The sequence below is a fragment of the Cervus canadensis genome, chromosome 23 (genome assembly GCF_019320065.1).
Source record: "Cervus canadensis isolate Bull #8, Minnesota chromosome 23, ASM1932006v1, whole genome shotgun sequence".
NCBI lineage: Eukaryota > Metazoa > Chordata > Mammalia > Artiodactyla > Cervidae > Cervus > Cervus canadensis.
Window position 1 is genome coordinate 17229103 of NC_057408.1, and position 72089 is coordinate 17301191.

Consider the following 72089-nt stretch of genomic DNA (forward strand, 5'->3'; position numbering starts at 1 on the left):
CCTAAAATGTTGATGTTCACTCTTGCCATCTCCTGCTTGACCACTTCCAATTTACCTTGATTCACGGACCTAACATTCCAGTTTTCTATGCAATATTATTCTTTTCAGTATCAGAATTTACTTCCATCACCAGTCACATCCACGATTGGGCATTATTTTCACTTTGGCTCAGCCTCTTCATTCTTTTTGGAGCTATTTTTTCACCCTTCTCCAGTAGCATATTGGGCACTTACCGACCTGGGGAGTTCATCTTTCAGGGTCATATCTTTTTGCCTTTTTTTTTTTTTTTTAATGTTTATGGGATTCTTAAGGCAAGAATACTGAAGTGGTTTGCCATTCCCTTCTACAGTAAACCACCTTTTGTCAGAACTCTCCACCATGACCCATCCATCATACATGGCCCTACATGGCATGCTCATAGTCTAACTGAGTTAGATAGGGTTGTGATCCAAGTGATCAGTTTGGTTAATTTTCTGTAATTTTGATTTTCGTTCTGTCTGCCCTCTGATGGATGAGAATAAGAGACTTGTGGAAGCTTCCTGATTGGAGAGCTTGGCTGTGAGGGAATCTGGGTCTTGCTCTGACATGCTTAGTAAATCTGTAATCTAATTTTCTAATGATGGGTACAGCTGTGTTCCTTCCCTGTAGTTGGCTTGAGACCAAGCTATGGTAGTGGTAATTGCAACCTCCTTCCAAATGGTTTATGCTAGGACTGTTGTATTCAGTGTCCCTGACCCCACAATGGCCATGTTGACCCATGCCTCCCCTGGGGACTCTTGGACACTCACAGGCAATCTGCCTCAGTCTCCTGTGAGGGTCACTGCTCCTTTCTCCTGGTTCCTAGTGTGCACAAGGTTTTGTTTGTGCCCTCTAAGAGTCTCTTTCACCAGTTCCATGGAAGTTCTGTAATCAAGTCCCACTGGCCTTCTAGGTCAAATTCCCTGAGGGTTCTCAGTCCCTTTGCTGGATCCCCACATTAGGAAATCTGTTGTGGACCTTAGAACTTTCATAACAGTGTGAGAACTTCTTTGGTATAATTGATCTTCAGTTTTTGGGTTGTCTACTCAGTGGCTCTATGATGGGGCTCACACATTGTGCTTCCACAGTCTGCTGAAGCCACAGCCCCTGTCCCCACAGCAGGCCACTTGCATCTGCAGGAGACACTCAAACACTCAAAGGCAGGTCTGGCCCAGACCTATATCCATGTTTTAAAAATGTGACCAATGTGCTGTTTGCACTAACTTGAATGCAAGAATCTCATTTTGAGGTGTTATCTTCCTCTGTCCCACTCTTTCTTAACGACTGTTAAGGGTTAATGTTATCTCCAAGGTGAAAGCAGCCTTGGGAGGAGCAGCCTACACCTGGTGTATAAAGGCAAAGTCTGCAGGAAGAAGAGTTTCAGGGTGAAGAGTGTCAAGAGAGGTTTGTAGTTTGAGTTATCAGTCTCAAGGAGAGAAAAAGAAAAGTGAATCCTCATCATTTGATCCTGGTATTCAGAGCCAGAGGCAGGGACCTTGGGAAACTGAAGAAGAGAAAAAGAAAGAAAAATGTCCAAATAAAATAGGTATGTATGGGGGCAAGAGGAGGGAGAAACTCTGAGAAAATGGGGTTGGGTGTATGATCACATTGATTTGCTGTTGTTGTTTAGTCTCTAAGTCGTGTCCAACTCTTTTGCAATCCCATGGACTCTAGCCCACCAGGCTCCTCTGTTCATGTGATTTCCCAGGTGAGAATACTGGAGTGGGTTGCCATTTCCTTCTCCAGGGGAATCTTTGCAACCCAAGGATCAAATCTACCTCTACTTCATTAGCAGGTGGACTCTTTATTACTGAGCCACCAGGGAAGCCCAATCACATGGATACTGGCCTCAAACACAAAACTTTGCTATTCCTAGTGAAAAATGGAATCAGCTCAGTTCAGTCACTCAGTCGTGCCTGACTCTTTGCAACCCCATGGACTGCAGCACGCCAGGCCTCCCTGTCCATCACCAACTCCTGGAGTTTATTCAAACTCATGCCCATTGAGTGGGTTATGCCATCCAACCATCTCATCCTCTGTCATGCCCTTCTCCTCCTGCCTTCAATCTTTTCCAGCATCAGGGTCTTTTCCCATGAGTCAGTTCTTTGCATCAGGTGGCCAAAGTATTGGAGTTTCAGTTTCAGCATCAGTCCTTCCAATGAATAATCAGGACTGATTTCCTTTAGGATGGATTGGTTTGATCGTGCTGTCCAAGGGACTCTCAAGGGTCTTCTCCAACACCACAGTTCAGAAGCATAAATTCTTTGGCTTTCAACTTTTTTCATAGTCTAATTCTCACATCCATACCTGACTACTAGAAAAACCATAGCTTTGACTAGATGGACCTTCATTGGCAAAGTAATGTCTCTGCTTTTTAATATGCTGTCTTAGTTGGTCATAACTTTTCTTCCAAGGAGCAAGCGTCTTTTAATTTCGTGGCTGCAATCACCATATGTAGTGATTTTGGAGCCCCCCAAAATAAAGTCTGCCACTGTTTCCATTGCTTCCCCATCTATTTGCCATGAAGTCATGGGACCAGATGCCATGATGTTAGTTTTCTGATTGTTGAGTTTTAAGCCAAGTTTTTCACTCTCCTCTTTCACTTTCATCAATAGGCTCTTTAATTCTTCACTTTCTGCCATAAGGGTGGTGTCATCTGCATATCTGAGGTTATTGATATTTCTCCCAGCAATCTTGATTTCAGCTTGTGCTTCTTCAGGCCTAGCGTTTCTCATGATGTACTCTGCATATTAGTTAAATAAGCTGGGTGACAATATACAGCTTTGACATACTCCTTTGCCGATTTGAAACCAGTCTGTTGTTCCATGCACAGTTCTAACTGTTGCTTCCTGACCTGCATACAGATTTCTTAAGAGGCAGGTCAGGTGGTCTGGTAGTCCCATCTCTTTCAAAATTTTCCACAGTTTATTGTGATCCACAGAGTCAAAGGCTTTGGCATAGTCAATATGCAGAAATAGATGTTTTTCTAGAACTCTCTTGCTTTTTCGATGATCCAGAGGATGTTGGCAATTTGATCTCTGGTTCCTCTGCCTTTTCTAACACCAGCTTGAACATCTGGAAGTTCACGGTTCATGCATTGCTGAAGCCTGACTTGGAGAATTTTGAGCATTACTTTACTAGCATGTGAGATGAGTACAATTGTGTGGTAGTCTGAGCATTCTTTGCCATTGCCTTTCTTAGGGATTGGAATGAAAACTGACCTTTTCCAGTCCTGTGGCCATTGCTGAGTTTTCCAAATGTGCTGGCATATTGAGTGCAGCACTTTCACAGCATCATCTTTCAGGATTTGAAATAGCTCAACTGGAATCCCATCACCTCCACTAGCTTTGTTTGTAAGTGATGCTTCCTAAGGTCCACTTGACTTTGCATTCCAGGATGTCTGGCTCTAGGGGAGTGATCACACCATCGTGATTATCTGGGTCATGAAGATCTTTTTTGTATAGTTCTGTGTATTCTTGCCGCCTCTTCTTAATATCTTCTGCATCTGTTAGGTCCATACTATATCTGTCCTTTGTTGTGCCCATCGTTGCATGAAATGTTCTCTTGGTATCTCTAATTTTCTTCAAGAGATCTCTAGTCTTTACCATTGTATTGTTTTCCTCTATTTCTTTGCATTGATCACTAAGGAAGGCTTTCTTTTCTTTGAACTGATCACTGAGGAAGGAGATGTGGAATAGTTTCTGACATATCAATAAACAAAGGATATCACAGTTGTCAGCAATTGCAGCCACCATGGAATGTGAGCTAGTGAGCCCTGAGGGTATTCAGGATGGAAATAGTGCCTGTCATCTAGTAGCCATCAAACTGCAGCCATTCCCTATGGTGAGTCCTGAGGAAGCTCAGGATGTGAAAACAGACTACTAGCCCCAGATAGTTGAGGGGCATATCAAAGAATAATTTCAGTAAGCCTAGTCTCTCACATCTTTCTTTACATAGAAAAGCACTAAATTTCTCAACTTGGGATATCTGGTTTTCTTTCAGTTACAAAACATTTTTGACATTCAGACTACCTACACTTTGTTGCAAAACTTCTATGTAACCTGTCCCCCAACTCCCTGCCTCCCCTGAGCAGTTCTCTCAGGGTCACTTGAGCTGCTGTCTCCCCGACTTGAAGTCCTAAAAATTCTCACCAAATAAAGCATAACTCTCAACTTCTAGGTTGTGAATGGTTTCTAAGGAGATTACGAATAAATATGTATGCACATGTATTTGTGTGCTATGTTCTGACTAGCTAGGTGATGAGGTGCTCCCTTAAGAAGAGTGAAGACCCAAGGTTATTCCGACCTCCCACCTGGATCTGAGCCAGACCCTGGAGCAAGATCAGGGAGGAGATCCTGGAATAATGCTGCAGGTAGATTTTTCCCAGTGGAAACGGTGGCTGGAGAGGAAACCCCAGACTCCTCCAGCCAGTGCTCACATTCTCAGACCTACCTCACTGGGAGCCAGACTGCTCAACCCAGCTTGCCTGAGCTGCAGTGCCGCCCTCCACCGCACGGAGGCAGCATGACCTACAGCGTGGTGGCAGCGGCGATCCCCACGCCCCTCTTGGCTGCGGCGGGCGGAGGCCGTGCGGCGGAGGCCGGCCCGCGGAGCCCGGCCCACGGAGCCCTCGCTGATTGGCCGCGGTGCGGCCGCTGCCATGTTGGCCGAAGTGGCGCTCTCTGCCAGGGCAATTGGCTCTCTCTGCGGCTGCCAGGTCGGTATGCACAGGGTCTTCCCTCTTCCCCTCGCCCGCGGTTGGCGCTGAGAGGCGGCGTCCGGCGGGATGGAGAAAAGTAGGATGAACCTGCCCAAGGGGCCGGACACGCTGTGCTTTGACAAGGACGAGTTCATGAAGGTGCGCCCGGGGGGCTGCGCTCCCCGAGCCGAGGCGGGTGGCCTGTCTTCCTTTCCCTCCGAGGCCTCCTCCAGCTGCTGGGCGCGCACGCCCGGGATCAACCCCCGGCGGGACCTCGCTGCCTTCGCAGTGAGTCTTTTGGCCTCAGGTGGGGCTAGGGAAGCCTGCTGTGAGAAGGCAATTCTGTGAAATGGTGCATAGTGAGGAAAAGGCCTCAAGTTGTGGGCAAGTGGTTTTGAGCTAGGTGTAAAAGCTCCGGTTATTACCCGAGCCCGTTCCCATGCAGTGCAGTCGGAATTGCCAGATCCTGGGTAGACAGAAGTTTGTCGATCGCCGCCTTAAACCTAGAAGCTCAGTATGAATGTATTGACCAAATCTCTGGACCCACGTCTCTACCTAGGGATTAGGTGGGTGGAAAAGGCGCTCAATCGAAAGTTTTTCCTTAACGTTCGTCTGAAGTTTCTGAATGGGATATTTAAAAGATTAGAATCTTATTACTGATTTTGTTGCAGTACAACAAAGCAAACCATTTTGCTTCTCTAAAGTTAGTCTACTTTTTGTAAGGTGAACTTGAGGTTGGTCTGAAGGTAAATGTAGGCCGTCAGCATACGTGAAGAGTTGAAATATGATGGATATTAAAGGTTTATCCGGCACAGCCTTGAAAGTGTCCAAGATTTGAATCAGAGCTGGGAGCAACTTTGCATATTCCTTTGGGGGTGATGCTCTGGAACTGTACATACACCATAAAGATATACAGTTATGCTTTATTTATAAGGTTTGGGGTTTTTAATACCACTTAGTGGCTGCTTTCAGTGTTAAAAAGTTAAATGTTTTGACTTAGTAGACACTTAAATTTTTGAGCAACTGTATTTAAGTCTTACTTTTTTTGTTTGTTTCTTTGTTTTTTTGATGACTTCAAGTCTTAGTATGTTTTTTGCTCTTTAGCTTCATTAGTTTATCCTTTTGATGCTTGCATTCAGTTCACCAGTCTCTGGTTTTAAACAATATTTACATCTGTTCTTTTTTATAGCTGAGTAGTGTGTACTACATGGACTTGAGCTTGGGCAAACTTGGGGAGATGGTGAGGGCCAGGGAAGCCGGGTGTGCTGCAGTCCATGGGGTCGCAAAGAGTCAGATGTGACTTGGGGACTGAACAACACCACATCTTCTTTATCCATTCCTGTGAACTTTTAGATTGTTTCCATGTCTTGGCCATTGCAAATAGTGCTGCCGTGAATACTAGGGTGTGTGTATCTTTTCAAATGATGATTTTCTTCAGATACATGCCCAGGAGTGGGATTACTGAATGATATGGTAGTTCTATATTTCGTTTTTTGTTGTTGTTGTTGTTTTCCATTTATTTTTATTAGTTGGAGGCTAATTACTTTACAGTATTGTAGTGGTTTTTGCCATACATTGACATGAATCAGCCATGGATTTACATGTATTCCCCATCCTGATCCCCCCTCCTACATCCCTCCTTATATTTAGTTTTTAAAGGAACTTCCATATTGTTCATAAAAAAGAGCAAAATAATGCCATTTGCAGCTACATGAATGGACCTGGAGATTATCACACTAAGTGAAGTAAGTCAGACAGAGAAAGACAAATATATCATTTACATGTGGACTCTAATAAAAATGATACGTGCAAGCGTGTATGCTCAGTCTGAAGCAACTCTTTGAAACTCATGGACTGTAGCCTGCCAGGCTCCTCTGGCCATGGGCTTCTCCAGGAAAGAATCCTGGAGTAGTTTGCCGTTTCCTTATCCAAGGGATATTCTTAACCCATGGGTGAAACTCACATCTACCATGTTTCTTTGCATTGGCGGGTAGGTTGTTTACTACAGAGCCACTTGGGAAGCCTGGAAAGTCATAACAGATGAACTTATTTACAAAACAGACTCACAGATCTCAAAATTAAATGTATGGTTCAGTTGCTTAGCCATGTCTGACTCTTTGCAACCCCATGGACTGCAGCACGCCAGGCCTCCCTGTCCCATCGCCAACTCCCAGAATTTACTCAAACTCATGTCCATTGAGTTGGTGATGCCATCCAACCATCTCATCCTTTGTCTTCCCCTTCTCCACCCGCCTCCAATCTTTCCCAGCATCAGGGCGTTTTCCAATGAGTTAGTTCTTTGCATCAGGTGATCAGAGTATTGGAGTTTCAGTTTCAGCATCAGTCCTTCCAGTGAATATTCAGGACCAGTCTCCTTTAGGATGGACTGGTTGGATCTCCTTGCAGTTCAAGGGACTCTCTAGAGTCTTCTCCAACACCACAGTTCAAAGGCATCAATTCTTCGGTGCTCAGCTTTACTTATGGTCCAACTCTCACATCTGTACATGACTACTGGAGAAACCATAGCCTTGACTAGCCGGACCTGTATGGTTACTGAAGGGGAAGCATGGGGAGAGGTGATAAGTTAGGAGACTGGGATTAACATAGACACACTACCATATGTAAAACAGATCAGCAGAGGTTCACTGTGCAGCACAGGGAGCTCTGCTCAGCACTTCAGTGACCCACGTGGGAGAGGAGCCCAGGGCAGAGTGGGTCCACGTGTGCACACAGACGAGCTGCTCTGCAGCACGCCCGGGACTGGCACAGCAGTGTATGTCAGCTGTAGCAAAAAAGTTAAGTGATGCAGTTTAAGAAAAAAGCATTTACATCTGGATCATCTCCAGTGTGGCCGTGTCATTTTTATCATGCAGGCCATCTAGACCCAGGAATAATGCACTCTTGTCCTTGTACAGTGATGTTTCTGCTAAACCTCTGTGATGAAGGGCGTCATTTGAAAGGGAGTACCACATGAGCTTGCCGATCCAGAAACGCTTTGTTCCATCCACTGGCTGAGACCTGTCCTGGAGCAAGGGTAGAAAGAAAGCGTGATGAGGCGAGGTGTGCTGAAGGCAGCCAAGGCACAAGCAGAGATGAGGGGCTTTGTTCTGTTCGAGAATCTCAGAATACAGAGAGCTTAGCTTGACCAACTTTGCCTTCTTCAAGGCTTCCTTCAGGCTCAACACCAGCATTCTTTCTGACTTGCTAGCCCCACCATATTTCTTGCTCTGAACTGATAGAAAGCCTTTGGGAAGAGAGGCTTCAGAAAGTAGAAACCTCAGAATAAGTTCTAAAGTAGAACTTGATGAAGGGGAGAGCAAACTGGGGAGGTGGCTGAAATGGCAGCAGTTTCATATTCTTTCATGCCTCCTAAGCCTCTGAATGTGCTCTGTAATTTGTAGTGCTAATAAATGTGATGACTTCACATGTAAAAGCAAAATACATAGGACAGCCACCCTGTGTTAAATGTTGCTTTTCTGAGACTTGGAGATAAAGGTTACTTGCAATTTATGTTTCCTTCAGAGAGACATTTTAAAAGTTTTGGTCACATGGCAGAAATGATAGGTAGAGAGTTTACCTTTGGGGTTATATTTCTTAAGTCTGTCTGATTCGATGCATATTGTAATTTGTGCCTGTGAGAAAGTTAGAGAATGTCTGATTTGCATTAGGAGAGTGAGGGTTACTCAAAAAATCCAGTCATTGGCAAATTTGTTTCCAGTCAAAGGAAACTGTGTCACACACATGATGAGGCCCTATTAGGACAATGGTGGCAATCATTCATTTAATAAACAGGCACTCATTGATCACCTTGGAGGAGGAAATGGCAACCCACTCCAGTATTCTTGCTTGCAGAATCCCATGGACTGAGAAGCCTGATGGGCTACAGTCCATGGGGTTGCAGAGAGTTGGACATGACTTGAGTGTCTATCACTTCACTTCACTGATCACCTGCTTTGTGTCCACCAGCAGTCTAGACTGGATAGTACAAGGTAGATAAGATTTAGGCTTTTGAGTATGGTTACAGAAAGACCACAGTGTGTGCTGAGAAACTGGACTTAGTCCAGAGAGGCTGGGAGGATGACCAGAATTGAGACTAGAAAAGTAGAAAGACAGCTGGGTGTGACTGCAAGTTGTTCTCGTGTACTGCACTGAGGGGTTTGCGCTTGATGAGTTACAGTCAGGTGGAAAGCAGGAAATGATGTAGTCATGTCTGTTGCATTGAACCCGTGTTAGAGTATGCTGTGCCACTGGTTACTTCAAGTTAATATGGGGTTCTGTTTCAAGGGGAAATTATGTTGCATTTGAACTGATGAGCTAATATTTTGATTTGGGCCATTCTTGGACGTGTATTTCAGTCCTAACTCAATGTCGTAGTGGTATTTCATACTTTTAGGAAGTTATTTAATAAATGCTTAAGAAACAACCAACTACCTTTCTGAACATAGAGAAAAAATGCTTCAGTGGTCCTTGTAAGATCTAATGAGAAATACAGAGCAGAGGACAGATTTGTGAAGGATGTAGATGATCAGAAGACAAGAGTGGCAGATGGCAGGAGAGGTATCATCACTTGGGGACCTCTGTCACTTGGTAGTAGAGGTGGTGATGACATCATATCATTAGTTTTGTCAGCTTAAAAAATACAAAAGTCCTTAGCGAGGGTTGATGGTCAACTAATACATGAAATAGGACATGAGATACTAGTAGTATGGGAGAGAAGAAGCTGCTAACAAAGATAACTTAGACCAATTCACCTAGGTGTGCTGTTGAAATCTGTCCTTCTATCTCAGCATATGACTTCTATTTTATAGAAAAAATAGTGCCATCAGATGGGAACGTCTTCATCTTGACTGATGACAGCTCCATTCTTGTATATGTACCCATCCCCTTTCTCCATCTCGCCTGTTTGGAAAAGGGGTTTTCCTTCCTGAGGTTGGTCCTTCCTACCCCACTCCTCCCTGTGCTTGGAGCCCAGACCCCCTGGTACTCTTCCCACCTTCTGATTCCTCTCTCCTCTGACCTCATCCCCAGTGGCTTTCAAACACGCTCCTGCTTTGGTCTCTTCCTCTTGACCCTCCTGCCTCTAGTCATTTTCATATCATTCTCTTCCACATTCTAGCCAAACTCTTGAGTTGTTTTTACTTTCTTATATGCTGATTGGCTATTTGTATATCTTCTTTGGAGAAATGTCTATTCAGATCCTTTGCTAATTTTTTACTTGGTTTGTTTGTCTTTTAACTGTTGAGTTGTAAGAGTTTTTATACTCTGGATGTTAGACCCTTGTCAGATACATGATTTGCAAATATTTTCTCCCATTCACTGGCTTGTCTTCTCACTTTGTAAATAATGTGTTTTAACACACAAGTTTTAATTTTGATTGAGTTCAGTCTATCTGTTATCTTGATGCTTTTTGTGTCAATGACTGCCTAATTCAAGGGCACACAGATTTTCACCTGTTTTCTTCTTAGAGTTTGTTTGTTTTAGCTCTTCTATTTGTCTTTTAATCTATCTTGAGTTAAATTTCTGTGTATAGTGTGAGGTTGGTATCTAAATTCATTCTCTTCCATGTGGATATTTTCTAGATAATAATATCAATTGCTGGATGTTTAGTAAATCTACAGTGTAAAGTGAAACTCTCTGGAAAATGAAATGTGGCAGTTATTACATGCCACTGTGAGTCTGAAGTCGTTTGCTGTCAGAGCAAAAGCTCTGATATTCACAGGTGTTCTCAGTCATCTTCTCTTGTGTGGGGCAACATTTGTTTATCCAAGAACAAATATATAAATGGCAAACTGAGCACTAATATTGCCTAATAGCATTTGTTAGAGCTCAAGTTATATGATTTAGAATGCCATCATGAAGTTCAGCTCTGAACTTCATCCGCTTGAAGTTCATACTTTCAAAGTAACAAGGCGAGTGCTCTGCGTAGTCATATGCCTGGTCAGTACCAAGGCCAAGATGTCAGGCTGAGTCCTGCCCCCACATTCTTTCTGTGATTGTTGTGTAACTGTGAGTCTGAGGTGTTATCTTAGGTAGTCTCAAGAAGTAAAAGAAACATGGTTTTTCACTAGGTGGCTGTGAAATTATAGTTTGGTAAGAAATCTCTTATCTGACACTATTATAGCAGGTGTTTGGATGATTAATTAAGAAAGTCAGTTTTTATAATACTCTTATGGAATGGTGCATGTTGTCCTTAACATATGTGTACATTTGTTCCACATTGATGTGGCTCTAAACTCTTTTCTCTGAAAATCTGTCTGTGAATTCGATTTTGTTGTTGTTGTTGTACTTGCAGTTGAATGAGAACCCCAAGGCATTTGCAGAGAATCTGGTATAGAATCCTTCAAGATTTGTATGATCCTCCTTCCCACAGCACTACCTGGTTCATGGTCATCTCATACATTTAATATAATTCAGCAAAATCTGTCTTATCGGTTTCTCAGTATCAGGTCTTTGCAAAGCATCTGCCTTAGTTTTCATGAAAACAGTTATCACTGTGTACTTATATTTTGTTGGTTTATACAATGTTTAATAAAATTATGTAATTTTGGTGACAAGTATAAGTGGCCTTAACAAGTTTGGGAATCATTGTACCTGATACTTGATAACTAAATAGCTCAGTTAGTACTGAAGTCATAAGTAGACAGTAATTTGCTGTCTGTATGCCTGTGTGCCTACCAGGGGCATCAGAATGTTATAAAGGGAAACAGGGCATAATGATTCTGTGAACAATGCTTGGAAATTGGTTTTGAAAGATTTTGAACATCTGTTCAGTTGAATACTCAACATCCATATAAAATGTCAATACCGATTAATATGTATTATGAAAAGACATTGAAGCTATATGTAAAAGGAGGAAAATAGCTTAGAAAAGGTTTATTAAGATTCTGTGTATGTGTATGTGTTTGTGCATGTGTGTGTGAACATAGAAAAAGGTCAAGGGTTTCATTCAAGGAGGATCCTGCAACACTTACCTCCTCCCATGGACACATGAAATCAGTAGGTACTCGTGGAATAGTTTCCTCCTCTGAGCAGCTCCTGCACATCTGGCCAACAACCCACATCAAGGTGGATAGGAGAGGCTGAGACATGGTCTCACCATCCAGCCCACTCCCAGCATGGTGACCCACAGTTGGAAGGAAGCTACCATCCCCAGCTGCTCCCTGAGAAGTGAAGGGTCTGAACCCTAAACTTGGCACCCCTCCTTTAAAGACTTGCACCTGGGAGATGAGCCCCCAAACATCTACCTTTGAAAGTCAGTGGAACTGGCATCTGCAAGACCCACCAGGCTCATGATGTGAGAAACAGCTTTTGAAGGGCAGCATGAACTTGGTCACCCTCCTGGGGCCTGGCACAGGGACAGAGGCTGAAAAGGGCCCTGACTTTCTGTGAAAGAGGCTTGTTTGTCTTAAAGCATCAGCCTGAGGGGCCGGCCTCTCATTTAACATTCATTCTCTGGGGGCTTGGAGGCTGGCAGGAGCCATCTTTGCCCTCTCTGCCTCATTCCAGCGGACAATATCTCCTAAAAAGGAACTTGGGTACTTGTCTGGTGCCCCAATGTTTGCAGTTGCTGCCCAGAGACAACTCTAGGTCACCTGGCTTTGGTGGCCAGTGAGGCTTACACCTGTAGGTCCCCAGTGTTCACTGCAGTATTATTTGCAATAGTCAAGACATGGAAGCAGGCTTAGTATCCATTGATAGATGAATAGATAAAGAAACCATGATATACACACACCACACACACACACACACAGGAGTATTATTCAGCCATGAAAAGGAACTAAATCTGGACTCCCCTGGTGGTACTGAAAAGGAAAAGTTAAAATTTGACATAACCTCCTGCTCGTTCTGCCTGTGTAACTCAGCTTGCTCCTTGCAAAGTCTGGATCGGGTAGGTCACGTAGTCTCAGAAAGTGGGGATTTAAGATACGAGGAACTGGAGCTTATCTCATCACCCTTGTCCTGCTCTTTGCAATTCCCCAGCCCCTGTAAACCTGCTTAATCATGCCTCTCCATGTAAAGGTTAGGCATTCCCCTCCCCATCTTGACTGCTGTTCCCGTGCACACGAAACTGCTTCGTGTAAACCAGCCTATTAGCAGCTAGTGTTGCCCACTATAGTCTGTCTATGAACACTCTGTAACCCCTCTCTTTGGGGCTCAGAGCTTAGAGTGTTAACTGCTCTGGGCCCGCTGGCGTAGTAAACGTGAGTTCTCCAACTCTCCGAGTGTGGTGCTTGGTTTCTCGAGTACTGATTTCTACAACAGTACAGTGGCTAAGAATCTGCTTGCCAATTCAGAGGACACAGGTTTGATCCCTGGTCCGGGCAGATTCAACATGCCACAGAGCAGCTAAGCCTCGGCCACAGCTGCTGTGCCTGTGCTCTAGAGTCCATTGCCCACAGCAAGAGAAACCAGCACAGTGAGAAGTCTGCAAACCGCAACACAGAGTAGCCCCACAGCTAGAGAAAGCCCGCATGCAGCACTGAAGATGCAGCACAACCAAGAATAATAAATAAAAATATTTTCAAAAAAGAAAGAAATCTTGCCATTGGTGGCAACGTGGATGGACCTTGAGGGCATTAATGCTACATGACGTAAGTTAGAGAAAGATGATCACGATCTCACTTTTATGTGAAATCTATAAAACAAAACAAACATTAACTCAGAGGTACTGAGAACAGATTGGTGGATGCCAGAGCAGGGGGTGGGGAATGGACAAAATGGGCGAAGGGGTCAAATGGTGCAGACTTCTAGTTAATCAGTTAAATAAGTCATGGGGATGTGATGTATAGCATGGTGACTATAGTTAATAATACTGTACTGTATATTTGAAAGTTTAAGAGAGTAAATCTTAAAATTTATCATAGCAAGAAAAGGAAATTTGTAACTGTGTGATGGATGTTACCTCATCCATCCTCACATTGAAAATATTTGGGAAAAAAATTCCAGAAAGTTTCAAAAGACAAAATTTGAATTTTCTGTGACAAATAGTTGACAACTCTTTACATAGTATTTTCAATGATCTATATAACATTTACATTTTATTAGGTATTATGTAATCTAGAGATGATTTAAAGTGTATGTAAATACTGTGCCATTTTATTTTAGAGACTAGGACATACCTAGATTTTGGTGTCTTTGGGGGTCCTGAAAACAGGCCCCCATGGATGCTGAGGGATGGCTTTATTTATAGGTTGAAATTGTCACAGTGAATATTTGTTACTTTTAAAACTTAAGGGAAAAGGAACTACTTCTGTTCTGAGAAGAGCCTATTGAATGTGTGTAGTTAAAAACAAATGAAATCCCTTTTGGGACTTAGGCAGCAGGAGAGAATGCTCTTGGTCAGGGGCCTCCCTCTTTCACCTTGACAGTGTGCAAGCACCTTTCTGTCCTGTGTGTTTTAAAGTGCTTTATCCTGACAGCAGTTAACCTTTCAAATGAATAGAATGGTGTTTCTCTGTTGTTCTCTCTCCTTTTATTTGTATATGTAAAATGTGATATTGTTGCAATAATTCTTTTTTTCTGGTTTTATTTTCAGGAAGACTTTGATGTCGATCACTTTGTATCTGACTGTCCAAAGCGAGTCCAGCTGGAAGCACTTAGAGATGACCTGGAGCTCTACTATAAGCTTAAAACAGCCATGGTTGAGCTCATCAACAAGGACTACGCAGACTTTGTCAACCTGTCAACAAACCTGGTAAACTTGAAATCCACAGTTCCTACCTGTCAGTGTATTTACACATGTTCTGCACACTTTTTTTCTCACTCATGTTTATTCTTAACAGCTCTGAGTCTTTTTAGAAACCTTTTAGTTATTTTTTTCCCCAGAAACTTGAAGGGATTGCTAATCTTGATTAATAAAGGAACTAAACTTTCTTGATACACATGTTTTGTGTTTAGTTTAGTTTGATTATGTTTTGAATGACTTATTAAGAAGTGGTGAAAAGTAAAGGATAGCAATACCAAGAGTGTTTGTTTTTGTTAGTTGCTAATTGATTCCCATGAAATCTCACCAGTTTAGACTAATTTCCGAGAGCAGATATCAACTCTTCTTAAGGAAATGTTTCATTGACTTTCAGGTACATGTGCTAGCCAGAGATAGGTTGAGAAAACATTGACCAATATTGATCATTAAGAAGCCTATTTTTATACATTTTATAAAAATGTAGGAATTGTTTATAAGAAGCATTTCAATTACTTGGAAAAGTTGTTTAGAAACACTTGAGTTTTCATACTTGTGATCATATTTTGTTTTTAAGTCTGTTTGTCGAAAGAGTAATGGAAAATAGCCATCTCTGTGGGAATTTCAAGAAGCATTGAGAATAATGAGCTATATTTGCTTTTGGGAAATACACCACTAAGATAAATGTTCCAGTAGGATTAGAGACCCTGAAAATTTTATTTCCATCCTATTTAATTTGGATTTTTCTGAAGGGTTGTAATAATGCTTAGGAGAGATATAGTTCATCAGACTTTCATATCAGCTGGTTGAATATCATAAACAACAGAGATAGCTATTTTTCTGTTAGTTTTTTCTAAGTCATTTAAAATTTCATCCCAAAGGCAAATTGTGCATAGGAATTTTTTATTTATTATGACTTTCCTTATTTTTATAGTGCTTATATATCAACAGGTTTTTCACATTCAAGGAGCAATATTTATGGCCAAATAACATTTTTGTTACGTAGTTACTAGCAGCATAAAACTGTACAGAAAGAATAACCTAAGTCTCATACTGCTTTGATCATTAAGCACAGGCTTCACTGTTAACCCTGGCCCTGATGTGTCTGTGCCAGCATGCTTTTGCCTTTAGGTCAGTATGGACAAGGCCCTCAATCAGCTTTCTGCGCCTTTGGGACAGTTAGGAGAAGAGGTTCTGGTACGTCCCCAAGTGACAGTCAACAGTCTACCATAAAGCATATTACACTTGTTTGCCTTCTCCAAGAATTCTTTTTTATTAATCTGCTAGACTGTTGTGGTTGTTGTGGTTGGTGTTTTTTAATGTTCCATGATTATAGTGTATTACTTGCAAAATGTAAATGATTTGCATGTGATATTACAACCTAAGAAACATATTTGGTTTGAAGACGGCAAATTCTCAAGAGTAGAGTAGACACTTTGAAATGTCAGGGAAGAGGAGAAGGGTATTTCAAAACTTAAATTTGTTAATACCACCTCACCCATGTATAAGTGGTCTCCAGCTTAGAACTGGCTTACTTGTATTTTAAAATTTGTCATTTTACAAGTATTTTCCCAGACAATATTTTATAGGTAGTTAGATTCGTGGACCAGTTTATACCAGCCATTTAACCCCCGATGTAACTGAAGGGTAATATAAATGTTGTGTAATACCTAGTTTCTCTGAGAAAATCTCTCCCTTGGGAATGGAACTGTCTGCCCCTAAGCCATAAGAACAGGGACTTCATCCGGGTGAACAGTGGAGAGGGAGTTTTGGTATCACCTCCAACAGAAAACTGCAGCCCCGTCCTCCCCTCACCCTCTAGGCTGTGCTAGGCACCTCGCCCTCCATCCTCCCTTCGTTGTGAAGCACCGCACCGTCACTTCCTGTGTGTGTCAGCACTGGACCATGCCAGACCACGTGGCCTTATGCTCCTTGCCTCGAGACAGTACCTGGCACATGCAGGGTTCTCACTAGATAATGTAGTAAGGAGGTTCTGCTTGGATAAAGCTGTAGGAAATGCAGGACAATGAGAATGTCAGGGCTGAGAAGTCCCAAGGAGGGTAGGCAAAAAAAATTCATAAAAGAGGTTAAGTTGTGAGCTGTGCCTTGAACTAGCAGATTGTTTGAAAGTTCGTGTCTTGCTTGAATTTCACAAAGCTTATTAAAGTGCCTTTTGTTGGAATGGAAGAGAAAGAAGTTTTTGGTCTGCTGCTGGATTCCACACTAGCCTCTGCGTGGCCTTCCTGCCTCCTTTTCAGGACTCCTCTTCCTTCTCCCAACCTATAGCCATGACATTTCCCGAACCCCGTCCTTTTTTAACCTTCCACTCTTCTCTCTGAACTCTCTCCACTCTGCCCACCTGTGCTTGAACTTCCTCGACTGCCCTCATGCCTTCAGGCTCTTGTCCTACACTGCCAGCGGCCAGCACCACCTACCGTCCCTTACTCTGCGGCTGTCTTTATCACCACCCTTCTCCTCATCAACCAAGACCTCACCTGCCTTTTTAATCTCAACTCAAGAAGCTTCTCTGAGATTCTAAGATCATTGAGGGATAAGACTGTTTCTATCTAATTCATCATTGTATCCTCATTGGCTGACTGTTAGTAGACATTTCATGTTTATTGGAGGAATTAATTCACTTTTCTATAAAATTTTTGTGATTTGTCTGGTGGTGGTGCTTTAGTCACTAAGTCGTGTCTGACTCTTGCGACCACATGGACTGTAGCCCGCCAGGCTCCTCTGTCCATGGGATTCTCCAGGCAAGAATACTGGAGTGGGTTGCCAGGTCTAGTTTATTCTCATCGTTTCTTTTACCTTTGCTTTGGCCTGACTCTTCATATTTTGTTTAATTTATTAGCTTCTGGACATGTTTCTCCACCTATGACCTGCCTTTTCCTGGCCATTCTTTTCCTTACTCCTTGATTCGTAATATCCTTAGAACAACATGGCATCATGAAGTATCAGTGCTTAAGGATTGTTTAGTTCCTGATAGAATCTAGTCTAAAATTCTAAATCTCCCCCACCCCCCGTTTATTTCTCCTTCTCTCCAAAATGAAGGCTGCCGTGTACCCGGGTGCACCCTCCAACCCTGAGTGCGCCCTGTCAGTTGCACCTTTCCACCCTCTGTCCTCTAGTGACTGCTCTCCTCCACCGTCGGCCTCCACGGGCTCTCCAAGTCAGACTCGCGTTCCGTCCCCTGCGCCAGATTTTCCTAGTGTCTGATTCAGATGGTTCTTTCTGTACTGTGACCACCTATGACGGTGACTGTATATGTATTGGGTTGGCCAGCAAGTTCCACTGGTTTTTAAGTAAAAATAAAAGACACAGTTTTCATTTTCACCAAGCACTTTATTGAACAGTGTATTCACAGTTTTGTTCCACTACCTTCTGCCGTTTTTTTCAGGCAGCTTCATAATTCCATCTTCCCAAAACTTTTTATATTTTTGAGCAAAGAACTGTTGCAGATGTCTTTTATGGTCTTCCAGGGAATTGAGATTTTCCCCTTAAGAGAATTTTGTAAAGACCAAAATAAGTGAAAATCTGAAGTTGCAATGTCTGGTGACTGTGGTGGATGAATCAGAACTTCCCAGCCAAGCTGTAACAGTTTTTGCCTGGTCATCAAAAAAACATGGTCCTGAGTTATTCTGATGCAAGATAATGCGTTTTCTCTTGACTAATTCCAGATGCTTTTCGTCTAGTGCTGCCTTCAGTTTGTTTAATTGGGAGCAAGTACTTGCTAGAATTAATCATTTGGTTTTCCAGAAGGAACTTATAGAGAATCCCCTTCCAATCCCACCGTATACACAGCATCACTTGTGGATGAAGAGCAGCCTTACCTATGATTGTGGTGCTTCATTTTGCTTGCCCCACGAGCTCTTCCATTCCGCATAATTGCACAGTACCCACAGAGGATGAGATGGTTGGATGGCATCATCAACTCAATGGACATGAGTTTGAGCAAACTCTGGGAGATAGTGAAGGACAGGGAAGCCTGGCGTGCTGCAGTCCACGGGGACAACTGAGCAACTGAACAACAACAGCAATCCACTTTTCTCTCTCCTGTCACAATTTGCTTTAAAAATTAAACATTTTTGTTACGTTTAAGTAGAGAATTATCTGTGGAAATATGGTCAAGAAGGTTCTTTTTTCGCTTCACTTATGTGGAACCCAAACATCAAAACAATTCACATAACCAAGCTGGTGCAAATGGTGTTCAACAGTCGATTTGGATATTTTGAGTATGTTGGCCATGTCCTGCATGGTGTAACATTGGAAGGGATTGTTCTCAGTTAAGGTCTCAGTTTGATTGCTATCAACTTCAACTGCTCTTTTCAACCGTGGCAAAATCTATCCAGTGAGAAGTCTCCAGCACAGAACTTTGCAAGCCATTTTGACACTTCAGTCAGTCACAGCGCCTTCTCCATACACTGCACAGATCTTACTTTGCATTTCAGTTGTATTCTTACCTTTCTTGAAATAATAAAGGATAATACACAGAAAATGTTGCTTTTTTTTCTCCTTTAATATTAAAATGACTACACAAAAATTCAATAGTCTTGATTTTTTTTAATGCATACTGATAATGACAGCTGTCACAATACAGTCTTACAAAATTATTTCTAATGAAATTAAAGACAGCCAAGCACTACTAGAGCCATCTTAATGGTAAAAAAGTTAACTAACTTTTTTGCCAACCCAATATTATTATTCTTTTGGTCGTTAATCCTCTGTGATCTTGGCTTTATAATGTCATTTTGCCCTGGAATCATGAGTACCCTCAACAGCAGTTGTATTTGATATTATGTATTTTTGTCAATATCTACATAATTCTGGCCCAAAGATAATTAAGTTATGTGGAATTTAATGTATAAGTTTTGTAATGCCACCAAACAATTTCTGCAGTACGTTTTCTTTATTCTTTTACAGAGTCTTCGGTCATCTGTCAGTGAAGGAATTCGGGCAGTAGGTGAACGAATGTCTAAATAAGAGGACATTAGGGGAAAAAAGGTATCCTGGAGTGTCATACTGTTAAACACGGGCTTGTGGTAGCACCTCGGAGCTAACGGCGCTTTCCTGGATGCGGTGTGATAGACTCCTCTTGGTGCCTCTGCAGAGAGGAGTGCGGGGTCTTCCTTTCTCTTTAGGCAGCAGCATTCAGCCAGGCTCCTGAGGGGTTCAGCCAGAGCTGGAGCCCAGGTCTTTTCACTCCTTGGCTGATTAAAGTCCTGTTAATAAGGGTGTGGTAAAGTTAACTAATTGAAGAAAAAGACAAAGATATTGCATATTCTTCTTGTGCTTTATTAATGATAGCATTAAAAATTTTAAATGTAGATTTCTTATGCTACATGCCAGCTCAAAGCCTCATGTCGTCTCAGCTTCTCAGCATATGAAACTTTTTTCTTCCTCCCAAAACTGTTTCTATGCTTATAATGTCATGTTAACTATTTGAAATAAAGCAGAATTTTAGAGGTACCCAAATGGCCACAAAATTAACATTCCTCAATTTTTTCAGAATAAGACACAGGAATAACTGGTATCAGTGAAGCATTTTACAATTTAACAGGCATAAAACTAATTTCTCAGCACCCTTGTAAAGAAGATATTCAAATTTTAGTGATACGGGAGCAAGTAGGCCTTCTAAGGCCAGCTCTTCCAGTGTTCTGCTGCAGGTGGAAAAACTAGTGTGTTGCTCTCTCATTCTGCCACATTTACTTCTTTTGTTTCCACTTCTTAACTGTACCTCTGCATGCACTACTTTTAATTTTTAGCAGTCTCATGTTTTGATTTTATTTTCTGACTTTAATGGATATAATATTACATTATCATATAATATTACATCACAATGCATCATATAATATTGCATCACAATGTCTTTTTCTATAATACTGTTCCTTTGTGGTATTCCATCTTTAATGTAATAGATATTATGCTGTTTCTTGCTCAGAATCACCTTGGAGGACTTTTTAAAAATTCAGATCAGCAACTTTGAGTTGTAGAGGAGGGAAAACCAGGGCAATGTAAATAACCGGGTAGAGCTAGAGAGAGGGAAGGGAAGTTAACAATGAAGAAGGCCCTGAATGAGAGAGGCTGGGGAAGGAGATGTAAACACCCACGCTGGCCTGGGCCAGCTCTTGCTTCTCGGCTGGACCCTGTGGTCGGGGCCTGGCAGTGTCAGGGGCTTATGCTTAACTTTTCTAGTTTTCCACTGTCCTAGAACATGCTGTAAAAGCTCATGGCACAAAGGATGCTATAGCTTCTACCTTATAACAAGGGGGCTATGGAAAAGCACAATGAAAGCATCAGGATTGCTGATCATGTGATATATTCTTGGAAATTAAAAACTTTTAGGAATTAACTCTTTTTAATTGTCTCCACTAGCCCACTTTTGACTGGACAGATGTTGGAGAGAATTGCCACAGAATTTAATCAGTTACAGTTTCATGCTGTTCAAAGCAAAGGCTTGCCTCTTTTGGACAAAATAAGACCAGTAACTGTTGTTGTAGATTTTTCACACTTTAGTATTTAGGAATTTGCTAAATAATTTTGATTTTACCTGGTACAGGTGGACCTTGTTTTATTGCCCTTAGATTTATTGTGTTTCACAGATATTGCACTTTTTTTTAATTGAAGGTTTATTGCAGCACTGCATCAAGCAGGTCTGTCACCATGCTAGTACCCTTTTAACAGCACTTGCTCACTTCAAGTGCTGTTATCTCTGTATCTCATTCTGGTAGTTTTCACAGTGTTTCAAACCTCCACCGGCAAAATGATGATAGCTTACTGAAGGTTCACATGATGGTTGCATTTTTTAGCAATAAAGCATGTTTTAATTAAAGTAATTAAGGTCTATATCTTGTTTGTTTTACACATAATGCTTTTGCCAACTCAGTATACTGTATGTAGTACAGTATAAACATATGCTTTATATCTGCTGAGAATCCAAGAAACCCCCATAACTGGCTTTATTGTGCTAGTAGTCAATTTATTGTGGTGGCCTAGAACGACACCTGCAGTATCACCAAGGGATGCCTGTATTGTTCTGACAGTTGCTGACCTGCAGGATTTTGAAACTAGCTTTGAATTTTCTCTTTCAGTTTTTGTGTTTTAGGCCCCTGCCTCCTAAGTGTCACACATTATAGATTTTGTGTAAAGACACAGGCATATTCTCTGAGTTATAAGAGTAAAATTAATTCTAAATTTCATGTAACTTGACACACTATATGATTTAGTCAGAATTAATTTATCCAAAACTCTTGACTGGACTTTAGAATCATGATGTTTGTCAGATTTACTCTGTAGCTTAAAAGAACCTCATTCTGAAGTGATATCTAAATCCTCCTTTGATACAACAAAGATTAACTTACAAAGAGATGTGAGGAGGAGGAGGAGAGATTCATTGTTCCTCTCCAGAAAATGTTAATATTTAATTTTACATATCTTCTGTTGGAATAAAAAATGTGTTATGTGTGTGTTTGGATCTTTAGAAATGATTGCAACTGGAGCTTTTTAACTTGTCTTTCTTGCAGCGTATAGCTGGTATTACAGCCATGTTACAACAGTCACTGGAAGGCCTCCTGTTAGAAGGTCTTCAGACTTCCAGTGTCGATATTATTCGGCACTGCTTACAGACTTAGGCCACAATTGACAAGACACCGGATGCAGAGGCGTCAGTTGGTCAAGTCCTCGTGAAACCATACATAGATGAGATTTGTGTACTGTTGAATAAGGCCTTCATTCAGCAGATGTTCATAGAGCATCTGCTCTGTCTTGGATGCTTTACTGGGTGTAAGGGGTAGTTTAGAGGCCTTTCTGTAAAGATTCTCAGTTACTGTAGTACCATCAGTTGGAAGAAAAGGTTGGTCCCTGGTGGTGACAACCAGCATGCAGGAGTCAGGCACCTTCGTAGTGTTTTTTAGTGATGCTGTAGCCCAGGGATCATGTTAATTTAGTGGGAGGAGGGTCTTGCCTAGGGAGAAGGAATGTATCAAAACATTTTTAGGTCAGTTTTATGGTATGTAAATTATTTGCCACTAAATTCTTAAAATGAATTTTTAACTATCAGTCTAGTGGGTAAAATGGAGCAAGTAAGCAGATACCAAAACTGCAGTGTAAATTCCTGGTGAGGGAGCCTGCTGAAACCCTGACCATGGAAAATCTGTGCTGAAGGTTGTCTTCACAGAGATGTGGCCTAAGTCTTGAATACTGAGGAGTCTCTTAGCCAGGAAGGTGGGAGGGAGGAAATAGTCACTGATGCAGGACTTTCATAGGCAAATTAGCAGCGTAATACCCTAAGTCCAGAACTTAACTATCCAGTGTCCTTCATCTCCAAGGATGCAGTTAAACTTTGGAAAGTAAGCATATTCTGCCTTTGAGCAGCCAGAATGTAGACTGTACCATATGAAGTTGCCACTACTCAACGTTTTCTGACACACAAAAGCGGCAGCTTCATCTGGTTCAAACTGATAAAAGTCACAAGCCCATCCTTAGTGTTTGCAGACTGTCTTCAGTCCTCTGTCAGTGTGGATCCTTTTTCTGTCCAGTAAGTACAAAGCCCTGTTCACCATGACTTTGGGATGAAAGCCTCCCATTTATAAATGGGGGACATGGAATCCCATTGATAAAAACGAAATGTAAGGATTAACTTCAGTAATCCTTTCAGCTTTTATTAGAGTTACTAAAAATAAATGATCTGTCAGTTTCCTCTCTTCCTATCCTGTTATATTTCTTACCTAACTTGCTAAGAATGAAAAAGACAAATTACCTACATTATTTCTGTCTCGGTAAGTGAAAATCGTTACTAACTTATGCCTTTGTTTTTCATTGAACTGAACCTAATGTGCTAAATGAGAGAAACATTTGATGTTTCAGTGGCATATTAAATAAACCAAGGCCACATTTTAATTTCTTTTTAAATTCGTATGCTTGTCATTAACCTCTTGACTCTCAACCTTAACACAAAAGATAAAATAATAAAGTAAAAGTAAAATAAAATATATATTTCCATCTTTCTCTGTCTCACGCCTTCCCCGATCTAAATTATGGTAGAAGAAAAGGCCGAGGTCAGTACAGGGAGGGGCTATTGTTATGGGAAATTGTCATTTTATTTTGTTCAGTCTCGGGAGGGGAGGAGGCAAATGTACTTGGCTTTCCAGCTTCAGGCCAGTCTCTGTCACCCAGCCTGTGTCTCCCCTGGATCAGAGCTGTGCTTCCAAATCCTGAAACTAGTTCTGAGTATAGCTGTTACTGTTAGAAAACATGTTAGCTGGGGAGGAGGGGGCATGAGGAAGCATACTTTTAAGGTTTTCTCTATTTTTCCTGTAGTGTGTAATTCATACCTCTCTTTGAGATGCTTTTTTAAAATGCTATTCACTTAATAGGTGATTCTAGAGCAGATTGTTGATAGTCGTCTGAGTGATCTCCAGCTCATGTATGATAAACTCTTGGAGTTCGTTCCCCATCACTGCCGCCTTCTTCGAGAGGTCGCAGGAGGAGCCATCTCAAGGTAGTTTAAGCAGCTGTACTTAGAACTTGCGCCTGCTGATTATTGCTGCCTCGTTTGATTCGGGTTCATATGCGCTCCCCTGGGTGAATTGTTAGCATGGCACTATGAGGTGGGTGTGGGTCATCGCCTCAGAAGGAAACTGTAATGAGTAGGGCAGAGGTAAAGGGTACATCTTTGTGAATTCACAGCCCATATTTTCCCCTTCTGTGTACTTTTTCCTCAATTACATGTGAAATAAAAGTTGGTTTCCTTCCATTATTCTGATGTTGTAATCTGTTTATAAATATGAATTCTGTGTAATTCAACAAGTTTTATATTAATTGTGGTTAAAGTCATCTTCAGTTTTCCCTCCTCTTGCCTGATTTCCATACTTTTCGCTTTGTTTCATAAATACCCGGCTGCCTTTCACCATCACCACTGGCCTGATCCGGGCCTTTGTCATAGTTTTATCCAGAATAACAGGATCTGCCCACCTCCTCTCCCTGCCTCTACCCTCTCCCGTCCCCTCTGCCCTTAGGCTGTCACATTGACCCACAATTCTGATATATAGGCACTGCCTTCTTCCTAAGTCTTTAGTGGCTGCTTGTTGCGTGTGGAGGAAAGTCTAGGCGTCTTGATGCGGCGTAGGAGGCCCTGCACACTCCAGCCTCAGTGGTCCTTGTGTGTGGCACTCTGTGGGCTTCCCTTGCTCCGCTGGTCCCCGGCACACATTTGGTGGGTCTGTGTTTTTCCTCAGAGTCCTCTGCCTTTCCCTTTCTTTTTGTTGATCTGTCATCCCGTGTGAAGCCCAACGCAGATGCCACTTCCTTCAAGAGACCTCCCACCTTCCATCCTAAAGTCTGGCTTTCATCCTGTTCTCTGCAGGCGACTGCGTGTTGCTCTCACTTCTGTTGAGGACTAGTTTCCATCTTAACAGCTTGCTCCCATCCTGCACAGCCCATACTCCCCACCCCTGGCACAGTGTCTTAAGACAGCAACTATCCAATATTTGTGAAATGAAAGACTCAGTCAATTTGCAGCACTAGAAAGGCAAATCAAGTCCCTTTCTTCATGGAGTGAAAATTATTTTTAGCCTTGAAATTTTTTTTTTTTTTTTTTGAAAAGAGAAACCTGGGAAATAAATGTGCTGATTGACTGGGAAGTACCCTCTCTGTTTCCACTAGATGATTTCAGATGAAGCTTTGTTTTGCCACTTTTGTGTAATAATAGTCAAGATTTAGTTGGATTTGGATTTGGGGTAAGAATTTAATAGAAGTCATCATGTGAAATTAAAGAGGCCACAGTAACAAAACAACTGATCCTTAGATTTGACAAGCCTAGTCTTGGTCCTGAAATGTCAAGTTTCATGCCTCACATGTTTGTTCTTTTCCACAGTTTTCAGGGTGGCAGAACTCATGTAGAAAGCTCAGAAATTTGAGTATCTAGACTGTACCTTGGTAGGTCGTCTGCCTTTGCTTCACGCCACATCGTCTTGTTGCCCTGGACCCTCCCTGGCTCAGCATCTGCCTTTGGGTGCTCTGTATACCCAGCAATAGCAGTGATGTTCAGGAGTTATTTTCCAGAGGACGTAAATTAGCTTTTCTAACTGTTGATCTTGCAGAGATAAATTTTCCTTTTGAGGCTTTAATTATATATTTAGTTTGGAAATGAGGTGATCTTGTCATTCATTGTTGCTCACATTATGTGCATTTGCATTCTACAATCTTCAATTTTGTTCTCTCTTCCTATACCTTATTAGAGCTAGTTCTTATTGGGATTAAAAGTATATGATATGATACGTGGAACTGGGTATGTGGGACATAGGCATCTCCTTTCCCTCATCGAATATAAAGAAAATTACCTTAATATAGAGCATGTTAACAATGCAGCAAAGTGGGTAGATCAGTGAGATGGTGTTGCCTAAAGATATTTACAGATTTTTAAGTAGAGAGAAACTTAAGGAACCCGCCTTTTTAATTTATGTACTGTGTATTTAACACTATTAACATAGCACTTACTATATGCCAGTAAGTGCTAAATGCTTTACAAACCATACACCATCCTAAATGCTTTACAAACCTTATTCCATATAATGACCCTATGATTTTAAAGATGAGGAAACCAAAACATGGTTAAATGACCCGAGATTTGAACTCAGGTGCTGTGGCTCCTGAGAGCATGATTTTCTCTCAGTGTTCTCTCTCACCTAAGTGTGTGAATTAGAAACTCAGAATTTGGCCTTTTTGCTGACAATACAAAATAAAGCATGTGCATATGGAAACCATGAATGTTATCAGGTTTTTTTTGTATTAAGAGTTGTAATCCAGATTTTACATGAAATGGTCATAGAACGTTAGACCTGAAGGTAATCAGAGGTAGCTGAGTCACAAAGCTGTTAGTAATTGGTAAATTAGTGTGATTAACAGTGTTTTAGAACTGAGTGGTGTTAAGGTTGAATACAAAGATTGCTTTTCTTGTGGTATTAGATTGCTGCTTTTTCAAGATAGTGTATAAACATGGTAGTCCATTTAAGGGGAGAAAACTGTGCCACGGCAAGTCGGCGTAGTTTTGCATTATCCTTGACCCCAGCTGTCTGCTATGTTTGCTATAATTGTAGGAGTCAGGACACAGAGGATGTGTCAGGTTCTAGATGAGAATGAGATCAAGGAGTGAAATAGAAGTTTGGGCCTAAAAACAAAATAATTGACAAATACAGTTGTTTTTAAAAAGTTGAAGTAAATTTTAGGCTGAGGAACTTTTATTTTACTAAAATACCACAGTGGAATTTTGCTTTTTGTAAGTAGATGTTTCTGGTGTATTTGACTGAAATTTTTCTCTTATCTTACAGTGAAAAGGGCAATATTGTTCCCGGCTATGATTTTTTGGTGAATTCTGTCTGGCCAGAAATAATACGAGGATTAGAAGAAAAGTTACCCATGCTTTTTAATCCTGGGCATCCTGATGCATTTCACCAGTTACCTTTCCCTCTGTTGTCTTGATTCTTGAAGGTGTTAACCTGAGATAATCGTGTCTTTTTTGCACAGTCTTTTGCACAGTTCTGTGGTTTATTGAAAATCACAGTCTGAGTTGCGGAGCCAGCATTTACCTTAAAAATACATGCATTATTTTATTCAGGTCATAGTCTCTGATACTTTGGGGACTAAGAATATTTTTTAGAATGTAAGGTAGAATTCAGTCGAGAAGCAGTTATGACTAGATATGGATGTTTTTTATCTAAATTTTAAAAAAGATCTTAAGGACTGTTGAAAGCAAATCTCTTTACAGTTGTTTTCAATGAAAAATTAAGTTTGTAGAACTCTTCTATATCACTTTGAAGGAAAACAAGAAATAGTAATTGGATTGTAGTATATAATATAACTAATACTGTAATTATTAATGTAGTATAAAAATGTCCTATATAATTTGAAAGATTAGGAGGCCTTGATATTTCTTTTTTTTTTTTTTTAAATCATGTTTTTTATTTAAAGGACTTCATGGTTGATATAGCAAAAGGAAACCCATATGTTAATTTTCCGTTTTTTAAAGATGTTGTGTAGTGTACTGGAGAGGAATAAAGACTCTAGGCCAAAAAAAAAAAAAAGACTCTAGGCCAAATGGCCTAAGTCTGCACCCCGATCTCCTGCTCAGTTCCCTGCTGCTCAGCCTCTTGGTGCCTCTCCTCCTCTTCCTGCTCTGGATTTTGATTTTTGTTTCTTTTATTTTTTTATTCAATATGACAATCTTTGTCTATTAATTAGGTAATTTATTAAATTGACAGTGATCGTAGTGATTGATATATTTGTGGTTTTTTAGTTCTTCCTATTTGTCCCATTTTTCTTTCTTCTTTTCCTTTCTCTCTCTTTTTTTTTTTTTTCTTTCCCACCTTCTTTGTATTGTGCACTTTCGGGAATTTGTTTTTCTCATTTATTCTCTTTTACCCCTCTACTGATTTGGAAGTTCTGCCCGCCGTTTATTTGTGTATTAAGTAACCTTAGTGTTTACTTAACAGAATTTAAAGTTACTGGTGTCCTTCAGCCTCCCATACAGCACAAGGATCTTAGATGCCAATCATGCCATTCCATAGTATATGTTAGTTACCAGGGTCTTATTTCTATTTTGATTTTTTTATGCCCCCCAATTGGGCATTACTTTTATTGCTTTAACATGGCCATCATCCTCCTCTCAAAATTATTCCACATGTTTATCATTTCCTTTGCTTATTGTTCCTTCTTGGATGTTATACCTTTTCTCTTGGATCATTTTCCTTCCTCCTGAAATTCATCTCTTACAAATTTCTGTTGATAATAAATTTCACTTTTTTATGATAAACCCTCGGTTAGTATTTGTTTGCAAATAACTTTATACCTTTTATGTTTGAAACGTAGTTTTGCTGGAAGTATTATTCTCTGCAGTTTGAACTTTGTCATTTGAAAGTAGTTGTTGCTGTTGTTGGTTGGTAGTTATAATGGCTTTTTCCCCTTTTAAAATTTTCCCAGTGACTTTGGTGTGCTGTTTCATTCTGATCTATCTAGTGTGGACTTTTTTTTATTGGCTGAATTTAAGATTTGTTGGATTTTCTGAATCTGAGGATTGGTGGTTTTTTAAATCATTTCTGTATCATTTTTATTCATTAACTCAGTTGTGCTTCTTTCTCATTCCTTTATTATTTGCTTTTAGAACTCTTAATTAATTATCCTCACTTTATCTTTCATGTTTCCTGAATTTATTTTTTTATTTTTCATCTCTTTGTGCTACATTCTGGGTAATTTCTTGGGATTTTTCTTCTAGTTCAAGAATTCCTTTTTCAGTTGTGTCTAAATTCCTTTTCACATGTTTCAAATTTATCATTATTTTCATTTCTAGCAGCTCTATTTGCCTCTTTTTCTAATTGTGCTTGGTCGCTTTGCTTACTGATCTTTAAAGTGTAGAGAGGTACAAGTTGAGTGTGGTGAGCCTGGGCCTAATAACTTCACAACAGGTGAAGTTCACAAATTTAGAACTTTACTATCAGAAATACCACTTATCTATTCTCTTGACCCTTGTTACAGTATGTTGAACCATATAATTAAGTAATATGATTTTCAACCAGTTGTGTGACACTGAGTTTTGTGACTTTATAAAATAGATCTTTGTAAATAAATAAAGTATGGCTTTTAAAAATAGATACCATAAGCAGAATGAGGTAATGGTCTTAATGCTAATGCTAGACCCTTTACATCCCTCTTTAGAGAATCATATTGATCGTGTTAGGCTCAGGAGATATTTCAGCTCAGGAATGAAGCTTTCTGATGAAATCATTGACTTTAGAATTCTAAACCAATACTTAATGTTCATGGTTACATTTCTTGCAAGAAATGCTTTCAGTTTTCAGTGTTAATGAGACATGCTTTTGAGAAGAGAGAAGTATTTTTGCATTGCTTTAATATCCATTATATGCAGGGGTGTGGTTTTATCCCAAAAGGGATGAGTAATAACTTTTCTTTGTCTCAGCTCCTCACATCTAGAGCACACTTAGGGAATTCAGTAAGTGTAGCTAAGAGTCGGACACAACTGCGAGACTTCACCTTCACTTTTCACTTTCATGAACTGGGAAAGGAAATGGCAATCCACTCCAGTGTTCTTGCCTGGAGAATCCCAGGGATATGGGAGCCTGTTGGGCTGCCGTCTGTGGGGTCACACAGAGTCGGACAGGAGTGAGGCGACTTAGCAGCAGCAGCTCCAAACCAGTTGAAAGGAATTTAACACTATATGGTGTTTACTGTACTACAATTCCCATGTAATCACAGACATCATATTTAGGCGATTGGTTTGGTGACCCAGAATGGAGCTTCTCTTCAGTGAGAAGTACGTGGGAAATCCTGCAGTGTTCCCCCTAGAGCCGGGGGACTGAGAGCCCTTGCCAAAGGATATGCAGCTGCAGGTTTGCACTGCTGACTGTCTGGGCTTCTGGTTCCTCTGTTTCCTTGCTTTGTTTCTGAGTCAGTTCTCTCTGAGCCTGAGCAGAAGAGAAAGTGTCATCTCTATGGGAGATGATAATGAAAGCAGTTAACCTAGTAGTGTAGTTTTCTGGGTTAAATTGAATAACACAATTGTAAACACTGTGTCCAGATGATACATGTTCAGTAAGTGTTACCTGCTGCTCTTAGTGGTGTTGCTAGATTCCCCTTGTCAGTCTTCATGCTGTCCCATCTATAAAAATGATGTAATTACTCACATGCTTTGAGTAATTGCTTTCCTTTTCTTCCCTCCTTTCTTCCCTTTCTTTAAATTTTGTACTTCTTCTCGAAAGGCAGTGAAAACTATACCGCTTAATCTGTGATCTCTCGTGGTTCCATTGGACAGTTAGGGGTGCCCTAGAAGATGAGTGAGAGCTGTCACTTAAAGACCACTGGACTTAGCATACCTGGGTCTCTAGATGGGCTTGCCACCTAAGACCTTGAGCAAGTCATAGAACCACTTTGGGCATCACTCAGTGTGGGGATCTTCAGAGGAAGATCCTGTAAGGGCCTAATGAGATCTTAACCCTATGATTCTGTGTGTTGATCTTTATCTTGATTTCCATTTTTCAGTATGTGATCCCAATTCTGGTTAGTTTCCTTAAAGTGAAAATTCCACCTGTTTGTTCTTATTTTAGAAATATACCATAAGTATGGATTTTGTAAGAACATTTGAACAGCAGTGTGGATCACAGGCCAGTGTAAAAAGATTACGAGCACATCCTGCCTATCACAGCTTCAATAATAAGTGGAACTTGCCTGTTTATTTTCAAATAAGGTCAGTAATTTATTCCCATCACCTCCACCCTTCTGAAATAGGATTTGAACACCAGTTCAGATGGACTGAACTCCATCTTACAGCCCCTTCTTGGAGATCATCATATTATTCCTTGGGAAACAATTTAGAACAGAAACGCACAAGAAGTATCATGATTGCCAAAGTTCTGGCCTGTATGACAAAAGGATTAAGTTTTACTCTCTTGTCATTAGCAAGCTGAGAACGCTAGATTCCAAGGGAGCTAGACCAGGCCCAGCTTCATTCCCAGGTGCTATGTCTTCATTCACCATGAAGAGACAGAGAGCTGGTCACCTAGCAGCTCTTCCTCTCCACTTTCCTCTTCCATCACTTGCTTCAAATAGCAGACCTATCCTTCATCTGTAGTTTTGCTCATCTGTAACATTTTTATCCTCAGAGGGAATCAGGAAAAGTGTTCTTTCTTGAAATATTCTTTGTGTAGCTGATTCCATCCATCAATGTATAAGAATTGTAGTTATTATTTTGGCTTCCTTTATAATCTTGGTGAGTATTCTGGAAAATGGTGACACTTTCTTTCCAGATAGCATAATGATATCACCAGTGTCAGTAAGTGGTCCTGTAGACAATTTGGGGGCAATTTAGGATAACTTCTTAACAATGTATGTTCCCCTAGAAAAAGATTCTCTTGAATGAGATCACAGTGAGTTCCTCCATAGAATGGTGTTAACTAGAGTATTTTATTATTTAGAGTGGTTTTTAAAGACTTGCAAGCTTTTTGTTTAAATTGCTGGATGCTTTCATTAATTATGATGCAGTCCTTCCCTGGAGTTCTTAGGAATAATTACAGAGAGGGAAATATATTAAATCCCTTGACTTGCCATGATTGAGAATGTATATAATCCTCTTTTGATGATGAAATCAAAGCTGTCAGACTGTTAGTATGGTGCTCTTTTACATACAATACTGAGCTTTATACTTAATTTTTCAAGTTTATGTTATCATGTAGGTAAGAAATTAAGGATTTGTTTGTCTGAGATACTCATGGACTGCATGGGATGTAATCGTTATGTGGTGATCAAGATGTAGCCAGGGCAAGAAGCCCTTTTGGTTTGTGAGAAAAATTTTAAATGGTGAAGCATCATTTTATAGTGTAAGAGTGCAGTAGAAAAATAATATTTAAACTTTCCGTGTCTCCTGTAGTCTACATTTTGGCTTAGATTGCTTTAGATATCTAAGAACCATCACAGCCCATACTCCTGTTTACTGCCTCCAAACACCTCTTAGCTAGTCATTTCCCCAGACCCCAGACCCCCACACTTGGTAATCTTGCACTGTCATGTCATTCTGCCTTCTGGAGCTCTGGGCCCTGCAGGGTAGCACAGCCTGGCCTCAGCCCGTCTTCCTCTCATCATAGGTTCTCTCAAAGCTGGTAATTGAGTCTTAAACTATGCCGAAACTCAGCCAGTCCCATGAAAGACTTTTTTTTGTTTGTTTTGTTTTTGTTTTTATTTTTTTACAGTTACTATTTTAACGGTTGAACAGTGCACCTCAAAAGTTCTGTCATCAATACACAGTGAATGGACTCCAGTGATGAAGGCTCCAGAGAGATGGCAAACTACTTTTAAAGTGAAAGCTTGTGATGGAGTGTCTCCAAATTGGAGGAGACGAGAATATGGGCTTGGGGATATAGGCAGGATAAAGGAATTTCAAAGTACTACTGCTTAGGAGTATATATATTTCAAGACAGCTACTATACCTTGTCTATGCTTTATCCTAATCTGGAATAACTGCACGTTCATGCCAAATAAAGTTTCTACTTTCTAGGAAGAGGAGCAGTCTGTTAGGAAAAGTATGTTCTTAGTCAGGGGAAGATGTGAAGACATTTCTCTCATAAGTCCTCTTTTATTTGGTAATGTCTTTTGATGTCTTTTGGCGACATCACTGTATGCTATTTCAACCTTATCACTGGGGCAGGTGTTGGTGAACTCATCCCTACTGTAGGCATTAGTTAGGTATCTCCAGGTGCCAGTCACTCCTTTTGGAATATCAAAGTTTAGGGGTATTTTTTCACCACCACCTTGACAATGTGCAGCTTGGGCAGCAGGTTGCAGTCAGTTAGTGTCATTTCATTGCCATCCAGAAATTTACATGTGGAAAACTTGATGTCCTCCATACTAGTCTCATCAATTTCATCAGGGAGGGGAGAATTCAGATAGTCATCTACTTTCTGCAGTGTTTTCAAGAGACCCCGCTCCACAGCTGCATTAGCCTCTGGCGTTGAATTCTTGATATATGCAGAGAATTTGGCAAAGATGTCCATTCCAGCAGTATTTGATTCTGGGTGTTTTGCTGAAAGCTTTAAGTACTTGGGAGGGCATAAGCCTTCTTCAAGAAATTCTTCAATCTTATTTACATCCATTTTGACCTCACTGTTGAAAGTTATAAATGGTAGGTGGGTCCCCAGAGCCAAGTTCTGCAGGTCTGCAGGCTTCCTTTTCAGGTCAACAGTTGTGACACAACTCCTCTGAGCCAAAGAATCATGAAGAGCCTCTGGGAAAAGGGGCAGTTTCCTATGCTTTCACCATCACTGCCAGCCTTGACAAGAGCTCGATGATGGGCTCTTTGTCCTCCTCCTTCAACCCGTTCAGCAGCATCGACAAGGCCATGGCCAGTTCAGCTGGGCTCCGCGGACAGCGGTGGTGACAGCGGCCGTTTCTGCTCCGGGACTGCTCTGGCTACGGGCTCCCGCCGCGCTGCAGCTCCTTGGACTGTTCTAGCATCTAGCTCGCCTCAGCCTCCGTGCCTCAGGCTCGTCTCCTCAGCACTGCCCCACACCCCACGCACGCGACTCTGAGGCTCTGAGGTGGCCGCAGCCCCGGCCCCTTCAAGTCGCGGGGGCGGGGCGCCAGGGCATGAAAGACATTTTTAATCTTCACCAGAGTCTAGCCATAAGCATTCAAAGGAATTGCTTAACTTTTCTTTGTGAATAGTTTTATTTAAAATTGATGAAATTTAAAAAGTTAGGTTTGAGTTATGAAGTGTGGAACCTGTTTTCCATGCATTTGCTCTTCCACTTAAAAAGAAATTCAAGTAATACTTTATAGAACACCATTCTGTTGATTTTTGTCAGTGGTTGGGTTATTTATTCTCTGGGATAACAGAATGTTCTGCGAACATGGCTGGTGTCAAAGCTGTTTTGCTGTCTGATTCACTTCAGGGTCATTTAAAGTAAGCCTAAAGGCCAGTAGGATGGTGATGTTTCAGCAAATTCCTAGGAAGGAATATCGGTACTAATATTGCACTCTCAGTAGCAATCAGATAGTCCCGGGTCTGACTCTGTGCCGACATCTCCGTCATCTTCAAGGAAAAAGGCACCCCTCCCACCACCTCCATTCTGTGAGCACACGGGCACCCCTTCTGTCTCTGGTCCCCTGTTGTGTCAACACACCCTATTGTGTCAACACTTCATTTGTTCTTCAGGAGTTTTGGAAAGTAGGGTTAGGCATTAGTTTTCATAGAAAGAGATTAAATACACATGGGCCCCAGCAGTTTCAAATGGTAGTAAATCAGTGGCTGCCTGGAAGCTGGGTGTTAGCGCCATAAGTGCCACAGGCAGTGGTGTGTCTTTTTTGATTGAGCTTTTGCTAGAATGGTGTATGCTCCCAGGATGGTCACATGTGTGTTCTCTGCTCCATTCAGCACATGCTTAGTGTGGTGTAGCTGCTCTACAGCGTGGAGTCTGCGTGGTACTGATGCGCCTTCCTTCCCCTCCACCCTCCTCAAGTTGTGTCCATGCGTCAGTAGAGCCGTGTGTGGGGGAGGGGTGTGTGTCTCCAGATCATCCCCATACCCAAATGGAAGAGTTAGGAGTGTTTGTATTTGGGGTTGCCTTTCTTACAAAGCCTCTATCAAGAGTAGAATGGCATCCCATATACCTGTGAAAACTATAGCATAACTTTTCAAATTTCACCAAAGTAACATCTCACTTTGTTTATTTTCTAAGAAGTACAACCTAACACCTCAATCCTGGAAGTTACTGGCCAGCAAAGCTACTTGAGGGGCTGGTGCTGGACTCCTGGAGGGTAGGGAGAGGGGACAACTGGGTCACATGACATAGACAGTTTTAGTCTTAGGGATCTCACACCTGGTCACACGTCATCTGCACGTCTGATTAAAAGGCATTAATGTTAGGGGTCTGCTGCATTTGTGTCTTGCACTTTCTCGTTTGTATGGTTTTCAGATTGTTGTGGCATACATACAGTTTTATCCTGTGTCATTACTTACACTGAATGATACCTATTCCTCTGATGGCCGCAGAACTTCCAGCTGACCTCTCTTCACGCTGCATTCAGTAGGAACTGTGCCGCATGTTACAGAAACCTTCCCTTCCTTGGGGCTGTGAAGGTGGCTTCTGGTTTTCCGCGTTCTGAACAATGCTGTGTTGGTGCCAGGCCTTTTCTGTGCTGAAGCTTCCTTCCTGTGTTTCGTGTGTTAACATGTGGGCAAACGGTGGGATTCGGGGTCTGAGGCGAACGCAGGAGCTGGTCTGCTCTCGTCACTGCAAGGCAGCCCCTGCCCTCTCCCCCCAGTGTGCTCAGGAGCACCGCCTTCTTTGCAGTTCTCCAGTGCTCCCTTCTCTTCCTCCACTGCTCTTCTGCCTCCTTCTGGGCCTCTTCCTGCTGCTTGGAGAGACTCGCCTTTCAAAGGCTTCACGGGGCAGTCGCTGAGTTCTTTCCTGCGTGTGGCACAGGGAAGCTGTGGGAGCGGCCAGCTCCAGCAGGCAGGGTGGTCCAGAGTCCTCTGCTCTCAGCCACTCGTGCCTTTGAGGGCAGGGCTGCTGCTATTTCTATGAAGTGCTGCTGCGTTTACTCTCCAGTTTCCTGAAGATCAGTCTCTGGACTGCTTTTAAAAAGCAGGTAAGTGCTATCCAAAAAACCAAGATTGTGGATTAGGTAAATTGATGTTAAGTATGTGTCAGAATTTATTGGTAGCAAGGGAACTAGTGGGTGACAGAAGAATGTATGGTAAAGAAAGTATGAACATGGAAGGGTTATATAGGTGGGAAGGAGGATGCTACATAGGCAGCTAATTAAGGAAATGAATACACACACGGTTTCATTTCACAGTCATAAAAATGTGTCCACATGAGGTATTAAAACAGAAGGCTGTGAGAAGATGGTATGAAATGACAAATGGCCCAGCAGAGAAAACAGAAAACCCATCCAGAAAGCAGATCCTGAGCCTCAGGGTGGGCCTGCAGTTACCAATAGCAGCACGAGAGACAGGCAGCAGACATTTGATGAGTGCCAGGCAGAGACTTGTTCTAGTTTAACTGCCTACTTTCAGTGATATGTCTCAAGCTGCAAAGATATAGAACATAACTTCTGCATTTCTTAGTTTGAGGGACATTTGCTTTCTTCTGATAGTGTGGAGCTAAGAGGACTGGAAAAACCAGTCTTATGGCCCTGAAGTGATTACCTGATTATATAGGTGGTGGGACTTGCCAGAAATGGCTTCCTGGTCAAGTAATTCAGATAAGTTTATTTCCTGCTCAGTAAGAAAAAAAATCTGGAGGCCAGGCATCAGGGCTGCTGGGGCATCTCTAAGGCACTGGCCCTACAAGCAAGCAGGAGAATGGTCCTATTGCCTGGGGAGGGGGAGGCTGGGGGGAGAGGCACCTGAAGCAGAGAAAACAGCCATTTACACTCTTGTTTTTTCTCTCAGATTTAGAGAAATAGCGGGATCCTTAGAAGCAGCACTTACAGACGTCCTGGAAGATGCACCAGGTAACATCCTCAAAGTGACAGAGGCTATCGTTAAGCGGGCTAATTCCTTTCACCAAGTCTTCTTGGTGGCCTTAGCGCCCTGGGAGCACTTTGACCTTTTGCTGTCTTCCAGTAGTGTTACTTGCTCAGTTGTGTCCAACTCTTTGCAACCCCATGGATTGTAGCCTACCAGGCTCCTCTGTCCATGAAATTTTCCAAGCAAGATTACTGGAGTGGGTACCCATTCCTGACCCAGGGATCAAACCCAGGTCTCCTGCATTGCATGCAGATGATTTACCGTCAGAGCCACCAGGGAAGTAAGTTAGACCCTGAAGATACAGTTTAAGTTCTTTTTTAAAAAAAGGTTTCTAGAGCTTCCAGCTGTATAGAGATGATGTAAAGGATACTTTAAGAACAGGGGAAGGAGACCACATTTTCGCTTCTGAATATAATGTGTCAAGGGGATATAACCCCTGCTGTGCTTAAGTGACAGCCTTTTTTTGTAGCCTTGTGGCTACCCTCCACTTCCCTCTCAAGCTGAGGTAAAGGATCAGAATGACCCTTCCCTCCAGAGGATGACTCTCAGCTCGGACTGCTGCCTCAGGCCTCCAGAGCCCTTGGCCCAGTCCTGGGACAGTGGGCGGGTGGCTGGGGTCAGCCTACGCTTTCCAGACGTGTTTGCATCTAGTCACGCTTTAGGCGTCCCTGGTGCCTGCTCACCCAGGTGGCTGTTCCTGTAGCCACAAAGCTCCACTCCACTGTGCTCCCTTTTGTGTGGCCAACTTCCATCTAAACTGCACTCTTTTAGCCTCAAAAGTTCATTTTCAGCTGTCTTTGCAAAAGTAGCCATGTGTAATTGACTTCCTATATTTAAATAGCATATTCAGGAGTGGAAGGGAAGACAGGACGAATTCAAAACCAAAGATTAAACCCTTGCAAGTGACTGCCACTCCAATTTGCATTTGTTGCTTTATTATAAAGTACCTGTTAACTAATTATTTCTGATTGTTATATATGTTTAATATGCATCAAATGCCTGGGAGAAGGAGTCATGGAAAATTAGAAAACAGCGTTACAGGCCTCTTGGCTGTCCACTCCACCTCCCTAAATCTTCGCTGACCTCATAGGATTCTTCAGAATGTCATTGGCTTCACTCTTGGCTTGTCCGTTGAAGATTTTAGCTGTTAGCCCTTCCACTGCGACTCCTTAACTGTGCGTTTTTACCTCTAGCTGGGAGCTTGTATCACCTTTTGGCTTCTCATAGGACGTGGAGCAGCCTTCGGAGGTGCTGGTCTGACAAGATGTTCTTGCCGCTGCTGGCGCATCGTCTGTGGAGACTGACGCTGCAGATCTGGCACGGTACTCCATATTTGTCAAGGAGGTGAGGGCTGGCTGGTGCTCATCCCTAATCAAGACTGAAATGAATTAAAGATAGGTTAAGCTAAACGTGCCAAGATTTTTAAAGCCCATGTGGTCATGAGAGGTTGATGCAAGGGCTATAGTCCAACTTCCCAAGTTTCTGTCCGTTGCACTGGATTTCCTTTTCACTCTTGTTTATGTGACCTTTAGGGACATCAGTTGTCACATATTCATTGCTTTGTCCTTTTGAAAAGCACCGCATTGACCTCATTTTCCCTTAGGAAAACCAGAATCTTTGTAAGGTGCCTCCAATACAGAGGCACCATAAAACAGAGATGATCATTTTAATGAAGATGATAAAAATATCCACATTTTTTCCTTAATATTTGGAAATTGAAAAACACCAAGTGGCTGAAATTAGAAGGTTGTAAAATTGATTAACCTTGCCTTCGTTTCAGAAACCCTTTTCAGCTTGGCTGTATTAGGTATTCACATGCCTATGATGACTGATCAGTTTTTGTGCATAAAGCCACAGTGGTCCAGTGCTGAGCACCCGGCCCCACCAGGTCCGCTCCAGGCCTCAGAGATGCCTGCTGCACAGACAACTCAGTGATAGACACACACCCCGGCCAGTGCAAGGTGATGAGTATAAGAAAGCGTGAGCGGAAGTGTAGGAAAGATGACATGGAGAAGCCATCATCCACGGACACGGAAGCACTCTGTCAACTGGAGGAGAGTGTTTCAGTGGAAAAAGCACAGGCTTCAAGTCAAAGTCAGACCTTGGCCCTGCTGCTCTTTTTAATTTTGTGGTCTTAGGGAAATTGGCTGAATCTCAGATTCTTAGTCTGTAAAATAGGAACACAGCTTCTACATATGCTTGTTGTGAGGTGAGGAGTAAAGAGATTTCTTGCCCAGCAAACTGATAACGAAGGTGCCCAGCAGATAATGGTGCTCCATCCACGTTCCTCTCCTCTTCCTCCTTTGCCTCCCTCTACTCAGAGGAGTCTCAGTAGAGCACCCTGCCCTATGAAACTGTTCATGAAGATCGTGCAGTTCCTGGGACACCATGGACTTGATATGATCCTCTGAGGCCTGGACTTGCTTCATCATCCCCAGCAAGATGCCAGCCAGTGATTATTCTTACACCTAGAATATTCCATTCTTTTCTCAATGCAAGTGCTCTTCTCTTAGATTTTTTTTTCCCTTGTAGCAGTCCATTATGCAGAGAACACTTATGTCGTTTGTATTACTTGAAGCATAATTGAGGTTGAGACTTTTATTTTTTACCCTTATGATAATAATTTATTAAGTAAATACAGTAAATCGTTTACCTTAAGCAGTTAATTAACTTTTTAAAACCTATGATGTTCCGGATCTCAATTTTCCATTAGTTTCGGGACCTCTTGCTTTCTTTCTGACTGTTACTTAAGTCAAGGAGGGGAAATGCACATAGGATCAAAGTTTGTCCTGTTTCTGTTTTTCACACCTACCTGGAGAGACAGGATGTGGTATCCTTTCTTGAGTTAACTTTCACTTAATACTTTGTGGACAGCTGGCATTTTGTGTTGAGTTACATGCTCATGTATCTTGCAGGTGGAAACATTTTATTGCTGAAATCCTTTTTCAGCCTTTACTCAGGCCCATCTCTAATGAAAGTGCTAAGGATGTTAAAAAGCCTTTGGTAACTGGCAGCAAAGATCTTTCTATCACCCAAGGACTTCGCGAAGACCAAGCGAGTGGCCCTTCTGAAACAAAGCCCATCATCTCCACTTCCAGCACTCAGCTTGTCTGTGTGGTCACAGACCTGGACAGGCTTCAGGAGCAGGTGAGCCTGTGTCGCAGAGGATTCTAAGTGTGGGATTCAGGGTTCTCACTGTCTGGCCTCATGGGGTTTAGACCTGTGGGCCCAGGGCCCCTGAGAGTGAGCATCCTTTCCCTCCCTCTGGCGTTGCCTCCACCCCCGACTGGCACGCTCTCCTCCTTGGGTAGCAGCCTGTCTACAACGTGCCTGCCTGGAGCCCCGGCTTCCCCTGAGCAGTGACGCCACAGGCCAGGGCAAGCCAGGCCCTCATTAGCTCAGCTCACTCTGTGGAGCCATGGTCTTTAATGGGTTGGATTCTAATTGTTTCTAGTCTACTTACCCAGTACTTATCCTTTAAAAGTGCCGAACTATTAAAACGTCTTCCTGTGTCCTCCACATAGGCTTCATGTTCTTGCTTTTACCATTAACAGAACTTTGTTTAAGAACAGAATGTGTTTAAGTGCTCTGATACATAATTCTGCTTTTTTCAGGTTTAAGTGTTTTGTGGTACTTGGACAAATACTGTATGTGTTGAGCAAAAACATGGTCTTTATCATAAGGTTTTCTTGGTATCGAGGGGAGCTACAGAATAGTGTTAATAGCCATGAAAATATGATTTTCCATGTTGTTGAATTATTTTCTACTGAAACCATTAATTAAGAATTTTGTTTTCTTCTGATGAAAGTTACTGAAAGTTTCGAGTTTAGTTTTATCATTAATTGATAACATTCTAGAGCTGTAGGTGCATATAGAAGTGTCTCTTCCTTTGATTAATAAAAAGTAACTGAATATATAAAGTGCATATTTATTTCAGCTCCAGAACTCTTAGAAACAATCAAGCCAAAATGTGAAGTGATGGGCTTTAAGAATTTTTCTTCCATCTCAGGTAAAAATGAATCTAAGATTCAGCAAATCTTTGAATAAGAAATAACATAATAGAATTTTAGAGACTAGGATATATTTAATTAACAGTATTCTCTAGTTGTAAATCCTTGGTTTTTCTGTATTCTGTTCTGTGGTTTTTAACTTCTCTGAATGAGATATTTTAATGCTAATAATTTGATTTGGTTTGGTTTATTGTATAGATTGAGCCTCTGCCCCACAACAAGAGGAGCCACTGCAGTGAGAAGCCCGCACACCACTAGTTATGGCCCACGCTCACCCAAACTAGGGAAAAGCCCACACACGAAGACCCAACACAGCCAAAAATAAATAAAATCGTTTTCCTAAAAAATGCATATCTAACAAAGAATCTGTACTCAAATTGTCCAAGAAAACTAGAGTAAATAAGCCCATTCATAACTGGTAAAGATTGAAATAGACACCGGGCCATGGAGGTTATACTAATAGTAAACTCTCCTACAGAAACATACTCAAGATACTGGTGGGATGCATGCACAGCCTCCTTTGGAGGACAGTTTTTTTCAGTAACCACATGGGACAAGCACTGAATTCTATACATGACAAGTGGTGGAAGCCAGGTATCTTACTATTGGTGTGGGAAGTTACGGATAAACAAAAGGAAAGGTTACAAGATCCATGGAGACGACATCACAAATTACCTTTAACTGAATATGTTCAAAGGTAAGCTGGAATACATGTATATATTTCCAAGTATTGTCAGCTGAGCATATTTAGCTCCTACATGTATGTTTTAAATATCGTTCTCTAGTGAAAGAGAACAGGAGATGTCCCTGGTGGTCCAGTGGTAAAGGATCTGCCTACCAATGCAGGGAACACGGGTTCAATCCCTGGTCCTAGAAGATTCCACATGCCCAGGGGCAACGAAGCCCCCGTACAACTACTGAAGTACTTGCATGCTCCAGAGCCCAAGTTCTGCAACCAGAGAAAGTGCTGCAATGAGAAGCCGGGCTCCTTTGTCCATGGGAATTTTCCGGGCAAGAATACTGGAGTGGGTTGCCATGCCCTCCTCCAGGGGATCTTCCCAACCCAGGGATAGGATTCCTGCATTGGCAGGTAGGTTCTTTACCACTAGCACCACCTGGGGCAAAAGTGCCTAAATGGAGATCAGGGAAACCCAGTTAGGAGAAGGGACTCCGAGGGAAGGAGACTCTCAGTCACACTCAGAGAAGCCTGGCAGGTAGTTCTGCAGGTGGAAGAGGACAAGGAAGCAGGCTGGAGCTGTGTAGAAGATGAAAGAGGGAACTAAAGCAGGGGCCCCCAACGTCTAGGATCTAATGCCTGATGATCTGAGGTGGAGCTGATGAAATAACACTAAATGTAAGTGTTCGGGCACTCAGCCATGTCCAACCCTTTGTAGCCCACCAGGCTCCTCAGTCTATTGAATTCTTCAGGCAAGAATACTGGAGTGGGTTGTCCTTTGCTTCTCCAGGAGATCTTCCCGACCCAGGGATTGAACCCGGGTCTCATGCGTTGCAGGCAGACTCTTTACCAACTGAGTCACCAGGGAACAGAAAGAGAAATAGAGTGCACAATAAATGGCCTGCACTTGAGACATCCCAAAACCTCCCCCCACCCCTATCTGTCAAAAAATTGTCTTCCAGAAAAACTCCCTAGGTCAAGGAAGGAACTTTAAGTGTACTCAGCTGTCCCAGGTTGCTGGCTTAGGGAGATGCTGAAGCAGGGGTGTCCCAAGAGGCAGAAGCTCCCTTGCGTGGGGTCCTCAACAGACCTCCGATAGCCTTGGTGATGATCAGAGAGATTTGTTTCATTTTTTTAAAATATCCTTGTGGGATAAACTTAAAACTTAGCAATTCTCTTACAGTCTTCCTAATAAAAAGTTTTCTTTCTTTACTGATCTGTGAAGTACCAACTGTGACAATCGGAGTTCTAATATACCTCATAGTGTTGCTGCCACTATGGATATTATTATGTGAAATTGAACATATTCAATAAAAATGAAGCATCTGCCCTGTGCCCAGCACTTTCCAAGGGTCGGGGAGTACAATGAAAATAGTCCACAAGATGCACAGCTGGTAGGCACGGTCTTTCAAAGAGCCTTTGACCTTTCCACCAACAGTTTATTCTCAACATCAACACTTGCCAGTTAATGACCAGGCTGGGTAGGAAGCTCATTAAAAACCCAGGAGCCAGGGTTCCTGGAAGGATATCCCATTCTCCCTTGGACAGTCCTCCACCCTCTCTGGCTCTCAGTTTCCTCATCTGCAAAATCGTGGACAACTGACGATAATTCATCCCTGGAACCCAAGCCTATTGAGGGGGAGAGAAATATTACTCCAAGCCCTGGATGATAGACTAGATTGAAAAAAAAAGATGGCATTGCTGGTTTTCAGTCCAACGGACAAATACAATGAAGGAAGGAGCCTCTGGCCCTGCGGGATTTGCCTAGGGGTCTAGTCTGGGAAATTCTTACACATCGGGAGATGGCTCCGAGCTGGATTTCCACAAACAAGAACATCCATGCAAAGGACAAGCCTGCAGAGCTCTGTGCCCATCAGCCACAGGAAGAGACTGCCTCCTGATTAGTCAGCAGCATTTACAAGTGACCTCCTAAGGCCGTCACCAAACTACAGGGGCACCTCTGGGTTTTCTGTTTCCCTCACTTTTCTGACTCTTCTTAAATGCACATTTCTTCATAGAATGCCACAGTAGAAGGAAAATAGGTCGTCAAGTTTGAGACCTCAATTTGCAAAACAACTTGGAGCTTGTTTTGTTTTGTTTTGTTTTTTCTTCATATATTAAAATTTTTACACGTTCTAATTATTCAGTTCCAAAATACCAAACTTATTGCACAGGGTCCCCATGGAAAGTCCCCCAGCAGGACAGCCACACGTTCCCCCATGAAAGGGCAGCAAGGTGCCCTCCTCCCTTCTTTCCTGCCTGGGTGGCCACCAGGTTTTGAAATCCATGCACCCTACTAAGTTTCTAGGGTGCAATTCATGGACCTTTCCCTTTCCCATCCCAGCAGGTGGTCAAGGGCCCACTGGCCTGCAAAGTGCCGGAAGCAGGACTGGGCCAGCCGGCCAGACTAAGGGTTGTGGAATCCCAGCAGGTGAAATCACCAGGCAGGATAAATCCCTTGGAGTTCCATCCCACACTAGGCTGCTTGGGAAAACCTCGCGGTTCAGAGCTTTATGCGAAGGGGTAAAGCGGTAAAGGCCTTGACTCCAAAGGCGAGGCCTTTCTGCGACGGTCAGGCTAGGGGGTGCCAACAGAGAGGGCCCAGGTCCGGTATGCAGGTTGACATACACGGTGTGTTCCCATCAAAGGCAAGAATTTCCCTGACAGATCGAGGCTCACAAGAGCTCTCCTCCAGAGCAAAGGGGAGGGAAGAGATGTGTGGAGGTGGCTGTGCCATTCAAGTGAATGTGTGGCTACGCTCTAAGGCGCCAAGCCCAGGGATAATTGCCCCTAAAAACTCCAAGAAGTACTTTTCCAGAGGGCTGGTACAGGGAGATCTCAGGATGTGGGGAAACCAAGAATCCTTCAGGGGTGAGAAGGGAGCCAGCCGGCGTGTGTTTGCAAGCCTCTATTGGGAAGGAACAGGTTGGCTAACACAATGGGAGACCTCCAGATCTGCTCAGAGGACCAAAGATCCAGAGGCAGGGCTGTGTATCTCCGCTTCCCTTTGCGATACTTGCAAAGGCATTCCCTGTTGATAGCAGGACTGTCCAAAGGAAGCAAGCAGCAGGAGTGTGTTTGACATGACAGGGTGCCTTCCTGGGCTCAGCTCCTCAAAGGGGCCTTTCCTGTTGACGTAGCCCTAAAGCCCCTTTGGGGAGGGGCTTCAGCACTCCTCCTCCTGCTCTGCCAAAGGGTGGAGCAAAGCTAGCTCTGTGATAGGTACGAAAAGGGCAATTGGGGAATTTTCAAGCTCTTGCTAGTCTGAATCACCTCAGGGACAACTCGAGAGAATCTCTGGCTCTGGGGCGCCTAGGTCGGGTATGCAGGTTAACATACAGGGTGTGTTCCCATCAAAGCCCAGAAATTTCCAGAGAGACCCTGGCTCACTAGACCTCTCCTACAGAGCAAAAGGGATGCAAAAGATGTGTGCATGTGGCTGTACATTTCCTTTTGAGAGTGGAGCAACTCCCTCATACCGCAGGCTCAGGGATAACTGCCCTTAAGAAAGGAACTCTAAGGAGCACTTTTCCAGGAAGCTGGGACAGGAAATTTGCAGATGCGGATAGAGTGAGCCTCCTTCGGGGAAGAGGAGACAGCAAGCTGCCGTGTGTTTGCCAGCCTCTATTTGAAGCAAGAAGTTCACTGATACAACGGGAGACCTCCAGTTCTGCTCAGAGCAGCAAAGTTCTAGGGAGAGGGCCGTGAAATGCCCGTTTCCTTTGCAATCCTGGCACAGACATTCCCGGCTGAGAGCAGTACTGCCAATGAGGAATCAAGCCGCAGGAGTGTGATTAGCATGACTGGGGGCCCTCCTGGGCTAAGCCCTTGAAAGTGGCCTTTACCCATATGTAGGCCTCAAGTGCCTTTGGGGAGCGGCTTTGGCCCTGTCTTTCCACACTGACAAAGGTGGGAGAAAATCTAGCTCTGTGAGATGTCTGAAGGGAGCAATTGTATGGATTTTCAAATTCTACTATTATGCAGAACTTTAGGGCCAGTCGAGCAAAATGGGTGCCTTGGAGCCCCTAGGTCTGGTATGCAGTTCCTGAAGCTGCGTGCATTCCTGTTAAAGCCAAGAATTTCCTGGACAGACCTAGTCTCACTAGAGCTCTCCTACAGAGCAAAGGGGACCCTAGAGATGTGTGCACGTGGCTTTACCTTTCCTTTTAAATTTGGGGCGACTCCCTATTCCCCAAGGTTCAGAGATAACTGCCCTTAAGAAAGGAATTCTAAGAAGCGCTTTTCCAGGAGCCTGGGGCAGGAAATTCGCAGGATGCGGGAAAAGCTAGCCTCCTTCAGGGAAAAAGAGACAGCAAGCCGCCGTGTGTTTGCCAGCCTCTATTTGAAGCAAGAAGTTCACTGATACAACGGGAGACCTCCAGTTCCGCTCAGAGCTGCAACGTTCTAGTGAGAGGGCTGTGAAATGCCCATTTCCTTTGCAAACCTTGCACAGACATTCCTGGCTGAGACCAGTACTGCCAATGAGGAAGCAAGCAGGGGGAGTGTGTTTGGCATGATTGGGGACCTTCCGGGTCTCAGCTCCTCAAAGGGGCCTTTCCTCTCTATGTAGGCCACAAGTACCTTTGGGGAGCGGCTTTGGCCCTGTCTTTCCCTAATGACAAATCTTTGAGCAAAGCTAGCTCTGCAAGACGTCTGATGGGAGCAATTGTATGGATTTTCAAGCTCTTCTATTATGCAGCACTTTAGGGCCCAGTCGAGCAAAATGGGTGTTTCTAGCTCTTAGGTCTGGTATGCACTTCCTAAAACTGGGTGTTTTCCCGTTAAAGCCAAGACTTTCCCGGACAGACCTAGTCTCACTAGAGCTCTCCTACACAGCAAAGGGGACGCCAGAGATGTGTGTACGTGGCTGGACCTTTCAGTTTCAGAGTGGGGTGACTCCCTATTACCCCAAGCTCAAAGAAAGGAACTCTAAGAAGTGTTTTTCCAGGAGCCTGGGACAGGAAATTCGCAAAATGTGGGATCCTCCTTTGCGGAAGAAGAGACAGAAAGCTGCGGTGTGTTTCCCAGCCTCTATTTGAAGCAAGAAGTTCGCTGCTACAACGGGAGACCTCCAGCTCTGCTCAGAGCACCAAAGTTCAAGTGAGAGGGCTGTGAACATCCCGTTTTCCTTTGCAATCATTGCACAGACATTCCCGGCTGAGAGCAGTACTGCCAATGAGGAAGAAAGCAGCGGGCATGTGTTTGGCATGATTGGGCGCCCTCCTGGGCTCAGCTCTTCAAAGGGGCCTTTCCTCTCGAAGTTGGCCCCAAATCCCACTGGGGAAGGGCTTTGCCCCTCTTCCTTCCACCCTGCCAATGGGTGGAACAAAGCTGGCTCTGTGAGAGGTAGGAAAAGAGCAGTTGTGTGGATGTTCAAGCTCTTGTGAGAATCAGTTACCCTGGGGCCCCTGGGTGATATATACAGATTAACAGACAGGGTGTGTTCCCATCAAAGCCCAGAAATTTCCAGAGAGACCCTGGCTCACTAGACCTCTCCTACAGAGCAAAAAGGATGCAAGGATGTGTGCACGTGGCTTTACCTTTCCTTTTGAGAGTGGAGCAACTCCCTCGTACCCCAGGCTAAGGGATAACTGCCCTTAAGAAAGGAACTCTAATAGCGCTTTTCCAGGAGCCTGAGACAGGAAATTCGCAGGATGCGGGAAAAGCGAGCCTCCTTCGGGGAAGAGGAGACAGCAAGCTGCCGTGTGTTTGCCAGCCTCTATTTGAAGCAAGGAGTTCGCTGATACAACGGGAGACTTCCAGTTCTGCTCAGAGTAGCAAAGTTCTAGTGAGAGGGCCGTGAAATGCCAGTTTCCTTTGCAATCCTGGCACAGACATTCCCGGCTGAGAGCAGTACTGCCAATGAGGAATCAAGCAGCGGGAGTGTGATTAGCATGTTTGGGGCCCCTCCAGGGCTAAGCCCTTGAAAGTGGCCTTTACCCATATGTAGGCCACAAGTACCTTTGGGGAGCAGCTTTGGCCCTGTCTTTCCACACTGACAAAGGTGGGAGAAAATCTAGCTCTGTGAGACGTCTGAAAGGAGCAATTGTATGGATTTTCAAATTCTACTATTATGCAGAACTTTAGGGCCAGTCGAGCAAAATGGGTGCCTTGGAGCCCCTAGGTCTGGTATGCAGTTCCTGAAACTGCATGCATTCCCGTTAAAGCCAAGAATTTCCTGGACAGACCTAGTCTCACTAGAGCTCTCCTACAGAGCAAAGGGGACCCTAGAGATGTGTGCACGTGGCTTTACATTTCCTTTTGTGTTTGCGGCGACTCCCTATTCCCCAAGGTTCAGAGATAACTGCCCTTAAGAAAGGAACTCTAAGAAGCGCTTTTCCAGGAGCCTGGGACAGGAAATTCTCAGGATACGGGAAAAGCAAGCCTCCTTCAGGGAAGAAGAGACAGCAAGCCGCCGTGTGTTTGCCAGTCTCTATTTGAAGCAAGAAGTCTCTTATACAATGGGAGAACTCCAGTTCTCCTCAGAGCATTAAAGTTTTAGTGAGAGGGCTGTGAAAAGCCCATTTCCTTTGCAATCCTTGCACAGACATTCTTGGCTGAGAGCATTACGGCTCTAGGCCTTGGCAGTGTGGAGACAGCTGGTCCGCACCTTCTCTCCTAGGAGGCCTGGGGCCTAGCTCTAGTGGAAAGGCACTAGCGGAGCTGACCCCAGGAAGGCAACACGGTCATGTCTGACACACTCCTGCAGCCTGCTCCTTCATGGGGCAGTACCACTTGAAGCCAGTAATGTCACTGCAAGGCTGGCCAAGGGCAGGGGACACGCTGTGCTCTGACTCTGGCATTCAGGCCTCTGAGCAGAACTGGCCTTCTCCCGCGGGCACACCTCCCCAGTGCCTTCCAAAGGCCGGTTTGCAAACACTCGCCGGCTGCGTGCCACCTCTTCCCCAGAGGAAGCTCGCTTTGCCTGCGTCCAGCGCACTCTGCTTCCAGGCCTGGGAGAAAAGCGCTTCGGGGAGGTCTTCTCTCAGGGCTCTTTCCCCTGAGCCTGGGGACCAGCTAGGGGACCCACACTCACAGGCAAATGCAGAACCACACGCACACGTCTGCTCCAGCCCCCTGCATCCTCAGAGAGCTCTGGTGAGCCTGTCTGTCAGGAACCTCCTTGGCTCCCCCAGCAGCACAGCATGTGTATGGAGGGGCAGGCCCGACCTAGGGGCACAGTGGGCCTCTTTCTCTCCATGGTGCGCTGGGGCTGCTGGGAGAGCAAGGGCTTGAACATCCGTCCAGTTGCTCTTCCCATCCCTCTGACAGAGCCCTCACGGCTCTAGGCCTTGGCCGTGTGGAGACACCCGGTCCGCACCTCCTCTCCAAGGAGGCCTGGGGCCTCATCTGAGTAGAAAGGCACTAGTGGAGCTGACCCCAGGAAGGCACCCGGGCATGTCTGACACACTCCCTCAACCTGCCCCTTCAGGGGAGAGAAGCCAAACCAGACACTGCATGTAGAAAGGAGGTCCCACACTCCACCCCTAGAAAGAAGCAGTCCTGCACACCACATCTAGAGAGGAGGATCCACTCCAATACTAGAGAGTAGCCACTCAAACCACAAATAAAGATGTGCCAGTAACCTGCACCTAGAGAGGAGCAACACAGCATACTGCAACAAGATGGGAGTCCCCAGTCAACAACTAGAGAGGACAACCCCAGGAAGAGTACAACTAGGGAAGAGCACTGTAGCATTTCACCACTAGAGTGAAGCCCAACTGCCAAAACTAGAGTTGAATGCACACCACAACTAGATAGCTGACATTCAGGCATAAGGAGCATATCACTGCAACTACATAGTACGGATCATATCACTGCAACTACAGAGGTGCCACCCCTGCCTTAAATCGTAACTAGAGTGGAGCACCACTGCCATTAACTGGAGTGAATAACCCTTGCACAGATAGATAGGAATGTGCCCAACACCTCACAATTAGAGAAAAGTGTCCATGCACATCACAACTAGAGTGGAACTCCCACACAGACCATAACGAAAGAGGAGGCCAACACTGCAACTAAAGAGGAGACCCCTGCCACAACTAGAGATAAGCCCCCTGAACATCACCATTAGAAAGGAGCATACCCACATATCACAATTAGACAGAAGACCCTTGCCACGAGTAGAAAGGAGCCCACCATGCCACAACTAAAGAAAACACCCACTACCACAACTAGAGAGTAGCCTCCTGCACATTGCAACTAGAAAAAGGCTCCTTCACATAACAACCAGAAAGGAGCCGCACCCATCACAATTTGAGAAGAGCTCCTTACCACAACTAGAGAGGAGCCCAACTACACAACTAAGGAGGATCCCCCTGCCGCATCAATATAGATTCAAGATAGAGAATCGAACCCTCCACAACTACAGGGTTGATCCCATCCATATCTAGAGAGAAGTCCCATGCCAAAACTAGTGAGTAGTCACCCACACATTGGAACAAGAGAGAAGCCAACCTGCACATTCCGCTAGAGACCAGTCTCCCCAAGACATCACAAGAGGAGGCCCCATCACAACACAAGAGGAACCATGTGTAGCCCCCCAACTTGAGAAGATAACTGAGTCCCCTGCCACGGCTCAAGTGGAACCCTGAGTCCCGCCCTGAAACTCAAGAGGAACCCTGAGTTCTTGCCACAACTTGAGAGGAGCTCTGAGTACCCTGCTGTAACTCGAAAGGAACCCCAAGATTCATGCTGCAACTTTGAGAGCTACCCAGTGTTACCAGCCACAACTCGAGTGGAAACCCAAGTCCCCTGTTGCAACTAGAGAGGAACCCTGAGTTCCCCCTCACAGCTTGACAGGAGGCCTGACTCCCCTGCTGCAACTTGAGAGGAAACCCAAATTCCTCATCTCAACTCGAAAGGAGACCTGACTACCCTGTTGCAACTCGAGATGAACTCCGAGTTTCCCCATCACAACTCAAGAGGAATCCTGAGTTTCCCACTGAAACTCGAGAGGAACCCTGAGTTACCCACCTCAACTGGAGAAGAGGCCAGATTCCCCTGCTGCGACTCAAGAGGAACACCGAGTTCCCCGTCACAAATCAAGGTGAGCCCCAAGCACTGAGGCAACTCGAGAGGACTCCCAAGGGGAGCCACCCCCATCACAATTCGAGAGGAGAACTCTACCGCAACAAGAGAGGTAGCTCCATACCACAACTAAAGAGGAGTCCTACCCTGCCACAGCTAGAGAGGAGTCCAAACTACAATGAGAGAGGAGTGGAAACAAAAACGTCAGTTGACCCCACTGCAACTAGAGTGGAGTCCTATGCTGTAACTATACAGTAGCCTACCGCACGTCACAAGTGAACAGGAGGCAGCCTGATAATCGCTACTATAGAGGAGCTGCCCCCACGCAGCTCAAGAGGAGGCCCCATCACAACTGTAAAGGAACCCCACGTCACCTGTCCCAAGTTGAGAGGAACTCCGAGTCCCCCACCGCATCTTGAGTGGAGCCCTATGCCATCACAAGGAAGGAGCCCCCAGCAACAAAGCTAGGAGCAATCCCTGCCAAAACTGGAGAGGATTCCCCTGCCAAAATTAGATAGGAGCCCTCCAGCACTTTGCACCTAGGGGGAGCCTCTCTGCTGCAAATAGAGACGAAGCCCCTGAAGTAACTTGAGACAAGCCTGTCACAACTAAATTGGAGGAACCCCATGAAAACTAGTGAGGAACCCCCAATGCCACAAGTAGAGAACAAACTCCCCACATAGAACCCTCAGAGGAATCACCACCCCAACTAGAGAGGAGCCCTGAGTCCCCTCCTGAACTTGAGAGGAGGCCTATACCGCAGCTCAAGAGAAGCCTATGGCCACAACGAGAGAGGAGCCCACCTGCCAAAACTGGAGTGTCCCACCACCATAACAGGAGAGGAAACCCTGGACATTGCACCTAGAGAGGGTCTCCTCCACCGCAAATAGAGATGATCCCCGGCTGCAAGTCAAGTACATCCCCCTACCACCATCAGAGAGGAGTATCCTTGCCACATCTAGAGAGTAGACCCCATGTCACAACTAGAGAGCAGCCCCTTGAACATCACCACTTGAGAGGAGCATTCCTGCATATCACAATTAGACAGAAGCCTTCTTCCACAAGTAGAGTGGAGCCCACCATATTACAACTAAAGAGGCCTCCCATTGCTGCAACTAGAGAGTAACTTTCTGCACATTAAAGCTAGAAAAAGTGCCCCTTCACATCACAACCAGACAGTAGCCACCCCCATCACAGTTTGAGGAGAGCACTCTACCACAACTAGAGAGGAGCCCAGCTACCACAACTAAAGAGAAGCCCCCCTGACACAACTAGAGAGGAGTCTGCAAATGAAAACTAGAGAGGAGCCTCCCACACAATGGAGGTAGAGAGGGACTAGCCTGCACAGCTACTAGAGAGGATCTGCCCCACTGCAGCTCGAGAGGAGGCTCCACCACAACTTTAAGGAACCATGAGCCACCTGCTGTAACTCAAGAGGCACGCTGAGTTCCATCCTGCAGTTTGACAGGAGCCCTAGGCAATAACAAGAAAAGAGGCCTCTGGTCATAATGATACTGGAGCTCCCTGAATAAAACAAGTGGATTCCCCCAGAAAAACTAGAGTGGATTCCCCTAGGATATCACACCTAGAGAGAAGCCGCTTTGCCACAAATAGAGATGAGCTCCCTGAAGTAAGTTGAGTGGCATCCTTCACAACCAGAGAGAAGCAATCCCACTAATGTTAATGAGGAACCCCTATTGCCAAAAATAGAGGACCTCCCCCATGGAGCCACCCAAACCCCAACCAGAGAGGACATTGCCCTGCAACTCGAGAGGAGCCCTCCACCACTACACAAGAGGAACCCAATGGACATCATACATTGAGAGGAGCCCCTCTGCTGCTAATAGAGACGGCCCTCACACCACAACTAGAGAGGAGCTTTCACACCACAGCTAGAGAGAACTGAACCCACCACAACTACAGAGTTGACCCTGGAGAAGCTATCAAGATGGCAGAGGAATAGGACCAGGAGACCACTTTCTCCCCCACAAATTCATCGAAAGATCATTTGAATGCTGAGCAAACTCCACAAAACAACTTCTGACCGCTAGCAGAGAATATCAGGCACCCAGAAAAGCAGTCCATTGTCTTAGAAAGGAGGTAGGACAAAATATAAAAGATAAAAAGAGAGACAATAGTTAGGGACAGAAATCCATCCCAGGAAGGGAGTCTTAATAGAGGAAGTTTCCAAACACCAGGAAACCCTCTCACCGGCGGGTCTGGGGAGAGTTTTTGAATCATGGAGGGCAACCTAACTGGGAGGAAATATAAATAAAACCCACAGATTACATGCCTAAAAGCAACTCCCAGCAGAAAAGTACCCCCAGACACTTGCATCCGCCACCAGCAAGTGGGGGCTGAACGAAGAGGAGCAGGTGGCATTGCTTAGGGTAAGGACCAGGCCTGAAAGCCCTGAGGGTGGTCGGAGGGAGCTAACGTGAGATAGCAACTTAAAACTGTGGGATAGCAAGAGAGAGAATTAACCTGGGAAAAGCCCGAAACTTAGGCACTACCCGCCTGTTCCCAGAACAAAGGACTGAGCGAATACCAGAGAAGAGCTAGCCGGCTGCGGACTTCATCCCGCCCCCCCCCCCCCGCCCCACCAGAGGCAGGAGGCAGGTGGGAGGGGAAAGGGGCAAACTCAGCTCCAGAGACAGCACCCCCTTCCAAACTGCAAACAGGCTTCTTCCAGTCTCTAACCAAAGACTTCCTGAGATTCTGGATGATTGACATCTGCTGGGAGGGTTGCAGCCAGAGATCAACTCCCCGGAAGAGACACAAGGCACACAGGACCAGCGCGCGGGGAAACTGAGGCTGGGACCGTGAAGGGGATAAGGCGCATTGCACCCGGGGAGAGTGTGGTCGTCAGGCTCCTGTTTCCCTGAGCTGATCGGACGGGGGAGGCACAAAACGCAGGCCCAGCTGAGTCTGGGCCTTTGTGGAGTGCCCGAAAACCTGAACCTGAGCGGCTTGGGCCTGAGAAGTGCACGCAACGCAGGGCCTGCTCCCTGTAAAGCAACCTGGAGCCTGAGCAGTGTAGATGGGGAAAGCACACACACCCGCCCCAAGGGGGCAAACCCAGTGTGGCCAGAACACTGCGAGTGCTCCCCACACACGCCAGTGATACTTGTCTGCAGTGCCCCTCCCTCTCCACAGCACGACTGAACAAGCGAACCTAAATAAGAGACCACCTCCACCACCTTGTGTCAGGACGGAAATTAGACACTGTAGAGACCTGCAAACAGAAGCCAAATAAACAAAGGGAACCGCTTCAGAAGTGACAGGTGCAACAGATTAAAATCTCTGTAGTTAAAACTGACTACACTGGAAGGGGCCTATACATATTGTGTGAGATGGAACAAGGGGCTATCTGAAACTGAACCGAACCCACACTGCCCACAACAGCTCCAGAGAAATTCCTAGATATATTTTTATTATTTTTTTTATTAAAAGTGTTTTTTTCTCTTTCTTTTTTTTTTAAGTCCTCTATTACTCCTTAATTTTCATTTTTATAACCCACTATAACCTGGCAAAAAGAAAAAAGGGCCCTATTTTTAAAGCAAACTTCACATGTATTTCTTAAATTTTTTGTGTTTTTGTTTTTTTAATATTGTATTTTTAAGAGTCTAACCTCTACTCTAGATTTTTAATCTTTATTTTTCAGTATTTGGTATCAATTTTGGACATTTAAAAATCCAAACTTCAGTACGCATTTTTACTCAGGAGTGTGACTACTGGTTTGATTACTCTCTCCCCCTTTTGACTCTCCTTTTTCTCCCCATATCACCTCTATTTCCTCCCTCCCCCTTCTCTTTTCAACCCAATTCTGTGAATCTCTGTGGGTGTTCTGGGCTATGGGGAACACTTAGGGAACAGAGTACTGCATAGATCTGTCTCTCTTCTCCTGAATCCCCCCTTTTCCCCCCCTGCCCATCTCTATCTCTTTCCTCCCTCTCCTCTTCTTCATGTAACTCTGTGAACCTCTCTGGGTGTCCCTCACTGTGGAGAATCCTTTCACCATTAACGTAGAAGTTTTACTATCAGTTCTGTATGGATGGAGAAGTCTTGAAGCTACTGGAAGAATAAGACTGAAATCCAGAGGCAAGAGGCTTAAGCCCAAAACCTGAGAACACAGAGAACTCCTGACTACAGGGAACATTAATTAATAAGAGATCATCCAAAAGCCTCCATACCTACACTGAAATCAACCACCACCCAAGAGCTAATAAGTTCCAGAGCAAGACATACCACACAAATTCTCCAGCAACGCAGGAACATAGCCCTGAGCGTCAATATACAGACTGCCCAAAATCACACCAAACCCATAGAACTATCTCAAAGCTCACTACTGGACACTCCATTGCACTCCAGAGAGAAGAAATCCAGCTCCACCCACCAGAACACCGACGAAAGCTTCCCTAATCAGCAAACCTCGACAAGCCAATCGTCCAACCCCACCCACTGGGAGAAACCTCCACAATAAAAAGGAACCACAGACTACCAGAATACAGAAAGGCCACCCCAAACACAGCAATCTAAATAAGATGAAAAGACAAAAAGTACCCAGCAGGTAAAGCAACAGGAAAAATGCCCACCAAACCAAAAAAAGAAGAGGAGATAGGGAATCTACCTGAAAAAGAATTTAGAATAATGATAATAAAAATGATCCAAAATCTTGAAAACAAAATAGAGTTACAGATAAATAGCCTGGAGACAAGGATTGAGAAGATGCAAAAAATGTTTAACAAGGACCTAGAAGAAATAAAAAGTCAATTAAAAATGAATAATGCAATAAATGAGATCAAAAACACTCTAGAGGGATTGAACAGTAGAATAACGGAGGCAGAAGATAGGGTAAGTGAGGTAGAAGATAAAATGGTGGAAATAAATGAAGCAGAGAGGAAAAAAGAAAAAAGAATAAAAAGAAATGAGGACAACCTCAGGGACCTCTGGAACAACGTGAAACACCCAACATTCAAATCATAGGAGTCCCAGAAGAAGAAGACAAAAAGAAAGGCCATGAGAAAATACTCGAGGAGTTCATAGCTGAAAACTTCCCTAAAATGGGGAAGGAAATAGTCACACAAGTCCAAGAAACCCAGAGAGCCCCAAACAGGATAAACCCAAGGCGAAACACCCCAAGACACATATTAATCAAATTAACAAATATCAAACACAAAGAACAAATATTAAAAGCAGCAAAGGAGAAACAACATATAACACACAAGGGGATTCCCATAAAGATAACAGCTGATCTTTCAATAGAAACCCTTCAGGCCAGAAGGGAATGACAGGACATACTTAAAGTGATGAAAGAGAATAACCTACAACCCAGATTACTGTACCCAGCAAGGATCCCATTCAGATATGAAGGAGAATTCAAAAGCTTTAAAGACAAGCAAAAGCTCAGAGAATTCAACACCACCAAACCAGCTCTTCAACAAATGCTAAAGGATCTTATCTAGAAAGGAAAAACAGAAAGGTTCTATAAACACGACCCAGAACAACAAAGTAAATGGCAATGGGACCATACTTATCAATAACTGCCTTAAATGTAAATGGGTTGAATGCTCCAACCAAAAGACAAAGACTGGCTGAATGGATACAAAAGCAAGACCCCTACATATGCTGTCTACAAGAGACCCACCTCAAAACAAGGGACACTTACAGACTGAAAGTGAAGGGCTGAAAAAAAATATTTCACGCAAACGGAGACCAAAAGAAAACAGGAGTCGCAATACTCATATCAGATAAAATAGACTTTAAAATAAAGGCTGTGAAAAGAGACAAAGAAGGACACTACATAATAATCAAAGGATCAATCCAAAAAGAAGATATAACAATTATAAATATATATGCACCCAACAACATAGGAGCACCACAATATGTAAGGCAAATGCTAACAAGTATGAAAGGGGAAATTAACAATAATACAGTAATAGTGGAAGACTTTAATATCCCATTCACACCTATGGATAGATCAACTAAACAGAAAATTAACAAGGAAACACAAACTTTAAATGATACAATGGACCAGCTAGACCTAATTGATACCTATAGGACATTTCACCCCAAAACAATCAATTTCACCTTTTTCTCATGTGCACACAGAACCTTCTCCAGAATAGATCACATCCTGGGCCATAAATCTAGCCTTGGTAAATGCAAAAAAACTGAAAACATTCCAGTCATCTTGTCTAACCACAATGCAGTAAGATTAGATCTCAATTACGGCGGGGGCGAGGGGGAGCTATTAAAAATTTCAACATATGGAGGCTAAATAACACTCTTCTGAATAACAAACAAATCATAGAAGAAATCAAAAAAAGAAATAAAAATATGCATAGAAATGAATGAAAATGAAAACACAACAACTCAAAACCTATGGGACACTGTAAAAGCAGTGCTAAGGGGAAGGTTTATAACAATACAGGCTTACCTCAAGAAACAAGAAAAAAGTCAAATAAATAACCTAACTCTACACCTAAAGCAACTAGAGAAGGAAGAAATGAAGAACCCCAGGGTTAGCAGAAGGAAAGAAATCTTAAAAATTAGGGCAGAAATAAGTGCAAAAGAAACAAAAGAGACCATAGCAAAAATTAACAAAGCCAAAAGCTGGTTCTTTGAGAAGATAAATAAAATTGACAAACCATTAGTCAGACTCATCAAGAAACAAAGGGAGAAGAATCAAATCAACAAAATTAGAAATGAAAATGGAGAGATCACAACAGACAACACTGAGATACAAAGGATCATAAGAGACTATTATCAGCAACTATATGCCAATAAAATGGACAACTTGGAAGAAATGGACCAATTCTTAGAGAAGTACAACTTTCCAAAACTGAGCCAGGAAGAAATAGAAAATCTTAACAGACCCATCACAAGCATGGAAATTGAAACTGTAATCAGAAATCTTCCAGCAAACAAAAGCCCAGGACCAGACGCTTCACAGCTGAACTCTACCAAAAATTTAGAGAAGAGCTAACACCTACCTTATTCAAAATCTTCCAGAAAAATGCAGGAGAAGGTAAACTTCCAAACTCATTCTATGAGGCCACAATCACCCTAATACCAAAACCTGACAAAGATGCCACAAAAAAAGAAAACTACAGGCCAATATCACTGATGGACATAGATGCAAAAATCCTTAACAAAATTCTAGCAAACAGAATCCAACAACATATTAAAAAGATCATACATCATGACCAAGTGGGCTTTATCCCAGGGATGCAAGGATTCTTCAATATCTGTAAATCAATCAATGTAATACACCACATTAACAAATTGAAAAATAAAAACCATGTGATTATCTCAATAGATGCAGAGAAAGCCTTTGACAAAATTCAACATCCATTTATGATAAAAACCCTCCAGAAAGCAGGAATAGAAAGAACATACCTCAACATAATAAAAGCTATATATGACAAACCCACCGGAAACATTATCCTCAATGGTGAAAAATTGAAAGCATTTCCCCTTAAGTCAGGAACAAGGCAAGGGTGCCCACTCTCACCACTACTATTCAACATAGCTTTGGAAGTTCTGGCCACAGCAAGCTGAGCGGAAAAAGAAATAAAAGAAATCCAGATTGGAAAAGAAGAAGTAAAACTCTCACTGTTTGCAGATGATATGATCCTCTACATGGAAAACCCTAAAGATTTCATCAGAAAACTACTAGAGCTAATCAGTGAATATAGTAAATTTGCAGGATATAAAATCAACACACAGAAATCCCTTGCATTTCTATACACTAACAATGAGAAAACAGAAAGAGAAATTAAGGAAACAATTCCATTCACCATTGCAATGAAAAGAATAAAACACTTAGGAATATATCTACCTAGAGAAATAAAAGACCTATATATAGAAAACTATAAAACACTGATGAAAGAAGTTAAAGAGGACACAAATAGATGGAGAAATATATCATGTTCATGGATTGGAAGAATCAATATAGTGAAAATGAGTATACTACCCAAAGCAATCTATAGAGTCAATGCTATCTCTAATAAGCTACCAACAGTATTTTTCACAGAACTAGAACAAATTCACAATTTGTATGGAAATACAAAAAACCTTGAATATCCAAAGCAATCTTGAGAAAGAAGAATGGAACTGGAGGAATCAACCTGCCTAACATCAGGCTCTACTACAAAGCTACAGTCATCAAGACAATATGGTACTGGCACAAAGACAGAAATATAGATCAATGGAACAAAATAGAAAGCCCAGGGATAAATCCACATACCTATGGACACCTTATCTTTGACAAAGGAAGGGAAGAATATACAATGGAGAAAAGACAATCTCTTTCAACAAGTGGTGCTTGGAAAACTGGTCAACCACTTGTAAAAGAATGAAACTAGAACACTTTCTAACACCATACACAAAACTAAACTCAAAATGGATTAAAGATCTAAATGTAAGACCAGAAACTATAAAACTCCTAGAGGAAAACATAGGCAAAACACTCTCCAACATAAACTACAGCAGGATCCTCTATGACCCACCTCCCAGAGTGATGGAAATAAAAGCAAAAATAAACAAATCAGGCCTAGTTAAAATTAAAAACTTTTGCACAACGAAGGAAACTATAAGCGAGGTGAAAAGACAGCCTTCAGAACAGGAGAAAATAATAGAAAATGAAGCAACAGACAAAGAATTAACCTTAAAAATATGCAAGCAACTCCTGCAGCTCAATTCCAAAAAAATAAATGACCCAATCAAAAAATGGGCCAAAGAACTAAACAGACATTTCTCCAAAGAAGACATACAGATGGCTAACAAACACATGAAAAGTTGCTCAACAACACTCATTATCAGAGAAATGCAAATCAAAACCACAATGAGGTACCATCTCAAGCCGGTCAGAATGGCTTCTATCCAAAAGTTTACAAACAATACATGCTGGAGAGGGTGTGGAGAAAGAGGAAGCCTCTTACACTGTTGGTGGGAATGCAAACTAGTACAGTCACTGTGGAGAACAGTGTGGAGATTCCTTAAAAAACTGGAAATAGAACTGCCATATGACCCAGTAATCCCATTACTGGGCATACACACCAAGGAAACCAGAACTGAGAGAGACACGTGTACCCCAATGTTCATCGCAGCACTGTTTATAATAGCCAGGACATTGAAGCAACCTAGATGTCCATCAGCAGATGAATGGATAAGAAAGCTGTGGTACATATACACAATGGAATGTTACTCAGCTATTAAAAAGAATGCATTTGAATCAGTTCTAATGAGGTGGATGAAACTGGAGCCTATTATACAGAGCGAAGTAAGTCAGAAAGAATAATACCAATACAGTATATTAATGCATATATATGGAATTTAGAAATATGGTAACGATGACCCTATATGCGAGACATAAAAGAGACACAGATGCAAAGAGCAGAATTTGGATTCTGTGGGAGAAGGCAAGGGTGGGATGATTTGAGAGAATAGCCTTGAAACATATGTGAAATATGTGAAATCAGGTTCTCAGGTACTCCACAAAGGCACAGACTCGGTTGGGCCTGCGTTTTGTGCCCTTTCCAGGTCCAAGGAGCTCAGGCGACCAGGTGCTTGGTGAGCGCACTGTCCCAGGTGGACCATGCATCTTAATCACCTCCCTGGTCCCAGCTGCTCAATTTCCCAGATGCACCATAATAGCACCGCCTCAGGTGTCGCATGTGTCTCCTCTGGGAAGCTGGTCTCAGGCTGTGACCCTCCTGGCAGATGTCAACCGTCCAGGATCCCAGGAAGACTTCATTAGCCTGCTCACAGTTTGGTAAAGGATGCTGTCTCTGGGGCCGAGTTTGCCCTTTGCCTTCCGGCTCTGGCTGTCTCCAGCCTACCTCTCTGCCTCCAGCATGGGGATGGGCCAGTCTGCAGCCCGCTAGCTCTCCTCCGGTATTGGCTCAATCCTTTGTTCTGTGAGCCGGCCAGACTGTGCCTTGGGTTAGAGCTTTTCGTGGGAAAGTTCTCTCTCTCACTCTCTCTCTCTTGTTCTCTCTCTCTGACTATCCCATAGTTTGGGTTGCTATCTTATGTTAGCTCCTTCAGACTGTCCTCAGGGCATTCATGCCCAGTCCTTACCCTCATCATGCAACCCACATCTCCCCCGCTCGCTGGTGGCAGACACAAGCATCTGGGCTATTTCTCCACTGGGAGTTGCAGTTAAAGCACATATTCTATGGGGTCGTTTTTTTGTTTTTTTTTTTTTTTTTTTTTGCCCCCTTCCAGTTATGTTGCTCTCTGAGATTCCAAAACTCTCCACAGACCGACTGGTGAGAGGGTTTCCTGGTGTTCGGAAACTTCTCCTCCTTCATGACTCCTTCCCTGGGACAGGTCTCTGTCCCTAACTCTTTTGTCTCTCTTTTTGTCTATTTTGTCCTACCTCCTTTTGAAGAGAATGGGCTGCCATTCTGAGTGCCTGGTGTCCTCCAGGCACCAGGCACTGAACACCTCCACCAGTGTTCAGAAGTTATTTTGTGGAGTTTGCTCAGCATTGAAATGATCTTTTGATGAATTTGTGGGGGAGAAAGTGGCCTCCCCATCCTATTCCTCCACCATCTTAGGACCACCCCCACCCCTTCTGTGTACTCTTGCCACCTCTTCTTAATATCTTCTGCTTCTGTTAGGTCCATACAATTTCTGTCCTTTATTGTGCCCATCTTTGCATGAAATATTCCCTTGGTACCTCTAGTTTTCTTGAAGAGAGCTCTAGTCTTTCTTTCCCATTCTATTGTTTTCCTCTATTTCTTTGCATTGGTCACTGAGGAAGGCTTTCTTATTTCTCCTTGCTATTCTCTGGAACTCTGCATTCAAGTGAGTATATCTTTTCTCCTTTGCCTTTAGCCTCTCTTCTTTTCTCAGCTATTTGTAAGGCCTGCTCAGACAACCATTTAAGACAAACCAGAGTTGGGCAGGAAGAAATGCTGCCGCCTTGTGGCCATTTCCCATAACAACAACTTTAAAACGGGTGCAAATGATCTAGCATTCAGAAAACTAAGATCATGGCATCTGGTCCCATCACCTCATGGGAAATAGATGGGGAGACAGTGGAAACAGTGTCAGACTTTATTTTTGGGGGCTCCAAAATCACTGCAGATGGTGACTGCAGCTATGAAATTAAAAGACGCTTACTCCTTGGAAGGAAAGTTATGACCAACCTAGATAGCATATTAAAAAGCAGAGACATTACTTTGCCACCAAAGGTCTGTCTGGTCAATGCTATGGTTTTTCCAGTGGTCATGTATGGATGTGAGAGTTGGACTGTGAAGAAAGCTGAGGGCCGAAAAATTGATGCTTTTGAAGTATGGTGTTGGAGAAGACTCTTGAGAGTCCCTTGGACTGCAAGGATCCCACCTAGTCCATCCTAAAGGAGATCAGTCTGGGTGTTCATTGGAAGGACTGATGCTGAAGCTGAAATTCCAATACTTTGGCCACCTCATGCGAAGAGTTGACTCGTTGGAAAAGACCATGATGCTGGGAGGGACTGGGGGCAGGAGGAGAAGGGGACGACAGAGGATGAGATGGCTGGATGGCATCACCGACTTGATGGGCATGAGTTTGAGTAAACTCCGGGAGTTTGTGATGGACAGCGAGGCCTGGCGTGCTGCGATTCATGGGATCGCAAAGAGTCAGACACAACTGAGCGACTGAACTGAACTGAATGATCTCTGAATATTCACAAGGCATGCAGGGCTGGAAAGGACACTTGCTTTCACGTAAAGTCCTTGGGGTAAATCACCAAAAAAAGAATTCAAAACAGCATCAATGTTCAAGAAGCCAATTTCAACAGCACACTGTACTCTCACTGTATAAGATCAAAAAGCACATGGAAGCATACTCCACATGACTAATTATCAAATCAATGCAAATCAAAACACAGGGAGGAATTACCTCACCATGGTCAGAATGGTCATTGTCAGAAAGATCCACAAATAATAAATGCTTCAGATCTTGAAGACAAAAGGGAATCTTCCTACAATCTTGGTGGGGGTGTAATGGGTGCAGCCACTGTAGAAAACAGCATTCAGTTCAGTTCAGTTCAGTTCAGTCACTCAGTCGTGTCTGACCCCTTGTGACCCCATATACTGCAGCACGCCAGGCCTCCCTGTCCATCACCAACTCCTGGAGCCTACTCAAACTCATGTTCATCGAGTCGGTGATGCCATCCAACCATCTTATCCTCTGCCATCCCCTTCTCCTCCCACCTTCAATCTTTCCCAGCACCAGGGTCTTTTCCAGTGAGTCAGTTCTTCACATCATGTGGCCAAAGTATTGGAGCTTCAGCATCAGTCCTTCCAATGAATATTCAGGAATGATTTCCTTTAGGATGGGCTGGTTGGATCTCCTTGCAGTCCAAGGGACTCTCAAGAGTTTTCTCCAACACCACAGTTCAAAACCATCAAATGTTCGGTGCTCAGCTTTCTTTATAGTCCAACTCTCACATCCATACATGACTACTGGAAAAACCATAGCTTTGACTAGATGGACCTTTGTCTGCAAAGTAATGTCTCTGCTTTTTAATATGCTGTCTAGGTCGGTCATAGCTTTTCTTCCAAGGAGCAAGTGTCTTTTAATTTCATGGCTGCAGTCACCATCTGCAGTGATTTTGGAGCCCCCCAAAAATAAAGTCTGTCACTGTTTCCATTGTTTCCCCATCTATTTGCCATGAAGTGATGGGACTGGATGACATTATCTTAGTTTTTTTCACGTTGAATTTTAAGCCTACTTTTTCACTCTCCTCTTTCATTTCCATCTAGAGGCTCTTTAGCCCTTCTTCACTTTCTGCCATAAGGGTGGTGTCGCTTTCTGCCATAAGGGTGGTTTCATCTGCATAACTGAGATTATTGATATTTCTCCCAGCAATCTTGATTCCAGCTTGTGCTTCATTGAGGTTCCTCAAAAAACTCAGCACACAGGTACCATATGATCCAGCAATCCCACTCTTGGGCTCAGATATGGAAAAAATCATAATCTGAAATGACTTGTGCACCCCTATATTCAGAGCAGCACTATTTATTAGAGCTGAGATAGAGAATCAACCAACAAGATCAGGGATGGAAAAGTGAAGACTAAGCAAGACAACTAGATACTGGAATACTCCTCACTCATTAAACAGAATTAAATAAATAATGTCCTTGGAGCAGCCGAGATGAACCAATACATGACCATGCACAGTGAAGTCAATCAGAGAGAGAGAAATATCATCAGATATCACTTACAGGTGGAATGTATCAATTTATACCAATAAACTACTATACAAAAGAGTAACAGACTTACCAACTTTGAAAACCAACTTACAATTACCAAAAAAAAAAAAAAATTAGGAAGAAGGATAAATTAAGACTTTTGCATTATCACATAAACTAATATATATCCAATAGATACTCATAAAGGACATACTGAGTTGCACAGAGAACCCTACTGAACACACTGTTCAGAGAAAGAATAGATACACATCGACATATATCTGAATCAAGTTCCTAGACACCTAAAAAAACACATTGGACACCTAAAAATCCACATTATTCCAATATATAATAAAGAAAGTCAATGAAAAAGAATATTCAAAATACCATAAAATTGCACTCATTTCACATTCTAGCAAGGTAATGCTCAAAATTCTTCAAGTTAGGCTTCAACAGTACATGAACCGAGAAATTCAATGTACGCACTGGATTTATGAAAAGCAAAGAAACTGGAGATCAAATTGCCAACATCCATTGGATCATGGAAAAAGGAAGGGAATTTCAGAAAAACACCTTCTTCACTGACAACACTAAAGCCTTTGACCATGTGGATCACAACAAACTGTGGAAAATTCTTCAAGAGATGGGAATACCAGACCACCTGACCTGCCACCTGAGAAACCTGTATGCAGGTCAAGAAGCAACAGACATGAATGTTGCTGGACATGGAACTGGACATGAAACAACAGACTGGTTCCAAATTGGGAAAGGAGTACATCAAGGCTGTATAGTGTCACTCTGCTTGTTTATCTTATATGCAGAGTACATTATGTGAAATGCTGGGCTGGATGAAGCACAAGCTGGAATCAAGATTGCTGGGAGAAATATCAGTAACCTCAGATATGCAAATGACACCACCCTTATGGCAGAAAGTGAAGAAGAACTAAAGAGCCTCTTGATGGAAGTGAAAGAGGAGAGTGAAAAAGTTGGCTTAACACTAAACATTCAAAAAACTAAGATCATGGCATCCAGTCCCATCACTTCATGGCAAATAGATAGGAAAACAATGGAAACAGTGAGAGACTATTTTCTTGGGCTCCAAAATCACTGCAGATGGTGACTGGAGCCATGAAATTAAAAGACACTTGCTCCTTGGAAGAAAAGCTATGACCAACCTAGATAGCATATTAAAAAGCAGAGACATTACTTTGCCGAGAAAGTTCCAGCTAGTCAAAGCTATGGTTTTTCCAGTAGTCATGTATGGATGTGAGAATTGGACCATAAAGAAAGCTGAGCATCAAAGAACTGATGCTTTTGAACTGTGATGTTGGAGGAGACTCCTGAGAGTCCCTTGGACTGCAAGGAGATCCAACCAGCCCATCCTAAAAGAAATCAGTCCTGAGTATTCATTGGAAGGACTGATACTGAAGCTGAAGCTCCAATACTTTGGCCACCTGATGTGAAGAATGGACTCATTGGAAAAGACTGATGCTGGGAAAGATTGAAGTTGGTAGTGTTGCCGAAACCAGTAGTCGAGAAACCAAGCACCACACTTGGAGAGCTGGAGAACTCAGGTTTATTATGCCGCCGGGCCCAGAGGAGTTAACACTCCAAATTCTGAGCCCCAAACAAAGGGATTACAGAGTTTTTATAGACCTACTATAGCGGGCAACACTAGCTGTTAAAAGGCTGGTTTAAACTAAGGGGTTTCATGCACGCGGGAACAGTGGTCAAGATGGGGAGGTGGATGCCTGACCTGGACAGCCATGATTAAGCAGGTTTGCAGGGGTTGGGTGGCTGCAACGAGTGTGTGAGATAAACTCCGATTCCTATTATCTCAAGTCCCCACTTTCTAAGACTGCTTGACCTATGTGATCCAGACTTTGCAAGGAGGAAGCTGAGTTACAGACGCAGAAGAAGGTAAAATTTTAACTTTTCCTCTTCATTCCCTCCTCTTGATGCTCCTATCACTCGTTGTAGAAAGCATCATCTCATGTTTTAGTAGGACATTCAGAGCTCCCCATTGTTTAGGGGGCTATATTGAGCTATTACCATTTGTAACTTTATGGATTCAATCTGAGAGGTTATGAACTGGGTAATAGTATTGAGAATAAATACAAGGGCCAAACAAGAGCACCAAAAAGAACATGAGGAGAGGACTGGTTAAAGGGAGAAGCCACGATGTCCAGCTCGAGATATTAGTCCAGTTACCCCAGGAATTTACTTGTTCCTCTCTCCTTTTTATGGTTCATTTCCCTCAGCTGTTGGGCCATGTCCCTGATTATGCCTGATTGTGTTACATAAAGGCAGCATCTTCGTTCAAGGAGAGGCAGAGTCCTCCCTTTTCAGCTGCCAGTAGATCTAACTCCCTCCTACTCTGTAAAACCACCTCAGCCAGGGAATCCAGTTGGTCCTGTAAGGCCACTAAAGATTTGGCTACTCTCTCAGTGTCATCTGTGAAGTCCTTGGACAGTGTAAGGTAAAAGGTGGTTGATGAAGCAATTCCTCTTATTCCCAAACCTATCCCAGCTGTGATTCCCAGACCAACTAGTAGGGATATAAACTGGATGGCTCTTTTTGACCATGTATGTGCTGTGAGAGGCACGGTGAGAGTCTGGTTGTTAGGGACAATATTCATCTGGGGAGTGAGGAAGGCTAAGGTGCAGATACCCATCTAATTGTCAGGTAGACATAAGTAAGCATCTGCCCCACAAACAAAGAAAAGGCCTTGATTGGGGCGACACCATCTGTTACAGCAAGGGACACCAAAAGGCTGCAAAGCAGCCTGCACATAAGACATAACTGAGCACTAGCAAAAGTTTTCTCCCCCATCTTTGGGTTTTCATGGCTATAGCAACTGAGCCTATCATGAAGAGGGGTCAGTTATACTGCGGGGCAATTTAGTTAATAGGGAGAATTTATCATAAGAGACATCTAATAAGAATGGGGCTTCCCACTGCAGTGAGATAACAGACAGCTAAGCACAGCTTCTGACCCAAATCCCAGTCCCGGTGTGTGACTGAAGCTAGTCTTGTAGCAAAGAGCCCAGCAGTAACAGCAATCGGGAGTGGAGTCCGGGGTCGACAACGAAAATCCATTGATATTTTGATAGCCAGACTCTCAGGCTTCCCCCGTGCATTGATCAGTCAGCTGCTGCAGCATGGCTGGAGCAAGGCTGTAGAATCCTCAAGCTTCTGCCATGCATTGTCTAGTCAGCTCCCAGAACGACTAGAGCAGGGCTCAGCATCCTTCGTGGGTGAGGGCCGTTGTTTTTGGAACCAGACCTTGAGGAGGTTTTTGGGGTCCCTAACTGCTTTCCAGGTGTCCTCATCACAGGAAGCTGCTGCCTCCTTAACTCTGGTGTGGTGGATCCAAGGGATGACGCCTGTAACTTTATCAGCAGTAGGGGTTGCCAGGACGACAGTGTGAGGGCCTGTCCAAACTGGCTGAAGTCGTTCCTTTTTCTAATCTTTAACCCATACCTCATCTCCTGGCTGATAGGGATGAACCCAATTACCCAGTGGAATGGGTGTCCTTTCTCAGGTTTCTCAGGTGATATGGCAGAAGACTGTTCCCAGGGCCTGGAGGTTGGGACATCTCCAGATCAGCTAGTTGTTGGTGGTCTCCCTTGAGCTTTTTTTATCACTGGGGGTGGTCTGCCATATAAGATCTCAAAGGGACTATAGCCTAAGGACCTCTGGGTTCATTTACAGAGGGCGATGAGAATAAGGCAGCTTGTTCTGGCAGCACCGTCTGGGTGTCGTCCGGGGGATATTCTTGTCGTACTACTACTTGGAGAAACAAACTTAACAAGAGAGTTAAAAATATATGGCCCAAAGCTTAATAGAAGTAGGAAAGCTGCCAAGGCACTAGCTAGGAGAACCAGGTCCAGACACTGGTTCGTGACATTAGTGCTTCTCTAGGCATGAGAAGATGTAAGATGAAATCCTTACCTGAAAACATCTGACTATCCAAAGGCCTGTTTTTCTGGGTTTTCCCAGAGCATAGAATGCCTTATTTTTTGAACTCCTGAACTCCTTTCAAGGTGGCGTTGAAGGTTGGCATCTTGTAGTGGTCATGATTTAATCTTTGTAGAGGCAGCTGGCAAGGGCCAACTTCCAGTCAGCAGGGCCCCTTCATAGTCATATTTGACGATGTTTTGGGGGCATTTCATGGTCATTGTGTCCTGCAGTGCTGGGAAGGCTCATTCCAGAACTAACAAAGATTCCATTGACAGGTCACTCAATGTGCTGTCACTAGACCAGGCCTTGTAAGTAGCAAGTCTCTGGACCATACCTGTCTTACTAGCCTCTTGGTCCAGGAAAATATTTCCTCTTGTTGCTTCTTCCCATATCTAGAGTTACATTATTATAATTATTGATCTCATATGGAACCGCATATCAGCATTTTATCATAGGCTCAGTCACACATTTGGTAACATAAGAAATAATCTTCTGAAACAAGCTACATAGAAAATAATATAACTAGCAGTTATTAGTAAGGTCACAAGCAAGAATTTATGTCAAGAATTTTCATTGGGTATAGCCCAGTATACCCCAGGTCATCTGTCTCAGTTAAATGATTATAGCCAAGTGTTAATCTCGTGGTTGTACATCACAGAGCATCTGACCTTTATCCAAAGACTGGTTACTGAGATAAGTTTTGGAAACAATCCTAGGGTGTCCTTTTTAATAACTTAATTAAAACTTTTAGCAAAATAACATAACAAGGAACTATCTCAGAGGTGAGTCTTAGTAAGCACAGACCTTAATTAACAAAACTAAAACTTAATATTTAGTGACACATAATTTTTTCTTTTTTCTTTCTTTCTTTCTTTTTTTTTTTTTTTTTTTTTTTTTTTTTTTTTTTTTTTTTTTTTTGGAGAACTCATTATGAGGGCATTAACAGTGTAGCCAGGTAAGGCTTTAATCCATCAAATAAAAATAAGGTCTGTCAGGGAACTGGGAAAAGCCAAGCAGCCATCTTGGATTTCTCATAGCCCTGGATCTTTGATTTTCAGTTGTTGTTTATTCATTTTTAATTTCCTGATTTAAGAGCAGACTATCGCTATGTTTTAAGGACATCAAGATAGCCAAAGTATAACCATTTTGCAGAAGCAGAATGAGCTTTGTCCACATGTACCATAATCTTAAATAATGTTTATTTACTTTACCAAAGTAACAAAAAGATTTTTAAAACAAATATAAATCACTTAAAGGCAAAGGAATTCATCATCTGTTATCAAAAACTGCACTTTAAGAAAACTTTGTTCTCTAAACAGAGAGAAGACAAAATTCCAGTCTGGTACCAGTTTACTGTTAATAACAAAATTTGTTTATCTGTTTAATCTTAGAAAGTCTTTTCACCAAGGAAACCAGATCTGAAAGAGACACGTGCAACTCAATGTTCATCGCAGCACTGTTTATAATAGCCAGGACATGGAAGCAACCTAGATGCCCATCAGCAGACGAATGGTTAAGGAAGCTGTGGTACATATACACCATGGAATATTACTCAGCCATTGAAAAGAATTCATTTGAATCAGTTTTAATGAGATGGATGAAATTGGAGCCCATTATACAGAGTGAAGTAAGCCAGAAAGATAAAGGCCAATACAGTATACTAACACATATATATGGAATTTAGAAAGATGGCAACAATAACCCTAATTGCAAAACAGAAAAAGAGACACAGATGTACAGAACAGACTTTTGGACTCTGTGGGAGAAGGTGAGGGTGGGATGTTTTGAGAGAACAGCATCGAAACATGTATATTATCTAGGGTGAAACAGATCACCAGCCCAGGTTGGATGCATGAGACAAGTGCTTGGGCCTGGTGCACTGGGAAGACCCAGAAGGATCGGGTAGAGAGGGAGGTGGGAGGGGGGATCAGGATGGGGAATACATGTAAATCCATGGCTGACTCATGTCAATGTATGACAAAAACCACTACAATATTGTAAAGTAATTAGCCTCCAACTAATAAAAAATAAATGGGAAAGTCTTTTCCATAAATCTTGAAGAACTAGCAATATTCTTCTAAAAGCATGAGCGTAAAACCATAGAAGACATGTTTAAAATCTGATTCTATTGCAATTGACAAAGAAATCTGGTCGTAACACTTTAAAATGATAACTAGAATTATAATTGACCATATTTTATCAGGGCATATCAGATCTATATGAATTTCACATAATTTTAGAATATCTATGTTAGTAACATCAACCATACAGTATAACCTGAAAAGATTTTTCATCCCTTTAACAGTACTTCCCGTGTAATTTAACATGTCCAATGAACCCAGGTAGCTTAATAGCTCTTTGGGATGTCTCAGGGGCCCTCTGAAGCATCCCAAAGTTAGCTAGAAGTCAAGTTATTTAGGAAGTTTTGTCAATAAATATCAAAAGGGTTTATAATACTCAGTCAGGTAGGATCATATAAGTGAAAGTGAAAGAAAGTGAAAGTGAAGTCATGTCTGACTCTTTGTGACCCCGTGGACTGTAGCCTACCAGGCTCCTCTCTCCATGGGATTCTCCAGGCAAGAATACTGGAGTGGGTTGCCATTTCCTTCTCCAGGGGATCTTCCCAACCGAGGGATAGAACCCGGGTCTCCCACATTTCATATAAGTTACCATGAAATAATAGTTATTTACTTAGCCAACGTTAACAAAAGATTTCAAAGGCAAATATAGAACAGGTCAATTAAGAGGTTAAAAAAAACTTAAATCTATTATTAAAAGCAGTTCAACATCTGAAGAAAGTATGTCCTCTTAACAGAGAGAAAGGCCAAATTAAAGTTTTTCCACCAGCTTACTTTAAGCTCATTTAAGTAAACTTAATTAAATTTATTTTAAACTTAGTCAGTCCTAACCATGCACAAAACTTTTTCAGGGTCCACCTTCCACAAAACTTTTAATCACTTTCTGTAACAGCCACCTGTAAATCAGACCTACTTTCTTTTCCTTTATAAAATGTAATTTTATTTTTTATATTTTCTTTATTAAAAACATACATCCTACTTTCTTATTAGATTACCAAACATTAATACTAGATATTTAACATTGAATATTTCCCAGTTCACTTGAATCTGAAATTTATTTAGGTTAATTTTTCTTGTATTTAGAGTTGTTTGATTTGTAAGGGCTTACTCTTCTTTAGGCCAATTAAATTAGAACTCATTTAGAACTTCAACAATATTATCAGAAAAAAAACATATAGTGAGACGTACATAAATCCAGACAGACTGACTGACAGAGATCTTATAGTTTTCTGTTTGAGATTTAAAATATATCTTTGACCCTTTTTTTTCCTTTGGTTGAAGTTCTAATTTGCCCAAGGTTGAGGTCTCAGGCAAAGCTGGCTGTGTATTTCAAGGACATGGAAAGGGTTAACTTCAAGCTTTTCCCTGGGCAGGTTTTTTTACAAGCTAGTTGTTTTTAATTGCATATGCAAAAAGAATTGGTTTTGCAGTTTCCAAAAAGAGAAATTTCTCTCACTCTGTTCAATCAGCAATCACGCATTCACAATCATTCAGAGGCTATCACAATGCTTCCCTTACCCTGAGTCCCCAGGTCTCCCTATTTGATGCTCCCTTCCTGGGAGCCCAACGAGGTGATCAGTCTCCTCTTCTGCCCACTGGGGTAGGTTCCTGCCTGGGGATCGGCCCTGGGGCCCTACCTTATCCTGTGGCCATCCCTGGTGAGTTGGTCCATCCCTCCAATGAGTACAGTTGGGGCTCAGCCGTCTGGAGAGTCGGAACACCAGTCCAAAAGAGAACCCAAAATACCATCAGGTGGCACGCCTCCTCATTCGCCTCAGGGTTGCTTCACTCCGGCCTGACCAAGCCACCAGTCTGGCGCCTCAAGGGGCTGGCGTGGTTGGAATCTTGCTGGGGCCTTCAGAAATGTTACAGAAACGAGTACTCAAACCAGGCACCACACTTGGAGAGTTGGAGATCAGGTTTATTACACCAGCGGGCCCAGAGGAGTTAACACTCCAAGCTCTGAATCTGGAACAAAAGGATTACAGAGTTTTAATAGACAGACTGTAGTGGGCAACACTAGCTGTTAATAGGCTGGTTTAAACTAAGGGGTTTCGCACACATGGGAACAGTGGTCAAGATGGGGAGGGGGATGCCTGACCTGAACAGCCAGGATTAAGCAGGTTTGCAGGGGCTGGGTGATTGCAAAGAGCAAGACAAGAGTGTGTGAGATAAACTCCAGTTCCTGGTATTGCAAGTCCCCACTTTCTGAGACTACATGATCCAGACTTTGCAAGGGGCAAGGTGAGTTACAGAGGCAGAAGGAGGTAAAATTTTAACTTTTCCTCTTCAGGAGGAGAAGGGGATAACAGAGGATAAGATGGTTGGATGGCATTACAAACTCGATGGACATGCATTTGAGCAAGCTCCGGGAGTTGGTGATGGGCAGGAAAACCTAGCATGCTGCAGTCCACAGTGTTGCAAAGAATCAGACACATCTGAGTGACTGAACTGAGCTGAACTGGACAGCAAAGAGATCAAACCAGTCAATCCTAAAGGAAATCAACCCTGAATATTCATTGGAAGGACTGATGCTGAAGCTGAAGCTCCAATACATTGGAACCAGATTTGAAGAGCTGACTCATTGAAAAAGACCCTGACGCTGGGGAAGATTGAGGTAGAAAGAGAAGGGGGCAAGATGGTTGGATGACATCACCAACTCAATGGACATGAGTTTGTGCAAACTCTTGGGTTTAGTGAAGGACAGGGAA

The 72089-nt window shown here is 43.1% G+C and overlaps 1 protein-coding gene and 1 pseudogene across 3 annotated transcripts; one reads left to right on the top strand and one right to left on the bottom strand.

The window, feature by feature from the left end:
• The first annotated feature begins 4649 nt into the window (after positions 1–4649).
• Positions 4650–42444, top strand: LOC122425483 (conserved oligomeric Golgi complex subunit 2-like). Of its 3 annotated transcripts, XM_043443906.1 has the most exons (8): positions 4659–5005; positions 14253–14411; positions 23774–23898; positions 36355–36416; positions 37626–37776; positions 39348–39579; positions 40370–40441; positions 40641–42444. In XM_043443906.1, the coding sequence occupies exons 1-7, from the start codon at positions 4805–4807 to the stop codon at positions 40382–40384; spliced, it is 945 nt and encodes a 314-aa protein (XP_043299841.1). In that variant the 5' UTR covers positions 4659–4804; the 3' UTR covers positions 40385–40441; positions 40641–42444. The 3 variants fall into 3 exon arrangements, with proteins under 3 accessions (XP_043299842.1, XP_043299843.1, XP_043299841.1); XM_043443908.1 differs by lacking the exons at positions 23774–23898; positions 39348–39579; positions 40370–40441; positions 40641–42444 and adding an exon at positions 15528–15593 and having other exon boundaries at positions 4651–5005; positions 37626–37692; XM_043443907.1 differs by lacking the exons at positions 23774–23898; positions 36355–36416; positions 37626–37776; ... (1 more) ...; positions 40370–40441; positions 40641–42444 and adding exons at positions 15528–15593; positions 17454–19316 and having other exon boundaries at positions 4650–5005.
• On the bottom strand, positions 32451–33296 carry LOC122425363 (annotated as a pseudogene).
• Positions 42445–72089: the final 29645 nt, after the last annotated feature.

Excerpts from the sequence above, each read along its gene's own strand:
- LOC122425483 (XM_043443906.1), top strand. The coding sequence starts at position 4,805 with ATGGAGAAAAGTAGGATGAACCTGCCCAAGGGGCCGGACACGCTGTGC. Across the intron at positions 14,412-23,773 it reads TCAACCTGTCAACAAACCTG|GTGATTCTAGAGCAGATTGT; the intron begins GTAAACTTGAAA and ends TTCACTTAATAG. Across the intron at positions 23,899-36,354 it reads GCAGGAGGAGCCATCTCAAG|ATTTAGAGAAATAGCGGGAT; the intron begins GTAGTTTAAGCA and ends TTTTTCTCTCAG.